The 72,089-nt window shown below is 39.8% G+C and overlaps 1 protein-coding gene across 1 annotated transcript; it reads right to left on the reverse strand.

Moving 5' to 3' along the window:
* Positions 1-1,012: 1,012 nt before the first annotated feature.
* LOC126190110 (uncharacterized) lies at positions 1,013-55,579 on the reverse strand. The gene is made up of 5 exons (XM_049930995.1): positions 55,443-55,579; positions 46,599-46,728; positions 27,557-28,140; positions 20,369-20,560; positions 1,013-3,728 (listed from the first exon to the last, which is right to left on the reverse strand). The coding sequence occupies exons 2-5, from the start codon at positions 46,717-46,719 to the stop codon at positions 3,567-3,569; spliced, it is 1,059 nt and encodes a 352-aa protein (XP_049786952.1). The 5' UTR covers positions 46,720-46,728; positions 55,443-55,579; the 3' UTR covers positions 1,013-3,566.
* Between the last annotated feature and the right edge of the window lie 16,510 nt (positions 55,580-72,089).

Raw genomic sequence — 72,089 nt, forward strand, 5'->3', positions numbered from 1 at the left:
TGGGCGCACATTTCTTGATGGGAGATGGCTTTCTTCCTTGCTAAACCTGGTCATTTCTCGCGTACCTTTTGTTGCAATTTGTCCAGGAGATTAGCATAGTAGTCTCCAGTAATTGTTTGCCCAGTGGAGAGATTATCTACAAACAGGACCCCCTTCGCATCCCAGAACACTGATGCCATGACCTTTCCAGCTGAAGGAATTGTCTTTGCTTTCTTTGGTGGTAGAGAATCAGCATGTTTCCACTGCTGTTTTGCCTCTGGGGTATCGTGGTACACCCTAGTTTCACCTGAGGTCACAAACCGGCACAAAAAATCTTGTTTGTTTCTCCTAAACATTCTCACACGTTTTTGATCCAGTGTCAAGAGTAGCGGCACCCATCTTGCAGATAATTTTTTCATTTCTAATTCTTCAGTTAAAATGCGATATACCCTTTCAGATGGCATGTGGCAAGTGTGAGCAATTTCACACACTTTCAATCAGCAATCCTCCATGACCATTTTGTACACTTTTGCAATGGTTTCTGGAGTAGTGATATATCTTGGCCGACCACTTCACGGATAATCATCTAAGCTCTCATGACTCAGAAGGGATCAACATGTAAGGGACCTAAACCAACAATGCATGACACTGCATGCCACAACACGGTCACAATCATAAAACAAATAAACACTGGCACCACATACTAAGACTAGTAATAAGGTAATGTTGCTTGGGAGGAGAAGGCTCAAAGAACTTTTATTCCGAGGCTCCTCCTCCGCAATGACATCCTGCATAGTGTTTAAAGTATACTGCACACAAGCAGTAATGTATTGCTCATCTTATTGTGTGCAGACAGAGGTATATTCTCTTCTCTATTCAAAGCTGTAATCAATGAATTTTATATATCAGAAATGTATTAAGTTGTTTAAGGAATAATGCATTCAAGTAGCAATGAACTATATTCTATTTCAACTAACAAGTTACAAATATAAGTGTATTTCTCATGTGAAGCTAAAATTCATGTATGAAGTGCTCAATCAGCATTTAATCTTCATAATCTGTGTAAACATAAATTAGCACAAACCATTTCAGATGAGAATACCTCGAGGTTGTACTGAGACCTTCTCATCTGAAATAGGCCATTATCAACCAACATGCTACTTATACTGTATTACTCGTCCAAATACAGCATATCACTTCCCTCTATATACTACAAATTATTCTTAACCACCATCATTGTGTTACATTTTCTTCGACATTTGCATTATATAAATTATATTCTCATAAACTAGGTAGTAACAAATTATATGGAACCATTTTAACAATTGTTAAGCATTCAATTCGATGTAACCTCAGAGAAATGTCTATATATTATATTCTTTATATTATTTTTTAAAAAAGGCATTAAGAACTGAATATCAATAAGAATGTAACAATGAGAAGTCTTTGCTATTAGATTCAGAAGCATCCGACCCACCTTACATTTCAAGGCGGTGGGTTACTCTGTACTGTTAATGAAATAAATAAGTTCTCCCAACCAAATTTAAATTCATTTGTCCACTTGGCAACAGTTGAGTATGAAGTAGCAGAGTCCCCCAGCGTATTATGGGAATCGGCATCAATGTCCTTTGCTTTCATACCTTTCTTTACAAGTGCTCAAATCTCGATGTTTTCCATCTTCGCAAATCACTACGTGGGAACAACAGAGCCATGTCACCACCACAGCTCTCTTCCAAGGACACTGACGGGGCATGTGTTTACAGGCAATCGTCCAATGAATATCACATGAACAACTTGTTGCACTCTGACCTATTGTGGTGATTCCGAGAACTTTTCAAAGCACCCTGGTACATATCAACTTTTTCCACTATCATTCCAAAGTTGCTAAATCATCATTACCACCGAGTTGAATTGCTGTTGGTGTGGATGTATGTGTTCAGCTGTCTGTATGTGGGATAGTCTATGCACTTACACTGGAAAAAAAGGTATACTGTAATCTGTTGCATGTGCCCTACATAATTTGTCTGTAGGAAAGAAGTTACATTTTCTTATTTTTGTTAACTTTTCCCATCATGGGCTTTCCATCACTATATTAAGTAATGATCTTACAAGCCTAGCATTAGACCTATGACCAATTATTTAAATGAGTAATGAAATAACACACATATTTTTAGAAGCCACAAGCAACAGTAAGAAATGGGTGCAGCAATAATGTCACGATATTGCACAATCCCTATATAGGATTCAAATACTACAATCTTGAACATTTCCATTCAAACTGATTGACCAGATAAGAGGTCGGCAATCTGGCTGTTGTCAGTAGGCTGGGTGGCGAAAAAATGCTTACCTTGAATGTAACTATCTCTTTGACAAGTCAAGTGCAGATGGATCTATGTTTGGGATTGAAGGTGAGACATTTTGGAAGGCCTTTTACTTCCAAAGTCATGTTTTTGGAAGACAGGTTGAGGAATCTGCAGAGTATTTGGGAGTAGTGTTTTTAAAGGATGTGCAACTAATGGAGTATATCAGCTATGTGGCACTGATGGACAGGTTGGACAAAAGTGATGGGCTCTTTGGTGGGCAATAGTCTTATCTGGTGGGCATAGGAAGTCAGTAGTTTGGAAAGCTTCCTCCTCAGATGGTACTGGGAGTGGTTACAGCTCTTCCACTGCAATTGTATCAGTTTGAGAGATAATATGGAGTATATTGTTGCTGCACAGTAAAAGTATTTTGCAAAAGAAGGAAGATTAGCATTCAATGTCCCATTGATAGTATAGTCATAAGAGATGTAGCAGATGCTCAGACAACAAAAGGTTGCGAGAGGGAAATCAGATGTGTGTTTCCCCCAAAGGAATCATCCCAGTATTTGCCTAGAGTGATTTAGGGAAATCACGGAAAACCTCAATCTGGAGGGCTGGATAGGGATTCCAGTTGTCATCCTCCTGTATGAGAGTCACGTGTACAAACCTCTGCATCACCCCAATCGGTAAGTGTTTTGAGAAAGGAGCAGAAATAGATGCATAAACTTTGTGCTCAGATGGTGTAGATTCACAGAAGTGTGGAAATGGGAGGGAAATAATGTCATGATGAGTGGCAGAAGGAAACTGAAAACTCTTATCACCAGAGGTTTTGTTATTGCAGGTGTATTACAATTGTGATTAGGTTATAACAGTTACTGATAAAACATCACCAGTCACTCAGTGTTTATTATCCAATGTGGTTTGGATATGTAGCTTCATTTACAAGGAATACAATACTGGTTTTTAATTTACATATTTTACAATTTTTTCACACACAGGCTACTTAAAGAAGTACAACCATTCCTTTTTTTATTATAGAAAAATAATTTACTGTGAGTGATAAATGAAAACCCAACTCTGGGAGTATTATCTTCTTTATGCTTCATAAATTAGTTATTAATACACTGAAACACATAAGCACATGTATTCACACCCATCATTCGGCCTCCTGTCCAAGTACAAAACTTAACTCTAAGGACAGAGTTACTCTGTTTAATCAGGTAGATTAAATTTGAGCTATAACACTCAACAGTAATAACGAATGTTCCACTCAGACCAGCAATATGTTCAAGATGGCTCTAGTAATGCTATGTCAGAAGCTGCACTGTCAAGTGTGGGTATTACTAATGTACTCTGATCCAGTGCATTGCCAGGGCAACGGAGAACTCCCTTAGTGTTCTTCACTTTCCAGTTGTTGTTTGAGAAAGGATCTCTTGCGAGAGCAAATTTCTGAAACATAAAATAACACAAATTTTAAAGTAAAATTTTTAAAACATAAAAGCATTTCAAAATAGGAAGTCAGATGTTTCAATGCCCATAATGAAATTACAAAGTGAATCATCTAATAACAACAAAGGCCTACACTGCTGCTGACGAATACTGGCACACCCGTAAGAGTTGACTTCCAAATAGGTTTTACACATCACATATTACACTTACGCTTCTACACATTGAAAGATTAAAGCTACTTGTGTCACAATGACTTCTGAACTATTTACTTTAGTGTATAAATAAGTGCTCATAGCAGAAACTGAAAGAAGTGGCAAGTCAGCTATCAGAATGTGAGACAACAAAGTCACACAATGCCTGTTGCCGAGTTTGGTCACATTGGCAACTTTGAATATAATACAATTTTTCAACCAGACGATTTGTCCAACTTACATGTGCACTACCGGCCATTAAAACTGCAACAGTGAGAATGACAGCAAATAACAAAATATTACTTATTGTATTTGTACAGAAACCAGATAGCAGTTATAAGAGTCGAGGGGCACGAAAGGGAAGCAGTGGTTGAGAAGGGAGTGAGACAGGGTTGGAGCCTATCCCCGATGTTATTCAATCTATATAGGGTGAGTCACCTAACGTTACTGCTGGATATATTTCGTAAACCACATCAAATACTGACGAACCGATTCCACAGACCGAACGTGAGGAGAGGGGCTAGTGTTATTGTTTAATACAAGCCATACAAAAATGCACTGAAGTATGTTTTTTAACACAAACCTACGTAATCAGTGCCGTTTGTTGCATTGTAAAATGTTAATTACATCCGGAGATATTGTAACCTAAAGTTGACGCTTGAAACCTCCGACGTTCAGTTGCGTGTTGTAACAAACATGGGCCACGGTCGGCGAGCAGCATCTGCAAGGACATGTTTACGATGACGACCGTGTTTACGAGTGTGGCTGTAGTGCACTGTTGTGGTTTGGTCTAGCTGTCGCAGTGTCCGCATGTAGCACTTGCTGCTATTGTTATTCTGCATTCGTCTCCGCTCACAGACCAACTATAGTACACCGTGTTACCAGACGTCTCTGAAAGTGTAGTGTTGTAGGAACTGTGATCATGGTGTATTCGAACTCTGAAAAGGCGGAGATGATACTCATCTATGGCGAGTGTCGACGAAATGCAGCTGAAGCCTGCAGGGTGTATGCAGAACGGTACCCGGACAGAGATCATCCAACGTGCCGCACATTGCAAAACATCTACCGCCAACTGTATGCAACAGGTATGGTCGTAGCACGCAAACAGGTCCGTAACAGGCCCATCACAGGAGAAGCGGGTGCAGTTGGTGTGTTAGCTGCTGTTGCCATGAACCCACACGAGTACACGGGACATTGCGAGAACCGGTGGACTGAGTCAAAGTAGTGTCATGCGCATACTGCATCGTCACCGCTTTCACCCGTCTCATGTGTCGCTACATCAGCAATTACATGGTGATGACTTTAATCATTGAGTGCAATTCTGTCAATGGGCATTAACACAGAATGCATTGCAGTTCTACCTGTTTACCGATGAAGCGGGTTTCACAAACCACGGGCAGTGAATCTACGGAACATGCATTACTGGTCCGTGGACAATCCTCGCTGGCTCAGACAGGTAGAGCGACAGCGACCTTGGACTAAATGTATGGTGCGTAACATTGGCGACCACCTCATTGGTCCTCACTTCATTGCAGGGGCCCAAACAGCTGCAACATACATCACGTTTCTACAGAATGATCTGCCAATGTTGCTCGAAGATGTCCCACTGGAAACGTGTCGATGTATGTGGTATCAGCCTGATGGTGCACCTGCAGATTCCGCAATTAACACTAGGCTGACCCTTGACAGGATGTTCGACGGGCGTTTCATAGGACATGGAGGACGCATAAATTGCCAGCCCGTCCTCCTGATCTTACACCTCTGGACTTCTTTCTGTCGGGTACGTTAAAGGAGAATGTGTACCATGATGTGCTTACAACACCAGAGGATATGAAACAACGTATTGTGGCAGCCTGCGGCGACATTACACCAGATGTACTGCGGCGTGTACGACATTCATTACGCCAGAGCAAATGATGGCCACCACATTGAACATCTATTGGCCTGACATGTCGGGACACATTCTATTCCACTCAGTAATTGAAAACTGAAACCAGGTGTGTACGTGTATCTCACCTCTCATGGTAATGTACATGTGCGTCAGTGAAAAAGACCAATAAAAAGGTGTTAGCATGTGGACGTAATGTGCTGTTCCAGTCTCTTCGGTACCTAAGGTCCATCACCATTCCCTCTGGATCCCTACGTAATTCAGTGCTCTCTGATACACACGATCAAACAGCGGAGGAGTGGTACTCAAGCGTCAACTTTAGGTTACAATACCTCCGGATGTAATTAACATTTTACAATGCAACAAACGGCACTGATTACGTATTTGTTTATATGTTCAGATGTGCTAACAAAACTAACGGGGTTCCATTTAAAAAACGTAGGTTTGTGTTAAAAAAAAATACTTCCGTGCATTTTTTAATGGTTTGTATTAACCAATTACACTAGCCCCTCTCTTCACGTTCAGTCTGTGGAATCGATTCGTCAGTATTTGACATGGTTTATGAAATATATCCAGCGGTAATGTTAGGTGACTCACCCTGTATACTGAGCAAGCAGCAAAGGAAACAGAAGAAAAATTTGGAGTAGGAATTAAAATCCACGGAGAAGAAATAAAAACACTGAGGTATGCTGATGACATTGCTGTTTCTGACAGACTTACAAAGGACCTGGAAGAGCAGTTTAACGGAATGGTCAGTGTCTTGAAAGGTGGATGTAAGATGAACATCAAGAAAAGCAAAACAAGGATAATGGAATGTAGTAGAACTATATCAGATGATGCTGAGGGAATAAGGTTAAGAAATGAGACAAAGTAGTAGATGAGTTTTGCTATTTGGGAAGCAAAATAACTGATGATGGTCGAAGTAGAGAGGATATAAAATGCAAGGAAAGTGTTTCTGAAGAAGAGAAGTTTTTTAACATTGAGTATAGATTTAAGTGTCGGGAAGTCTTTTCAGAAAGTATTTCTATGGAGTGTAGCCATGTATGGAAGTGAAACATGAATGATAAACAGTTTAGACAAGAAGAGAATAGAAGTTTTCAAAATGTGTGCTACAGATGAATGCTGGAGATTAGATGGGTAGATCATGTAACTAATGAGGTACTGAACAGAATTGGGGAGAAGAGGAATTTGGGGCACAACTTGACTAGAAGATGGGATTAGTTGGTAGGACATGTTCTGAGGCATCAAGGGATCACCAATTTAATATTGGAGGGCAGTGTGGAGGGTAAGAATCGTAGAGGGAGACCAAGAGATGAATACACTAAGCAGGTACACAAGGATATAGGCTGCAGTAGGTACTTGGATATGAAGAAGCTTGCACAGGATAGAGTAGCAGGGAGAGCTGCAACAAACCAGTCTCCAGATTAAAGACCGCAACAACAACATTATACAATATAGCAGGAAAAATACAGGAATAGATGGTGTAGGTGATCTGGGGTGAAATTTAGTACACAAGGCTGCCATTTCTGGCAACAACAATGGTTCTAACCCACCTTGGCACTGAGCAAAAAGGAGTTTGGATGAGAGGTACAGGTCTGTCATTCCGCGCTCCTTCAACTCTATGCAAGTGACTGGCAAGTGATAGCATGCCAGGGCCCTCTTTATCAAGCTCACAATATTCACCATTGTTAATCTATACATCTACACAGTATTGCTTTATGTGAAAAGGAATTTAAATGAGGTCAACATCAGAGAGACATTCACTCTCATAATAACAGAGGCAAAATGGAATTCGGTATTTGGAGCCAGACTCAGAGAGACTGTAAACTCATGTAAAATAACAAGCTTAAAGCTCTTTAATAAACTTTCAATATCTGCTCAGTCACTGCCATATAATATTTTAAAAGTTAACAACTGTGACTGGTGACTCAAATACCCATTTTACAAGATAGCAGAATCTTCTAACATAAAATTTATCGACATTAGTTTTTAAAAATACAGTAAAACCAAGTTTTTACATTCCTGCTTTTTATGTTCATTTTTGTCAGTCCCAACAGAGGTCCTATTCTCTCAATACAATGATTTCCCATCAATAATGATTCCATGTTACTACATTTGCCGCATTTTATGTCTTCTCTGATGTTATCATGACCTTTAACATTCATTTTTATACAGATTTCTGCAAAACAAACATCGTAATCCAGCTCAAAGTCAGCCTTAGAACAAAGCAGAAAACGCAGATTATATGCAAAGTTACTGATCATGTGACATAGCATTAGCACACTAAGCAAGATGTTCATTGTTGGTGTGCTGGGTCACAGCAACCTGTTTGGAAGGGTTGGAAACAGCTGCTAAGTCACTGCCGTAATGATAACACGATCTGATGATAATGAGCCTTAACAGCAACCTTCCTTCCGCTCAGTGCTTTGTATTTCACAGCCATTTACACAAATAAATACCACTTTTGAAGATGGCCATCTCTATAATGGGCTTTCACGGATCACTGTTACTTCGACTTGAAATGCACTAATTACTACTAGGCACACAGTCTTAGGTTGGTACAATCTGATTTCAGACGTAAACATTTCTCCTCAAGATGCTTCATAACATACGGACAATTTCTGACCTCTTTCTCAAGCAGGACAACTCCCTGAGCGGAGTGACCTCCTTGTTGGAAATAAACTCTAGATTTCATGCCTATTTTTCTCTTTTTATGAAGACTGCCAACTTTAATATTTTGACAAAGACTAAATTTGAAGTTTTGTTTACCATAATTTTATAATGATTATCAATAATAAGTCTCACATTAGAACATAAATATCTTTTTAATGTGATTTCTCAAAAGTCTTTTATTGCCACGTTTTATTTACACTGTCGGACCTGATGAGAATGAAGAGGGGAAACCCGCTCATGTTGTTTTGTGTGTCAGCTCTTGGCCACTGCCTTTGTGATTGATGCTTTGTACACCATGGAGAGAATATTAAAGCTAACTGCTGTTAGAAAGAAACAAAAACCATTAATTATTTCTGGTATTTTAAAAAGGCAAATTTAAATTGTTTTAATTTCATATTTTGTACTCTATAAAGAGAATGAAAGTAAGAGTAATTTATTCATTTTCACTAGTGTTTCCTATGCTTTCCTGTATTTTACACTTTCCTGCATTTTACTTTTCTAGGCCACACCGCTGAGAAGTGTGAAAAGGGGGTTTTACTATGTTTCTAAAAGCAGTAGAATTAAGATGAAGAACTTCACCATAAAAATTATTGTTAATATTATTGAATATTTAATCCTCAAATTATTCCACTGCAAGTGGTGAATGGTGAATAAAATGAGTCTCTCAATAACCCATTACTATGGGTTTCCGTTGAGTCTGAGATCTGAAAAACGTCAGAGCAACCATCAAACAGCCTCTGAATTGAGGTAGGTCAGGACACAACAGGTAACATGCATTCATGTGTTATCCAGCTGAAATATAACATCATGAAAACCTCAAAGATAGAGGACAACTACCAGCTGCAAAAGTGTAATGGCTGCTGTTGGTATTACTTACTGAGAACTGGAGCTGACTCTGTGGTGTACACAGTGGCAACCCATACTATCACACCAGATGCTGGGCACTTATGACAATGATGAGTGCAAACTGGCAACATTTGTTTCCTTCGGAGCCTCCAAACAGAGGTCCGTTTTGATGCTATCAAAACCACTTCAAATACTTTTATTGCATGTATGGACTCCACCCATATTACTATTTTGTCAGTTTTCAATAGTGCATAAAATATTGTGTGCCTTCTGCAGTCCAAACAATACACTTTATTCCTTAGGCTACATTACTTGTGTACTGCAATTTTACAAGCAGGAATGTAAGATTTGTACTTGTAAACATAATTCTCACAAATTTATCACAGGTCTTACTGCTACAAATTCTAAAATTGTTGGCTGACACATTTCATAAATGCTGTTGTATGAACATACGCAATTCTATTTATATAAATGGAGAAGAAATGCTCGTAGTATGAAGGACATTCAACACAAAATAGATAGCTAACAGCAAAAGACAAATAATGCAACTGCTGTGACAGTATAGCCCAATAAATGGGATCGTAAGTAAATATTTTTACTGTGCACAGGAAGTTACAAAATAAAAGGCCATGGCAGGTTCTAAAAGAGAGTACTTGTTGGCTTGAGGTGTTGCTAAACTGAATGATATACAGCTACAGCCATGTAACACCTGGCCTTATAAATCTCAAGAAGCTTTAAGAAAAGTAAGTTAGCTACGTGTTCTATAGTTCATTAACATGACTTTTATCCAAATGGTACAGAACAAGTCAGTTTGCAGGTTAAATACATGATATGTCTGTGGTTACAGCTAAATGCTGGCCATTTAACAGTTGTGTACTAACAAGGGGAGAGTGTGGGATGGCCACAGCTATTTCACTCAAACTGAATTAGTCGAAGAAGGCAGAAGTCTGTTTCAGATTTGTAGCATATCTACCCTTAGTGTGCCATAGGAAAAGGTCAAACAATCTTTATAGATTTTTGAGTACAGTGTGAAGGATTTTCAACCACCAACTGTCAAGTAAGTGGTGTGGTACACTGGTCAAGCGCAGGACTGGAAATTCACCAGTTTGGATTTGATTCACATCACTCCCAAATTCCCTCCCCCTCCCTCCCTTAAAATACTTACTTTTTTCAAATCATATTCCAAAACACAGCATTTTTTATTAATGGTACACATCCTATCATGAATGACATTACTTACAGACACATAAAGGTAGCTTTTAGAGCTCAAGATAATGAGTTACAAATTTTTGAAGATCATTAATAAAATCCCAAGTAAAATAGTGCACTGAACTTTGACTAAAAATCCTGTAACATCAAGTAATTTGTTTTTGTGTTCTTGTGAAGAGAAATGCAGCAATCTTGGAGGAGCAGGGTGGAGCACAGTTGGCCTATTTACTTTGTACAAACTTGTGAGCACTTGTTAGACAACTGATGAACTGTCATCACTTTCGGCCCATAATGAAGTAACATCACATTCTTCTTCACTTTCTGAGATGCTAAATTTAATATCAAACTCAGGATCACTAAAGCCACCCTTTATCAAAAGTGCTGGATAAGCAACAATAGATGACACAGTAAAGACAAAAAGTCACTGCCACCTCAACCAACACATGACAGCCAGGCTGCAGATGTACGACTGGATGCTCTATAGCAGCCGAGCACTTAACTATCTGTGCTGAAATAGATTCATTTTTTTCAAATGATCTGTTTTTATGTTGCAAGGGGTTGCTATAAAATTAAAATACCAATTTAATTATGTGTATGCAATATATTCAACATAGTTATGATTACATTAATATATTTAAACAGGAAATTATACGGTTTGTGTCGGTTTGTGATTTCAACTGTTTTCCGACATTTTGTAACAGTCTCTACAGTTGTGAATGTGTCTGTGGGGATTTTCTGTACAAATTTATTATTTTATTGGAAAATGGTAACCCAACAAGAATGTCCTACCAGTGAAGTGAGTGGTGAAAACTGCTCAAAACACTTTTTCAATTTATACGGAAATGGGCTTGATCACCAATAAATCCTCCTGCCCCTGTAGATCCTGCAGCAATAGCTGGGTCAAGTAATTGCAGAGCAGGTTATTGAAGTTATGAATGATAATTTCACAGCAAATGATGAAGACGAGATGATATACACACTGAACATGACAAACAATATCTTTATGGAGAGGTATGTGGAATCACTCACTCTCACTCGCACTCTCTGTCTCTGTCTCCATCTCTTCCCCCCCCCCCCCCCCCCCCCTTTCCCCCTTTTACTAAATGTAGTCCTATTTTCTGTATTTTATTTGTAACAGGTTTCTTCTTCTTCACATACAGACATGAACAACATTGATTATGGTCCTAATGAATATTATTCTCATGTTTCGTGTGTGTGTGTGTGTGTGTGTGTGTGTGTGTGTGTGTGTGTGTACATGGGGCAGGGCAATCACATTTCCAGACTTGTCAGAAAAATTTCAGTTTATTGCCAGTGATATCTGGGTAAAACTGCTTCAAACATAATTCAGTCAGACAGCAAAAAATCAGTAAATTCCTCAGCGAAAATGATGTCGCAACTTTGGAAGAAATAGTGGACAGAACAGAAGTTTCATATACAGACCAGACGTATAAAGCCAAACTTAAGTTTTGATTATAGAATCAACATTGACCAGACTGGCTGCAGTCATGACTCAACATATAGTAGGACATTGGATTACAAGGGTTCAAAGACTGTTTTTGAGTAAGAACTCAAGCTGGTACTGTCAAGACATTAGAGGAAGAATAGAAGAATGTTGTTGTTACTTTCTCCATCTCAGGAAAACTAACAAAAGAGCCTCATGCAAAATTTTTGGACATATTAAAACCATACCCTGCTAACAACAAATTCCTTCTATTAGTGGATTTGTGAGGTGAACAAGCAGATTTGATACAGTATGATGAGACATTCACTAATCAGCATGGCTAAGTAATGTGTAGTATGAAGATCATTCCACACAAATGTACTCCTCTTGCTAAACCTTATGTATATTTCTATTGCAAACACAAAAATCAAAAATACTACAAAGTACTCCTAAATTGCCAAAACAACAGCCAGAATTTCAGGCAAGACAAGATGCAAATTACAACAGATTCAATTGGCAAAATGAATTCTGAGCTTCTGTTTCCACTCCAATGATTGGGTATGCTTGATATGCATCAAAATTGACAGAGGAAAGGCATTCATTTAAAAACTGGAGTGAAGTATGCATTCCACTGAAGTGTGAGTCAGAAAAATGTTACTGCTTGAAAAATATTTTCATAGAATGTGCATGGGGTGTGAATGATATTTATTCTTTAAATGTTTCCTTGACGATTCTCATCTTAAAAATGTAATGTAATTTCTAACAACAAATAAAAAGTCTGTATTTGCAAGCATTTTCAGAAATTTTACTTTCATTTGAAACTTCATACAATTATGTAAAGTAACTGTTTACATATATTAATCAATCATAATTAAATTGAATTATAATTTCTACATAATAAATTAAACTGTTTAAATATACAGGTTATCTCAAAAAGAATGACCCAAGATTTATTTATTAGGAAGAAGGGCTTAACACCAACAAATTGCATACTAAATTACTCAGAAAAGACAGAAGTTTATAAAAATCCATCATAAATGTTCAATATGTCCTCCATTGGGTGCATGGACAACATCTAGCCGATAGCCGAATTCATCCCAAACTGAGCGTAAGGTGTCTTGTCACTGAAGCTACAGTAGCTGATAGTTTAGTAGTTCGTCAATGTCACAAGGTAAGGGAGGAACGTAAACACATTAACATATCCCCATAGGAAGAAATCACATGGTGTTAAGTCAGGGGACATAGTAGGCCAAGAGTGTAAAGCCTGGTCTCACGGTCCTGTATGCCCTATCCAACGTTGAGGTACGCTGGCATTGAGGAAACTGCACACGTAGTTGTGCCAGTGCGTAGTGCTCCATCTTGCTGATAGATGAAATTATCAGAGTCAAGTTGTGGGAATAAGCAGTTCCATAGCACTGCTATGATATTCTGGCAGTTTCCGGCAACTAGAGGAAGCAATGTATTGCGGGTGTGCAAGATACTCACATCCCCTTCATCATTGGACTTACTTGGAGGTACTTTGCCAATCTCCTTCTCAGGATAGCTGGCTGCGACGATCTGCTCAACTTCTTCTCCAAAAAAATGATGCTGTATTGAGGAATTTTCTCTACTCTCAAAATGATTGCGTACACTCAGGATACTTTTAAATCAAGCCTACTATATTTCACTTCCACAAACAGAACACCACGTAACAGTTTCACATCAATGAATCATATTTCGTAAATCCAATGACTCCCAATCCGTCAGAAGCTATTGATTACTTTTACAATAAATACAGTTCCAAACACTCTCTCAAGGTTTTCCCAAGTCCACCATCCGCAACTCTAGAGAGTAAGTAGTAAGTAAGAAAGTAAGTAAAAGTAAGTGTCTTATTTTCTTTTACACAATTCAACTGTTAACAATAATGACTGACGTAGCACCGTGACAGAGGAAGGCGCGCTTGCTCCTAGTGCTGGTCATGTAACTTCTGTGACGAGTGAGGCAACCATTTGCCTGCACCAATCAACCGTTCACCTTGTGACATTCTCTTGACACATGTCCATCCTGTGCACACAGAAAACCGGCATGAGGTAGACACTGTCCCATTTCTCATGCTCATACATAAAATATCGGGTGTTCGAGGCAGTGGAAAGCGGAGGGTCTCTAGAATTTCTGCGAAAATTCTTGAGGCACTACAATATGATTGTCCGGTTACGGTTTCTTCCTCAAAAAAGTAGGGTCCATAAAGCTTGCTTTGTGACACAGCACAAAAAAAAACGTTCTTTTGGTGAATCACGTTTGTGTTCAATTGTTTCACGAGGATTTTTGAGCCCCAATATTCACACATTATGACAGTGAACCATACCACTAATTGGAAAGTTGCCTCATTGCTGAATATCAACTGTGACTTAATAAAAGTGTCATCTTCCATGTTCTCTAGAATAGCACTGCTAAAGTCCACCCATTTCACTTTGTCAGTATCTCAAAAAGCTTGTAATCGATATGGTTTGAGGGCTAAATGACGACGTAACAAATGCCACACTGTCATGCACGGTAACGCAAGTTCTCGGCTAGCACGATAAGCAGACTTGCAGGGACTCCGCTCAAATGCTCGTCTGATTTGTTCCACTGTTGGTTCAGGAACGCGTGGCTGGCGAGTACTTTTGCCTTTACAGAGGTACCCTGTTTCTTCAAACTGTTTATACCACCGTCGAATGCTCTTTGGTGATGTTGGTTTAGCACAAAATCGAATATGAAATGCCCGCTGAACTGCAATCACTGATTGAGTACGACTAAATTCAATAACACAATACGCCTTCTATTGTGCGGACGCCATACTGTGCGAGACTGGATGCATGCTCCAGGTCAGCGTTCATAGCAACATCTAGCGGATTTTTTCTGAAACTCTAGACCATGCCGATTACATCTAGCATGGTTTCAGTTATCTAGTGACATTTGTCTCAATATTATTACAAGTCTTTTTGGGACACCAGTATTTAAATTTTATAATTAATATATTGACACCGTGAGGAATTTAAATACACTATTAATGGTGCCAGTTGGTATGTTCTTGATCACTGAGCCATGCCATTTACCTCATGACTGCTGCTCCTAACACACTACTCAAAAATTGTTCAAATGTGTTTTACGTTTTTCTATGAGCCATTCGGACCAGATATTTTAGGAACATGATAGGGATACCTACTTGCTTCCATTCACACTGTCTGAGTGAAATTGGTGAGCCCCTTCCCACACTCTCCCCTTGTAAGTGTCACATGGCTCGAATTCACTAAGGATTAACATATTAGTCTTTAATACAAGTATTGGTATACACAAATTCATTTTAAGCTGAATGTGCTACCAATTTTTAATCAGGAATTCATCTACAAAATATAAGTAGTTGATCAGATGAAATTTTTTTTGCCTAGATTTTTACAATACTGGGCAGATGATAACGTATTTTTTGTGGCTGCAAATTAAAACCCTTTCTTAGCTAGGATCTGCAGTGGATATTACTACTTTCCTCAAATTGTCATGTATTATTTATGATGAGTGTTGCTAGTAAATATTACCCACATGGTGGCTACAAAGGTCCATTACCCTCTATAATAACCAGCATAAACCCCTACACTTAAATAATGTGAACAACCGTTTTTAGAGTTTTCTTGAGATATGAAGCATTATTTATCCGAAAGATCAGCCAGTGTACTGTCACTCTCATGGTAAAGGATATCGCCATCAGGTGCTGTGCAACATTTTTCAGAGCATTGCTGGTGTAAGTCAAGTGAAAGCTTGTCTCACAGCACCTTTCCTTTCATATCGTCAGTGGTATCGCAATGGTTTTGTGACACAATACCTTTTATGAATCCCCATGCCTGGCCACCACAAAGCCTAGACCTCACCACATGTGATATTCACTACTGGAGTTCATAAAGAGTATTGTTTCAGAAACTGTTATGATACCACTGATGGTCTCAAGCTTTCACTCAAGTTACACTAGTAATGCTCTGAAAAATGTCACGCTGAATCTGGTGGTGTGTTGTCCTTTGCCAAAAGAATGATGGTTAGCCGACTGATTCTTTGGACAACTAATGGTTCATACATCAAGTAAACATCTCTAATGAACTGTGGATCATGGTATTTATTTAAGATTAGGGGGTTATGTTGTTTACTATGGGGGTCAATGAGACCCTGTGGCCACCCTGTAAATTGTGAAGGTGCCAGTTAAAGAGCCCAGCTCCTTGCAGAAGTATCTAAAAGAGTGTAGCTGAATGATTCACATTTCTGTTCACTTTTGTGCATAAACTACGAGGATAATCCCAAAAGTATGATCTATTTTTTATAAGTACATAGACCTTTTTATTTCTACAATGGTTTACATCAGTTTACAGCTTGAACATTTAGCTATTTTTCAGCATAATCACCATTTCTGTCAATGCATTTTTGTAGACGCTGTGGCAGTTTTTGTATGCCCATGTCATACCAGCTCGCTGCCATGCTGTTCAGAAAGTTATGAACCTCTTCTTTCATCTAGTCGTTGGAGCTGAATCGCTTTTCGGCCAAATGTTCTTTTAACCTTGGGAACAGCTGATAGTCACTGGGTACCAAGTCAGGACTATAGGGCGGCTGGGTGATTATGTTCCACTGAAACTGCTGCACGAGAGCAACGGTTTGCCAAGCGATGTGTGGGCGAGCGTTGTCATGGAGAATGTGTACACCCTTGCTCAACATTCCTCTTCTCCGGTTCAGAATTGCCAGTTTGAGTTTTTTCAGAGTCTCACAGTACCTGTCAGCATTAATTGTAGCCCCAGTTGGCATAAAGTCGACCAACAATACCCCTTTCTGATCCCAAAAAACGGCTGTCAGGACTTTACCGGCAAACTGTGTTTGTTTGAATTTCCGCAGCTTTGGTGAAGAAGGATGCCGCCACTGGCGTGATTGTTGCTTGGTCTCAGGTGTATGGTGGTATGCCCAGGTTTTGTCACCCGTGACAACTGAGACCAGAAAGTTGTCCTGTTCAGCTTCAAGGCAGTGAAGAAATACGCGGGAAGCATCAACTTGCTGCCGCATGAGGTCCTCAGTCAGCATGCGTGGCACCCATCTTGCGCACACCTTCCAGCAGTTCAATGTTTCCATTAAAATTCTGTGAGCGGTGCTTCAGGAAACCTCAGGAACCAACGTGCAGAGATCATTCAGGGTGATCCGCCAATCTTCACGCATGTTTTGCCCAACCTTCAACACTGTCTCCTCAGAAATTGACAGTCTCCCGCTCCTTTGTTCGTCGTGAATTTCGGTCCAACCAGCTGCAAACTCTCTCCACCACTTACGAACATTTTTGACATCCACGTACGACTCACCATACACTTCCGTCAATTGGCAATGGATTTCAATCGGCGCAGTGCCCTTTGCCTTCAAAATTCAAATAACTGCATGCAATTCGCACTTGGCAGTAACATCCAAAGGGAGCTCCATTCTCAATGCCTGCCAAGCCAAGACCGAGTGCCTCAGCGTGGTGTGCGGATGCTTGCATACAGCACATGAAGCACTCTTCATAACACTGTGACCAACTGCCACACAGAGTTCTGTACTTATAACAAAATAGGAGACCTTACTTTTGGAATTACCCCCATACTTTATTAGGCACGAGATACAACACAAAATTATTGGCTTTTTCTTCACAGTGGCTACCACAGCAATGAATTTGTTAGAAGATGGTGTCATTTTCCACAAAATTACACGGTAAGGCATTAATAAATGGGAATATGCCAAATATGTTTAGATGTTGATTGGTTTGTTTCCAAAACTAGCATTCAAGCAGAGAGCAAAGGTTGTTGACTGGTTGGTTGGTTTAAGAGGGGGGGGGGGGGGGGGGGGGGGGGGGTGTTGGGACCAAACTGCTAGGTCATCGGTCCCTCGTTCCGATTAAAATAATTGAGAGGGAAAAAAAAGAAAGAAAACAGCTGGAAGAAAGGAGAAAACCACAAGAATGACAGAAGGGCAACAAAAACTAAAATGGACAAAATCGGACAAGAAAACCACATAGAAACACAAGAAACACGTAGAAGGGATCAAAACAAGAGAGCTGGCTGACCATGAGAATAAAAAGGAGAAGCCAGTCACTCCGCAACACATTAAAAGCTCCACCCTAAAAGCACTAGGGTAGAGGACACAAAGGGACAAAGGACATGCACTGAAACTTAGATCAAAAATTAAAACCCACTCTCACAAATAAAAAAACGTAAAACTAAAGCTGCTGTTGAGGCATTGTCGCCCAACACCGAAGGTAGGGTGCTGGAAAAGTTAGAAGTTTGCTGCAGAGCTGCTAAAAGTGGACAGTCCAGCAAGATGTGGACGACCGTCATTTGTGAGCCACCGCTACCCCAAGGTGGGTCCTCGCGATGGAGGAGGTAACCACGCATTAGCCACGTATGGCCAATGCAGAGCCAGCAGAGGACAACTGATATCCTGCGAGAGGACCACATGGAAGACTTCCACACATTCGTAGTCTCCTTAATGACACACAGTTTGTTGTGCGTACTGTTATGCCATTCCGTATCCCAAAGCCGAAAAACCTCCAGAAGTGGTTTCTGTGCAGCCTATTTGGCCAGCCTGTTGGCAAGTTTGTTGCCTGGGATTCCGACGTGTCCTGGGGTCCACACAAACAACAATGAACGACGGGACCGTTCCAGGCCTTAGATGGACTCCTGAACGGATGCTACCAAAGTACGGTGAGGGTAGCACTGGTTGATAGCTTGTAGGCTGGTCAAGGAGTCAGTACACAGGAGAAATGACTCACCAGGGCATGTGTGGATGTGCTCAAGAGCATGAGATATGGCTGCCAGGTCTGCAGTGAAAACACTGCAGAAAGCTTATTGAACTTAAAGGTTTGAACAACTCAGTAATATGTGTGTTTCAGTTCTAATTGTCATCAATATGCACACTCAAATTTGGAACATCGTAGCTTATAATCACGGATGAACAGAGTGATCAGTTGCATATCAATCTGAATTTTGTTGCAGATCTAGCTAGATTTCAGCTACAGTATAGCGACCATCAGTGCGTTTAATAGTGAATGAACTGAGCTATGCACAGTTGAATGCTATTTTAGCAGTATGTGCTTATACAAACTTTCTGGGTCTATATGGCTCACTACGAAACCCAATGACGATGGCTATGATGTAACTGATATCTATCAAGATCTGCAATAACATGCAGATGGATTCCTGAGCATTTCTGTGTTTGTCCCTGATTATAACCATTTCACAATCACTGGGCACAACAATTCCTAATGGAATCCAACCAGATGATATTCTATCTTATTTACTGACTCTTACTGGTGTGCAATATTAATTGTTAGTGTTATTCCATTTGCAGTACAGGATTGATTATACTGCCCCACATGCACACATGAGAGTCCATTTTCAGAGAATTGCTTAACTTACTTAATAATCCTTTGAAAAACATTGACAATTTCTTAAGTTGCTTTTTCTCTAAACAAGCTTAATTTCAACACCTGTATCAAATGCAAAACTCTGCTTGATACATATTATGTGGGAGGTCATTTACACACTTAAGTAATAGTAGCAGCCCTAAAATTTAACACTTTAGGACTCCATGATTCTCCCCAGTTATTTTCTTTCTTTCCAACAATGTTTGAATCACTTAGTACTATATTTTGCATTTATCTAGTGAAAATGATTCAAACCATTTGTTTGTAAAACTACAAATTTCGGAAAACTTAAGCTTTTCTGGAGCAAGATCACACAATCATATGCCTTGGATAAATAATTAAAAATACCACCTGGTGGTAATTTGTTGTAAAAAGGCATGTAATATTTTATGAGTACATATATATAAATGGAATTCTCAGAAAAGTAATCTTCCTGGAATCCAAACCATGACACGATACGTAAAATGTTTCTATTTAGGTGTGATACTGCTCACATTTTTTCGTATTTCTAGAGAGCTGGGAGACTTCTGGGGGAAGAAAACATAACTGTCTACAAAAAAAAAGGCTCTTTCTTAAAATAGTGCTTTCTCTAAGCTACTTGTACAACAAAAGCAGTCCCAATACTGTTCAGTGTTTCCTTGTTAGCAGACCTCATCAGTAGAAAACAGATAGCAGAAGTATAACGTGGTTCTGATGACTGATACAATATATTACATACAGCACAAAGACACTTTACATATCATAATAATGCTAAAGACACAGTTTGGAAAGCATATCTACAGTTTTGAGATTTAGAATGATCAAGTCTGAAAAGATGCAGTTATGCTTGTTAACTTCCCAGCATTGTATTTTCATAACTTAAAAGAATGGAGAGTGGGAGGGGGAGGGGGGAATCACCAAGTTATTTACTTTTAGACAGTAAACTTATGATTACCTCAATACAGTGCACTGACAAAGATATACCTGAGTAAAGACGCCAACACACCGATCTGGAGTGTGTAGCGTTCCACATGCAACAATTGTTATAAGTCCGTGTGGATCAAACCTACCACGGACACCTTCTCTTGTCACATTAGGATTAAAAGCAAGACCCAACTGGTTTCTAACCCAGTCAAGCAATTGGGAAACACCACTGGCTGCACTACCTTGGCTGACCTGAAACAATTTACACAATTGTTCATTACTTTCGTAAATTCATGTATTCCAAATAAAGCATCCTGTTTACATGCGAAAATGTGAAAGACTTAATGGAGTATACAACAGTTATTGCTGTTGCTGTTTAAAAACAGTACAAGACAAACAAACCACCAACTTTACAAACAGGTGACCAAAAAGTGATCTTTCGCATCTTTGTGGTGTCAGCTAATTGCAACTGGTTGCCAGATCCTGAAGACTCAGCCAGGGAAGATTACTAAATACCCCAGGGATTTTCCCTGTTTTGACTGTCAAAACATTTTGTGCTCAATCATGTACAAACTGACACTCACATATGAAGTACTTTCTTATGTACAATAAATAAAATTTAAAACAATTCTGGTCCTGTTGCGAAACCAAGATGATGATTTACTTCAACTTTAGTGTAAAACATTCACGGAATGTATGTGTAAGTCCAGCTAGCAAGACAAAATGCCAGAAGTGGTACTTCATACGCCCTTTGTGAGTCAGTGTCTCAAGTGGTTTTTGTGCTAGGTGGTCGTGTTTAGTTTTTATGGGCATTTCTCATTGTCATGTGTTGTGAAACTGATGATGACAGGTGTCTGGGAGTGATGCCTGTACATAAACTGCAGAAACATATATGTTGAAGCAAGCATTTGGAGTAGACGCAGTAGGTCACAGTCAAAATTATGACCAGGTCCAACATTTTCAAGATTACAGAACATCGCTTGAAGATGACCCCCATTCAGGATGGTCATCATCTAGCATAACTCCTAAAAATGTTGGAGCTGTTTGGAATATGGTGCTGGTACATTGTAGTCAGACCATCCAGGACATATACAATATAGAGGAGCTGTCTTACAAGAAGTGTCTGAGGATATTGTCCAGCAAACTGGAGATGCGATGGATTGTCGCAAATTCTCAGCGACGGGCCTGAACAGAATCACATGCAAGTCTGCAGAGAACTTCAAGAAAGTGAAGCAGACTATCTTTCAATGGTTATTGTTGGTGATGAAATATAGGGTTATGGGTATGAACCCAAAACCAAGCAGCTGTCACAATGGAAAAACCCATTCTACTCTCCCCCTCCCCCAAAAGAAAGTCCAGCATGTGAAGAACAATGTGAAATCCGTGGCCACCTGTTTCTACAACATGGTAGGAACTGTCTGTAAGGAGTTCATCCCTCCTCATCAATCCATCAATGAAGTGTTCTACCGTGATGTTCTGGGGGAGGATGTAAGAAGACAATGTCTGGGAAAGTGATGCATGGTCAACTGGTTCCTCCATCATAACAATATGATGTCACACACTGCACTGATCATCCGTGAGTTTCAAAGGGTGGTTCAAAGGGTGGTGGGGGGGGGGGATGGGGGGGGGGCACTGCTGTTTTTCAGCAGTAGTGGCACTGAGTTAATTTTTTTATTTCACAGGATGAAACTCCAGCTAACATGCCAAAAATTTCACACAACTGAGGAGATTCAAGCAGAAAGTTATATTAAACTGCCTGATATAAGAAGCATTCCAGGGAGCTTACAGTTCATGGAGAAACCATTGAGAGCAGTGTATGCACTCCCAAACGGACTACTTTGAAGATAATGGTGGTGAATAACATCCAGTTAAAGCATAATTTTATTTATTGGCGTATTATGGGAAATTGTGGATAGCACCTTGTATTTACCATACTCAGTTCTAAACTATGGTTCTTTGACTGGATACCAAAAGGCCACAGTGCTCATCAACAATTACTGAAAAACCACTCTGAACAGGTGGCCAACAATATGGCTTGCAGGGATATATGCTTTGGAGGAGCATAGGTGCCAGCTATGTAAACTTCTGATCAAACGTGTGGCTTTGAATGTTAAATTTTAATTCAGGAAGATTAAAAGTGCAATACTAACAGTTCAAACACCAGACTCGGATTTTTATGTTTAAAACTTAATTCCAGTTTTAGTAAATATTTGTTCAGCTTTCTAACAGTCATCTGTCACTGACAACTATTTGTTACAAGACTGACAACACAACATCTGGTAGATGAATCCCATTTGGGAAATGGTCACTGGACTGCAATTCATCAACCACTTCACACTGAGTAGTGCATGCAAGCGTCAGAGGTTATGAACATATCAATGGCAGAGAACAATCCCGGAAAATGAACTAAAAATTGAAAAGTTGTCCACCAATAAAGAGCACTGGATAGAGATTTATACTGTGAATGTAATATTATAAGTAGCTATTATCACCCTTAAAAAGCAACCTTGAGTGGCACCAGTGTCTTTTACACTGCCTGACAAGAAAAGTGAAGCACCCAGAAGGCATGGTCGGATGTTAAGGCAACTTTGAACATGTACACACCATTGGCGTGCATATGAATGACTGGAGTTGCAATTCTCTGTGACAGTGGCCACAAGAGTGAATTGGTGTTTTTACCAGGATTGGTAGGATATATAAAGAGCAGCATGGATGGTCTCAAATGTTGAGTGGTCATTGTGAAGCACACAGAGAATCTGTGCACTCATGTGAGGCCGTGCTATCAGCACCTGAGACAGTTTGGAAGGAGCCTCATTGTGGAGTCTATTTAGATTTCGTGATGACAGGATCTTTGGTAAATATAAACAATATGGGCAAGTCGTGCAAAATGGATAGACTTAACTATCTGTTTAAAGTTATTTTAGTGAAAGAGGATCAGTAGTGCTGATTGTGTTTTTAATGTTAAATTGTCTGTTAGATACTAAACTTTGGGCTTCCTGTTTCAAACAGAAGGACACATGAGAATGAGAGGGAAGACATATTTGCCCTCAAGGTCCCAGTCAACCATGTCTTATCAGCACAAGGGTGAATTACATACAAAGTTTGCCAAGGTAATCCCATTCCTGACGTCCAGGCGGAGCTTCAAGGAATCCTCAGAACCTTAGGCCCCTCTACAAAACCTTTCACCTGACTCCATCAACCTCCTGACCCCACAGACACCTCGCACTCCTACCTTCTACCTACTTCCTAAAATTCACAAACCCAAACATCCCGGCCGCCCCATTGTAGCTGGTTACCAAGCCCCCACAGAATGTATCTCTGCCTACGTAGATCAACACCTTCAACCCATTACATGCAGTCTCCCATCCTTCATCAAAGACACCAACCACTTTTCGAATGCCTGGAATCCTTACCCAGTCTGTTACCCCCGGAAACCATCCTTGTAACCATTGATGCCACTTCCCTATACACAAATATCCCGCATGTCCAGGGCCTCACTGCAATGGAGCACTTCCTTTCACGCCGATCACCTGCCACCCTACCTAAAACCTCTTTCCTCATCACCTTAGCTTCATCCTGACTCACAACTTCTTCACTTTTGAAGGCCAGACATACCAACAATTAAAGGGAACAGCCATGGGTACCATGATGGCCTCCTCGTATGCCAACCTATTTATGGGTCGCTTAGAGGAAGCCTGCCAACCCAAAGTTTGGTACAGATTTATTGATGACATCTTCATGATCTGGACTCACAGTGAAGAAGAACTCCAGAATTTCCTCTCCAACCTCAACTCCTTTGGTTCCATCAGATTCACCTGATCCTACTCCAAATCCCATGCCACTTTCCTTGACGTTGACCTCCATCTGTCCAATGGCCAGCTTCACACATCCGTCCACATCAAACCCACCAACAAGCAACAGTACCTCCACTATGACAGCTGCCACCCATTCCATATGAAACGGTCCCTTTCCTACAGCCTAGGCCTTCGTGGCAAATGAATCTGCTCCAGTCCTGAATCCCTGAACCATTACACCAACAACCTGAAAACAGCTTTCGCATCCCGCAACTACCCTCCCGACCTGGTACAGAAGCAAACCCCAAAAGTGCCCCACTTGTGACAGGATACTTCCCGGGACTGGATCAGACTCTCAATGTGGCTCTCCAGCAGGGATACGACTTTCTCAAATCCTGCCCCGAAATGAGATCCATCCTTCATGATATCCTCCCCACTCCACCAAGAGTGTCTTTCCGCCCTCCACCTAACCTTCGTAACCTCTTGGTTCATCCCTATGAAATCCCCAAACCACCTTCCCTACCCTCTGGCTCTTACCCTTGTAACCGCCCCCGGTGTAAAACCTGTTCCATGCACCCTCCCCCCACCACCTACTCCAGTCCTGTAACCCAGAAGTTGTACACAATCAAAGGCAGAGTCACGTGTGAAAGCACCCACGTGATTTACCAACTGACCTGCCTACACTGTGAAGATTTCCATGTGGGAATGACCAGCAACAAACCGTCCATTCGCATGAATGGACACAGGCAGGCAGTGTTTGTTGGTAATGAGGATCACCCTGTGGCTAAACATGCCTTGGTGCACGGCCAGCACATCTTGGCAGAGTGTTACACCGTCCAGGTTATATGGATACTTCCCACTAACACCAACCTATCCGAACTCCCGAGATGCGAACTTGCCCTTCAATATATCCTCTCTTCCCGTCATCCACCAGGCCTCAATCTCCGCTAATTTCAAGTTGCCGCCACTCATACCTCACCTGTCATTCAACAACATCTTTGCCTCTGCACTTCCGCCTCGACTGACATCTCTGCCCAAACTCTTTGTCTTTAAATATGTCTGCTTGTGTGTGTGTGTGTGTGTGTGTGTGTGTGTGTGTGTGTGTGCGCGCGAGCGCAAGAGTGTATACCTGTCCTTTTTCCCCCTAAGGTAAGTCTTTCCGCTCCCGGGATTGGAATGACTCCTTACCCTCTCCCTTAAAACCCACATCCTTTCATCTTTCCCTCTCCTTCCCTCTTTCCTGACGAAGCAACCGGGGGTTGCAAAAGCTCGAAATTTTGTGTGTGTGTTTGTGTGTTTTTTATTGTGCCTATCTACCAGTGCTTTCCCGTTTGGTAAGTCATGGAATCTCTGTTTTTAATATATTTTTCCGATGTGGAATGTTTCTTTCTATTTTATTTATATCATTAAAAATTAATTTATTTCATTACAGTCATTTGTTCCTGCAATGACACAGATGATTCTTTTTTTTATCATTTTTCATTTTACAAGACAACCCATGTCAGATTCGAAGAAAAGGTGTGACAGTATCACGCCCAGTATTAGAAATATGGTTTTTACTGAGGTACCCTTAAACAAGAAATTACCAATGACCATGATTTGTCACTGTGTTTTCTCAAATGAAGCCATATGAATTTTTTGGTTACTAAAGTGTTTTCTTTAAACCTACTTTACCAAGTAATGCGTCTACTGCTTCTACGTCCTCATTTCATAAAACGTGAGAAAGCTTCACAAGAACCATTCTTTGCAAAAAGTTTAGAAACTGATACTCCAGGAATGGATGGGTGAGCGCATGGACCAATTTAATATTTCAAAAAGGCAGTTCCTGAAGCAGCTGCCATACATAGTATAACTCACCAATAACATTTGGTTGCAAGAAAGGTTAGTGGATCTTTACTGTTCACTAAAGTATGTAATTAGAACAATTAACAAGTCAGATGCAACGCTCTCAATAATAGATTGTTTCAAAATTTTTGTGATGAAAATGACAAAGGTTACAATTGTTTACTTTGCACATACAAGTTTGTTCGGTATCAAAGATATCTGGCTAAAAACATTTTATGATCTCTAAAACTGTATTATGACAGTTTTTCAAAACAAAGATGATGCCTTAAGAACAAATTAATTTAAGTTTCAAAATGATACAGTTTATTTAACTGATTTATATACTAAATTTTAATATTACTGTATAACAAATTTAACAAAATGAATCTACAGCTTCAAGGAAAAGATTTGAGCTGATGAAAGTAAAAGTAACTTATTTCTATATTCATGCCAGAATTTGTCTTGTACAAACAAAATTTAGGTCAAAGATAATTCTATCACTTTCCAAATCCTATCTCTGTGATATAACTAAAGTTGGAATTGTGATATATTGCCAACATTTGGAAGTACTTAAAACAAACTTTAAAAATAGATTTCATGATGTCCTTTGTGTGATCATTCCAGATTGGATACTACCTATCTCAAACCAACAGACTCCAGATTCACCATCACCACAGAAAGACCTGATGGAATTGTTCACCAGTGAAGAGCTAAAATTGAAATTGAAAATAAAAAATATCAAGAATTCTGGCTTTAAATGCGAATTCCTGTATTATATCTAGTTTTATGGATTAGAGAAAACATGTTTTCATTGCATTTCCATCATATTTAGCCGAAACTAGATATCTTGTAGTGTACTAACACCTAACAAGTCTAACTGGCACTCCAAATTTTTTATTTTAGTTCTAATTTTTCACTTTAGTATTCCTATACAATGTTCAGCTACAATTCATTGTGGCTTATATGCAGAGCAGATTTGCTGCTTCAGCAAAAACAGATTGTTCCTATGGAACATCATTTGCTGAAAACAACTGTGGAAACTGTGCCTGCATTACATACCACATTCCTGTAATCCTCGTCTTCAACTTTCGCTTGTCCATGTCCTTCACCCACCTACCCCCTTCCCTGCGCCCACCCGAGCACTGCCTTCTATTCCATCACAGTTTGGATGTCAACATCTTTTGAACATTCTCTCAGGTGAAATTTCAGTACACATTAACAGTAATGTAATGTAAGCCACATGTAACAGAATGAATGCTAATACTGCAGACAAAATATCTTAGGTTCTCATTGCCTTGAGCACAATCTATGCAGTAAATACAAAACATCTCTACTCTGGTAGCTACGGTATTTATATTTCTTAATACAGGTATATTTTGCAAGAGACGTGGAGGTCACCTCTTGTACCACTGTCACTTGCGCCCTTCCCTTACAGATTCTGCAACTTAAATGAACTATCTAAATGGATAAATCAAAAGATAGCTAACTTGCATTAGTGTGGAATAAATCAATTAGAAGATTCAGAGCAATACACATTTTACAAACAAAAAAAGCATTTACACTTCTGTGTTAAGAGTTACATATATTGACGCATGCAGATATCATATTCGCATATATTTTAGAAAATTACCTGCTCTCCTGGCAATAACAACATTTCTGCTGCTGCATCTGCCCAAAAGTGTTCTTCCCCAACACCACCAGCATTCAGAAGTTTATAGAACCAGGTCACAAACTGCTGACTGAATTCGGTGATAGGAAAGTTTGCCTGAACAGCTATTATATTATCTCCACTCATATGGCACACTGCATCAGTAGTTACTGTGGGATCCTGGTATGTACCTCTATCCTGCACAATATTTGGAACACCTGTAGAGTCTGACAGTGGATTTGAATTGTGAAGCTCCAAACCATAGTGATGACTGTCTCCACCTCTTCCGTCACAGTCTTCTGAGCCCGAGACATCAGAACCAGCTCCAGAATCATCAGATCTGTTCTCACAGTTATAATTACCAGTTTCAAACCTCACAGTAGTTCTTTTTTTACTTATACCCAAGAGTTGCAAAATGCGTTTTCTAAGCTTATCCTTAGGCTCACTCAAAGAAACACATTGCTGTCTATCATGCAAGTATTTAAACAGTACTTCTTTGGTTAATTTCTTCCTGCTAAGCAGAACATCAATTGTCTCTGTGTGCAGCAAAATTGCTGCAGTTGCATCTGAAATGTACAATAGCATATAACAATTAGAAAATATAAAACAACATTTATATTACCAAGCAGCAACATTCTGAAAAGCATTTACTTAATCTTCTGTTATACACAAAATAAATACCGCGTATAATAATGTAATGTACAGTGCCTAATAATGTAACTCGAAAGAAAGCTCCAAGTACACAATTCCATATATATGTACAGATTGCTGCACATTAATCATCTGCATTTCAAACTGGGATACAAGTCCGTTCAGCATAACAGCAGAAATAAATACTTTGATTTGTTTTTTATGACAACTTAATTTCATCTGCTTTGAATCAGAGACAGCAGATAACATTTATTTTATGTCATAAAGAAATGTAAGGCACAAATACGCTATTCGACTAAGCTATAATGGCCAATCACTGAATTCAGTCAGGAGTACCTACAAGCAATGATTTGAAGGTAAATGACAACAAACTTTCTTGTAAGTAAAACAGATAGGTTAAAAGGCATCAACAAAATCCTAAAGAGACAAGTCATCCACAAAAGGATGTTGTTTATACACATCCATCTGACCAATCAGAGTGTCTCTTTCAATCTAGGATTCTCTCCTATATTAGTGGATGAGAAAGAAGATTCACCTGCTATTTTCATTTAATACTTCAAACAAAGCATTTGTGTAGCATTACACAGACCTCGATCAGCTATTTACACATTGGCAAAATCGCTTTTAACCAATACAAATATTAGATTAAAGCAGAATTTACCTTCTTGAGTCCAAGTATTCTCATGTATTGTAGAAGTGGCTGATGAGGTGTAATTACTCTGTTTTCAAATATTTGAGCTTTTGGTAAGAAGGCTGGGGCAGTGAGGGGGTGGGATAGCTGGACAATGGTGGGGGAAGGTGTAGTGCTGCCTGTGGGACCTTACAAGAATGTGGTGAAAACAGGATAGAGTCGCTAGGTGCAGTTGGGAGGTTTGGGGAGTGGGAAGGGGCATTGAGAAGTAGAGAAGGGAAAGAGAGGCTAGTGGATGCATTGGTGGAATAGAAGGCAGTGCTCGGGTGGGAGCAGGGAAGGAGGTAGGTGGGTGAAGGACATGGACAAGAAAAGGTTGAGGATGAGGATTACGGGAATGTGGTATGTAATGCAGGCACAGTTTCCACCTGCGCAGTTCAGAAAAGGTGGGTTTGATAGGGAGGACCCAGATGGAACAGGCTGTGAAACAATCATTGAAGTAAAGCACACTGCGTTGGGCAGGATGTTCAGCAACTGTCTCTTCACCACAGTTTGGTTGTGGTCATGCATGTGGACAGAGAGCTTGTTAGTGGTCAAGCTCACATACAAAGTGTGACAGCGGCTGCAGCTGTTTGTAGGTCACATGACTGCTTTCACAGGCAGCCCTGCCTTTGATAGGATACCTGTGAATGGGTTAGTGGTGGTGGTGGTGGTGGTGGTGGTGGTGGTGGTGGGGTATGAAGTAGATACTGTTTTTATTTCTATTGCAGGAATTTGAGCCTTGAGGTAAAGGTTTGGGAGCAGGGGTGGAGTAAGGATGAACAAGAATACCACTTTCAGAGGGGTGGGAAGGATAGTGGATAGGATATTCCTTACATCAGAACATGACGGGAGGTGGTCAAGACCCTGGTGGAGAATGTGATTCAGATGCTCTAGTCTTGGGTGGTGCAGAGTTGTGAGGGGAGTGCTCCTTTGTGGCCCGAGGTGAGTGTGGGGGAAGTGACTGGAAAGACAAGGCATGGGAGATTCGCTTCTGTACAAGGTTTGCAGGGGGGGGGGGGGGGGATGAAGTAACTGTTGTCCATGGTGAAGACCTCAGTGAGACCCTTGGTATATTTAGAGGGGGACTGCTCATCACCACAAATGCAGTGAATACAGTGGCTAGGCAGCATGGAAGGGTCTTCTTGGTGTGGAACAGGTGGCAGCTGTCAGAGTGGAGATACTGCTTGTGGCTGGGAGATTTGATATGGATGGAGCTACTAATGTAGCCATCCATGGGGTGTCTGTCTACATTGATGAAGGTGGCTTGTTCAGTTGAGGCGGACCACATGAAGCAAATGGAGGAGGAGATGTTGAGGTTCTGGAAGTGTGTGATAGGGTGTCACCCTCAGTCCAAATCACGAAGATTTCATCAGTGAATCAAAACCAGGTGAGAGGTTTGGGGTTCTGGGTGGTTAGTGAGGATTCCTCTAGATGACACACGAATAGGTTGGCATAGCATGGTCTCATGTGGGTGCCCATTGCTGTACCATGGATTTGTTTGAAGGTGATGCCTTAGAAGGAGAAGTAACTGTGGGTGAGGATGTAGTTGGTCATGGTTACCAGGAATGGTGTTGTAGGTTTGGAGTCAGTCAGGCATTGAGGAAGTTAGTGTAGGACCTAAGGAGTTGAGGGGTTGTATATACTGTTAGGTTTGTGGACTGGAGTCACTGTGGCAGAATCTGACAGCTGGCGGAGTTCCTCTGCTAGGTTCGAACCAAAGAGGTCAAGCATTTGTCGGCAGGTTAAGATTATACAGTCAGGATGAGTTTTTAAGTGGTGTTCTGGGGTTCTTTCTGCAGATGTAAGGTTAGTATCCATGTTGAGGGCTTTGGAGAATTATGGTGAGGCAAAGTATAATGTTAAGAAATTCTGGAATAAAACAATCTGGAAGATTAAAACTACGCATAGGTGTTCTACCAACTTAGCTACCTAAGAACAACTCACGACCTGTCCTGATAGCTTTACTCATGCCAGTACCTCATCTCCTACCTATCACAGAAGAAATCCTGTGAAACTTGCAGGGATAATACTCCTGGAACTAAGAGCATACCGAGTATCAGACCAGCGGTGTGGCTGGATTGAAGAGTTTTTAACAAACTGGCTGGATTGAAGAGTTTTTAACAAACAGAACACAGCATGTTGTTCTCAATGGAGAGACGTCTACAGATGTTAAAGTAACCTCTGCCATGCCACAGAAGAGTGTTATGGGACCATTGCTTTTTACAATATATATAAATGACCTAGTAGATAGTGTCTTAAGTTCCATGTGGCTTTTCACGGATGATGCTGTAGTAGACAAAGAAGCTGCAGCATTAGAAAATTGCAGCGAAATGCAGGGAGATCTGCAGCAGATAGGCACTTGGTGCAGGGAGTGGCAACTGACCCTTAACATAGACAAATATAATGTATTGCGAATACATAGAAAGAAGGATCCTTTATTGTATGATTATATGATAGCGGAACAAACACTGGTAGCAGTTACTTCTGTAAAATATCTGGGAGTATGTGTACGGAAGGTTTGAAGTGAAATGATCATATAAAATTAATTGTTGGTAAGGTGGGTGCCAGGTTGAGATTCATTGGGAGAGTCCTTAGAAAATGAAATCCATCAACAAAGGAGGTGGCTTACAAAACACTCGTTCGGCCTATACTTGAGTATTGATCATCAGTGTGGGATACGTACCACGTCGGGTTGACAGAGGAGATAGAGAAGATCCAAAGAAGAGCGGCGCGTTTCGTCACAGGGTTATTTGGTACCGTGATAGCGTTACGGAGATGTTTAACAAACTCAAGTGGCAGACTCTGCAAGAGAGGCACTCTGCATCGCGGTGTAGCTTGCTCGCCAGGTTTCGAGAGGGTGCGTTTCTGGATGCTTTCTAAAGCCGTGCTGATGCATGGACAACAACTTCTCTGTCTCAAGGAAATTCATTATATTCGAACTGAGAATATGTTCAAGAATCCTGCAACAAACCGATGTTAAGGATATTGTTTTGTAATTTTGAGTATCCGTCCTTTTACCCTTCTTATATACAGGCGTCACCTGCGCTTTTTTCCAGTCACTCGGGACTTTACGTTGGGCAAGAGATTTGCGGTAAATGCAAGCTAAGTAAGGAGCCAATGCAGTAGAGTACTCTCTCTAAAACCGAATTGGAATCCCACCAGGACCTGGCGATTTATTTACTTTCAACTCATTCAGCTGCTTCACAACCCCAGGGAAGTCTATCACTATGTCCTCCATACGGAAATCTGTACGATACTCAAACGGCGGTATGTTTGTACGATCCTCCTGCACGAAAGATTTCTCAAATGCTAAATTTAAAGTTTCAGCTTTCATTTTGCTGTCTTCCGTTGCCAGGCCAGACTGATCAGTGAGTGACTGGATGGAAGCCTTTGACCCGCTTACTGATTTTACATAAGACCAGAATTTCCTTGGGTTTTCAGCAAGATCTTTTGCTAAGGTATGACGGTGGTAGTGGTTGAATGTTTCGCGCTCTTTTTACAGCAGCACGAATCTCTACTAACTTTTGCCTGTCCTCATTCTCTCGATCTTTCTTGTACCACGAGTGCAACTGCCTTTGCTTCCTGAGCAGTCTCCGAATTGTGCTGTTAAACCACAGTGGGTCTTTTCCATCCGTAACCCACTTTTTCAGCACATACTTGTCCAATGCACGATTTAAAGTGTGTTTAAAATTTGCCCATAATTCTTCCACGTCCATTGTACCGGAAGTAAATGAAGTCGATTCATTTACTAAGTGGGATGCTAACGACTGCTTATCTGCTCTTTCTAGTAAGAATACTCTCCTAACCTTCTTGACCGACTTTTTAACTTTCATAACCAGAGTTGTAATGACATCATCATGATCACTAATCCCTGTCCCAACACTGACACCATCGATCAGGCCTGGTCTGTTTGTGGCTACGAGATCTAAAATATTTCCATTACGCATTGGCTGTCGATTTAGCTGCTCAAGACAGTTTTCGGATAATGTGTTCAAAAGTAATTCACACGACGGCTTGTCTGTACCACCTGTATTGAATCCATAGACATCCCAGTCTATACTAGGTAGGTTGAAGTCGCCTCCAACTAATATAGCATGATCCGAGTACTTCTGCGATACAGAATGTAGACTCCCATTGAATGATTCTAGAACTGTCATGGTGGAACCTAGTGGCCGGTAATAACACCCAACAATTAACTTTATTTCCCCTAGCCCTGTTAAATGTGTCCAGATAACTTCACAATCACACTCTACTTCGAACTCAGTAGATACAATATTTTTGTCAACTGCAATGAAGACACCACCTCCTACGGTGTCTAATCCTAATTTATCAAGTCCATTATGATTGAATTTCAGAGTGGGGCAAGAGGTATGGCCTCTGGAAAGGACTGATACTTCTGCAGGGCTTAGGCTTTCAGAAGAAAGTTTCATGAAAGCGTTTTGGGTCTGTTTAGGTTCTGGATTCTGTATGGTGAAAGGAGGCTGTTTCTGGGAGTGTGGTAAATGTAGTAAATCTGAGAGGCATGGTTTATCAGCTATGAGGGGTTTTGGAGATGGCTTGGAGACTCTTGTAGAGGTGGTGAATAAAGGCAGTCCAAGGTGGGAATAGAAGGTGAACAGGTTTGATAGTTCTTTGAGATGGCATTGTGCATGCTGGTCTAGTTTCTGGATGGCAAGAGTTTCAGGGTGAGAGATGGGATGCAGGAATTCGGGATTGCACAGCATGAGAATTCCCTCTCCCCATCCCCAACACTCCCTACACTCCTACCTTCTACATGCTTCTGGAAGTCCATAAACCCAACCACCCTGGGCAACCTAGTGGTTGCTGTGCCCCCACTGAGAGAATCCCCGTGATCATAGACCAACACCTTCAGCCCATAAGCCATAACCTACCATCCTATATGAAAAGACACCAACTACTTCCTCCAATGTTCCTGCTCCTTTACCACACAGCATCCTTCCTCTGAACTAAGCATCCTCAAGGCCCATGGCCTTGCCACTATTGAACACTAACTTTCTCAATGCATGCCTGACTCCAAACCTACAACCTCCTTCCTGGTAACCACAACCAACTATATCCTCATGCACAGTTAGTTTTCCTTCTAAGGCATCACCTACAAACATATCTATGGTGCAGCAATGGGCATCCATATGACACCATCCCATGCCAACCTATTCATGGATCATTTAGAAGAATCCTTCCTAACCACCCAGAATCCCAAACCCCTCACCTGGTTCAGATTCATTGATGACATCTTTGTGACCTGGACCCAGGGTAACACACTATCCACATTCCTATGGAACCTCAACACCTTCTCCCCATTCGTTTCACCTGCACCTCCTCAACCAAGCAGGCTGCCTTCATCGATGCTGACCTCCACCTCAAAGATGGCTACAACAGTACCTCCGTCCAATAACCAATCAACCACCAACGATACCGCCACTATTTTGACAGCTGCCATCCGTTCCATATCAAGAAGTCAATTACAGATTAGCCACACATATATGTAATTCTGTAGTGAATAGCAGTCACTCTCCACATATACCAATGGTCTCACTAAGGTCTTCACAGACCGCACTTACCCTCCCAACCTTGTACAGAAACAGATTTCCTGTGTCTTGTCTCTCGTCACCTACCACCTTCCCCATACACACCATCTGGTCCACAAAGGGACACTCCCCATGTGACTGATCACCCACCTACTAGGACTCAAGCAACTTAATAACATTCTCCACCAGGGTTTTGACTACCTCTCTTCGTGCCCTAAAGTGACAAATATCCTACCCATTATAATTCTCACTCCTCCCACAATTGTACTCTGCCACCCACCAAACCTCCGCAACAATGCTGTCCATCCCTACTCCACCCAGCTCTTGCCTCACAGCTCAAATTCCCACAATAGATCTAGATGCAAGACCTGTCCCATACATCCTCCACCACCACCACCACCACCACCACCACCACCACCACCACCACCACCACCACCACCTACCCCAGTCCTGTCACAGACATCTCCTATCCCATCAAATGCAGTGGTACCTGTGACAATAGTCTGGTCATATGTAAAGGTTATTTGTGGCACCAAAGTTAATGTCCAGTGACACACGAATGAGACAGGAACTGAAATTGAGGATAGCAAAGCAAAAGCTGAAATGTTTAACTGTTTCCAAATGTGGTTTTACAAAGGAAAACTTAGGAAAATTGTCTCAATTTAACCCTCGCACCACTGAAACGATCTTCAGTCAGCTAAAATCGTTAAAATTGAACTAGTCTCCAGGGTCCCAATGGAATCCCTATCAGCTTCTATACTGAATTTGTGGCTGAGTTAGCCCCTCTGTTAACTAAAATCCATTGCAGTTCCCTCGAACAAAAGACCATGCTCAGTAGTTGGAAGAAAGAACAGGTCACACTCAGGTAGTACAGGCAAGCCACAAAAGTTCTGTCCCATATCCTCAATGTCTATTTCTTGTAGAATCTTGGAACATATTTTGAGCTCAAACATAATGAAGTATCTCTACCAGAATGACCACCTCCATGCCAACCAGTGTGGATCTTGAAAACATCAATCATTTGAAACAAGTCATGCTTTTCTCACATGACATACTGAAAGCTTTGGATCACAGCAGTCAGCTAGCTGCAATATTTCTTGATTCCTGAAAAGCGTTTGACTTGGTACCACTTATACGCATCCTGTCAAAAGTATGAGCATATGGGGTACCAAGCAAAATTTGTGACTAGATTGAGGAATTTTTGGTAGGCAGGATGCAGCAGCATGTTATCTTGGATGTAGAGTCGTTGGCAGATATAGAAGTAACTTCGAAATGAAGTACTGCCTGGAAGAAGATATAAATATTCAGTCAGACCTTGACAAGATTTTGAAGTGGTGCAAAGATTGGCACCTTGCTTTATGTTCATAAATGTAAACTGTGCACTTCACAAAATGAAAAATATTAGTGTCCTCTGACTATAATATAAATGAGTCACAGCTGGAATCAGTCAACTCCTACAAATATCTTGATGTAACACTTTGCAGGGATATGAAAAGGAATGATTACAGAGGTTCAATCATGGGTAAAGCAGGTGGCAGACTTTGGTTTATTGGTAGAATACTGGAAAAATGCAGTCAGTCTACAAATCGGATAGCTTAAAAAGCACTCATGCGACACTTTCTGGAAAACTGCTCAAGTGTGTGGGACCTGTTCCAAATAGGACTGAGAGGGAATACTGAAAGTATAAAGATAAAAGCAGCAAGAATTGTCACACATTTGTTTGACTCGTGGGAGAGCGTCAAAGAAATGAACCGGGAGACTCTAAGACAGACATAAACTATCCCCAGAAAGGCCTACTTACAAAGTTGTAAAAACTGGCTTTAAATGATGATTGTAGGAATATACTATAACACACTACTTATTGCCCACATAGGGGTTGTGAGGATAAGATTAGATTAATTGCAGCACACACAGATGCATTTCAACATTCATTCTTCAGGTGCCCCACACGTGAATGGAATGGGAAGAAACCTGATAACTGATACAAAGAGACATACCCTCAACATACCCTCTCCCATGCACTCTGCAGTTGTTTGCACAGTATAGAAGTAGATACAATCTACAAACAAAGCTGCAACCACTGTGCTGCTTTCTACATGGGCATGACAACACTATCTGTCAGCATGACAAACTGTGGTCATGAGAGAGCTCTAACACCCTGTTACTGAACATGCTGCCCAACATGACATGCTTCCTTCCAATGACTGCTTCACAGCCTGTGTCATCTAGTTCCTTCCGACCAACACCAGCTTTATTAAATTGTGCAGGTGGGAAATCTGCTTGGAATATATCCCACTTTCCTGTAACCTCCCTTGCCTCAACCTTTGCTAGTCCTTGCCTTTGACCTACATAATCCCTTTCTTGCTCCCATTCCAGTACTACACAGCCTTCTATTCCACCAATGCACCCACTATTCTACTCCTCCACCCCCCTCCCCACTCCCACTCCCCTCCACAAACCTCCCAGCTGCATCTAGCGTCCTTACCCTCTCCCCACCATGTCCCTACATGTTCCCACAAGTAGCACTACCCCTACCATGCTATCCCTCCTCCTCCTCCTCAACCTACCACCCCTGTCAGATTGCTTTTCCCATCACACACTGTTGCTGTCTGCAGTCTGGCTACGGTGGGCAGAGACAGTGGTCTCGTGTGTGTGTGTGGGGGGGGGGGGGGCGTACGCACTACTTCACGCTACTTCAGAAGGCCTTTTGGCCAAAAGCTGAAGTATAGCAGTCTTTTCGTTGTGCCTGTCTGTGATGCAGCATCTCTTCTACACACTGAGTAATGATCTATCTTCTCCAAAATATTCTCGTCATTCTACTGTGGAGTTTGCATTGTTCAATATTCTTATTGCATACATAAGTAGAATAAATACCTTTTTTACTTCAGCTGCTATGCCCCAGAAGATATGCCGCAGGACAGAACTGAGTTAAGCTAAGTAAAGTGTGCTACCAATCCTGACAGCAGATCACCACAGTGAAAGAGATTTGAGAGTGCAAAGCAGGCAGAGCTGAGCTTTATGGTTAGTTTAGCCACAGGCTGGTGCTAACTCAGTTTATTAACCCTGTCAGCTGTGAACCAGCTGTAAGCCTGTTCCATTATTCCTCTATTTGTGTTAGGGTCTTTTGTCAACATCCTTGTGTCATCAGCAAACAGTTTCTGAGAAGTCCCGCAATGTCCCAGGTAGATCTTATTTGTAGAAGAGGAGCAAGAGAGAGTCAAGTACCAAACCTTGTAGAGTAATGTTTCCCCACATGAATATAATCTTATTCCTATTGAAAAATCTGCTAATGTGACCCTTGTTTTCTATTCTTAGGATATGACTCCATCACAAATCAAATGCCTTGGCATCATCGCAGAAAATGCCAACAGGATAGCTTTACTGTTTAATTCTACTATATTTGAGTCTGGGATGATATATATTGCCTACTGCATTTATGGAAGCAAAACTGAGCTGCTGTTAAGAGATTTATCTCAGAAACATGGACCAGGATTCTGTTGCAAGCTACGTACTCGAAAATTTGAGAAAACATGGTAAGAAGGGAGATCAGTCTACAATTTGGTGTCACTTGCTTGTTTTGACTTTTATATATTGATCCTGCTTGATTTATCAGTTGGTTATGAAGATAACTCATAGGTGGCACTTCCAAATAAACACAGCATTTTAGTACAGTACCTGAGATACCATCGTACCCAGAAGAGTTACAACCTTTTAGTAACCAAACGATTTTTTGTGATTACCTAACAGATGAGTTGGAAAAACTGATGTCTGGTATGGCGTATGCACTGCCTGTCTCAGTAAGTTTCTTGGACTGGTTTTAGATGGATCATTTTTTGCCTGCATGTTAGAAAGAACGCGTTGAATTTAGTAATCAAATCGAATAAGAAAAAAATACAGTGTGCTGAAAAAAGATTCATTTGATTTCATAAGACTCAGGATATAAACTTCCAGCAAGTTTGAAGTTACTTGTCGAAACTTAAAGTTTACCTTGGCACCAGCTCTGAGTTGCAGATTCATGAGGCTACCAGTAAGATGTCTCGCTGGCACAACTAGCTTGCTTGTTCATGACCCAATGTTCACCAAGTCAAGATGGCAATAACATACCTACAAATAAAGAGTTTTGCATTCCCCTTTTCAGCAGACGCAATTCAATTACAACTGTGCAAGGGGATTTTTGTCAAGAGTATGTCAGTGCACCTCCTACAGTGTAAGGGGTGTATGGATCTTGCATTGCACTAATGGCCTCCAGATTGCTTGAGCTCATTAGTTTCTTTTATTATTATTATTATTATTATTATTATTATTATTATTATTATTAGCATTTGTCAAAGACTGTGTATTTGCCTCCCTTCCTACAATTCTGGGTGAACTGTGACACTGCACAGCAACAGCAGTGAACGCAGTAACTTCAGACATGCTTGAATCAGTAGGGGATGAGTGGTTGTCACCTGGATGTTTGTCATGTATCCAATACAGGACACATGCAACATTTATGACAAGTAAATGAAACTTTGACCTTAAATGCACATGTAAAAAGTACCCCAAGATTGTATGTGCTTGCTTGTAAAAGACATCCTTGTAAAATCAGGTGGTTCTTTTGAAAATAACAAATTTGTCATCCTACCAGCATATTTAAGTTAAAATTCACCCCATATTTCTATCTTCATTGAAGTAGAAGAAACTGTCTTGTGAATCTGGGCAAATTTTTTGAAACAATACATACTTATGGAGAAAATATGAAGATTTACATGTGATGTGATACTGCAGTTGCACCAGCACATTCTTGCTACTGGCACCTGATAACCTCTTAACACACTGCTTTAGTTATCAACATTCCTTATGAAACCTGCATTTTTATTAACAGTCTATCTGCTTGCTCTGCAGAACTGAATGTGCTTAAACAGTTCACTGGTCTGTTTTTAAACCACCACCTGATGTTGCAGAGGAGGCTAGGAGGGAGGCATGTTGTGTGATGTTCTGCCCCTGCATTGCCCGAATAATCGGCAGTAAACTGTAGTAGTTTCACAAAAACAGAATACCGTCATTTACTACTACTACTACCACTCCTCCTCCTCCTCCTCCTCCTCCATGTCTGCGAGTATAAAACTACACTAGTTTACCAGAAAATGTCTTTACTGCAGGCTAAATACGAATTTTTTATTTCATTTATACAATCACAAGAGTTTCTTATCTTTTTAACATGGCATCCTCAGTGTATGTCTTGGAATATTACACAATTCACTATCTGAAAATAATAGTTCCCTGTTAGCCAACAGGGCTTTGACTTAGCTTAAATCTATTGTAACACAAACTGTACTTTCTTAGCAACTTTTGAAAATGGCTACTGATCCACAGCAGGTCTTTCTCGTATTTCAACAACCCTACTAGGCACATACATGTCTATTAACATTTTTCTTAACATCTGAATTAATTAAGTCTGTAACAGCATTATAGTCACTGGTTTCATCCTTTACATTCATTGGCCGAAAAATTTTGGATCTGCTACTTAGTACAAGGTCTACACTGGTGCCCCCATGAGTTAATCTACAACTAAATTTTTATTTATTAATTTCCAAAAAAGACATTTAAATCAATCACAGATATTTCAGTCCCACACATGAGTTTTACTTAACTGTGTGGTTATTCCTTTCTATGTTCAAATAACTTACAGGAATGTAGCTGGGTGACATTGTCAATGACATCACCCAGCTGCATTCCCATAAGTTACTGAACTTTGTGTACACGAGGAGAAACTAAGGTCCCACACTGTTACCTCTTCAGATACGAAATGTATCACTGCTCGCAGAGGTTGAGTGAACTTTGCAGCAGTAGAGTAAGATTGCAATGTGCATTGTCATTTTTGTTCAGGGGTTGTGATGAAAATAGTGTTCCGATGTTTGCCAAAGTAGTGCATATATTCTCCTGCCACCAATTGCATCAAGCAATGTGCTTGTTCGTAAAAGGATCCATTACATCTGCCAACAAATATTATTTCTAAGTAACTGTTTTGGCTTCATTTAATGAATGCTCCAAAAACTTCGGATTTTTCTTGGGATCCGCTGGACAGTGCTTCACAGTTGCAACCTGACCGGGAATATCATTCTGTAACTGCCAGTCATCAAACAAACATATAGAAATAATGTGGGAACAATGTAAGACTGCAATCCTCAAGGCAGCTGGGGAGGTTTTCGGACATGTAACAGGCTCAAAGGAAGGCAGATTGGCTTGATAATGAATGCATGAGAAGAACTGAGGAGTGTAACATAACGCAAATGAAATTATTTCATAGAAGAACTAGAGCAAATCTGAATGAATATAATGAGTAATGCTGTGTAGCTAAGAGGGTTTACAGAAAGAAGAAAAGAGCACTAGAAAAGAAAAACATGGAAGAAATTGAACAGCTAGGAGAAGAGAAGCAAGTACGTGAAATGTACCAAAAGATTAAAGAAGGAAAGGCTGGGTTTCAAGGTAGAACAAATATACGTAGAAATAAAAAAGAGGATTTGATAGGGGAGAGTAATAAAATACTCAACAGATGTGCAGAATACTTCCAAGAGTTACTGGTTCCACAAGTAGAAGGATTAGAACAAGAAGAACTGGTGGAAATAACTTACGAGGTGCATTCAAGTTCTAAGGCCTCCGATTTTTTTTCTAATTAACTACTCACCCGAAATCGATGAAACTGGCATTACTTCTCGACGTAATCACCCTGCAGACGTACACATTTTTCACAACACTGACGCCATGATTCCATGGCAGCGGCGAAGGCTTCTTTAGGAGTCTGTTTTGACCACTGGAAAATCGCCGAGGCAATAGCAGCACGGCTGGTGAATGTGCGGCCACGGAGAGTGTCTTTCATTGTTGGAAAAAGCCAAAAGTCACTAGGAGCCAGGTCAGGTGAGTAGGGAGCATGAGGAATCACTTCAAAGTTGTTATCACGAAGAAACTGTTGCATAACGTTAGCTCGATGTGCGGGTGCGTTGTCTTGGTGAAACAGCACACGTGCAGCCCTTCCCGGACGTTTTTGTTGCAGTGCAGGAAGGAATTTGTTCTTCAAAACATTTTTGTAGGATGCACCTGTTACCGTAGTGCCCTTTGGAACGCAATGGGTAAGGATTACGCCCTCGCTGTCCCAGAACATGGACACAAACATTTTTTCAGCACTGGCGGTTACCCGAAATTTTTTTGGTGGCGGTGAATCTGTGTGCTTCGATTGAGCTGACTGGTGCTTTGTTTCTGGATTGAAAAATGGCATCCACGTCTCATCCATTGTCACAACTGATGAAAAGAAAGTCCCATTCATGCTTTCGTTGCGCGTCAACATTGCTTGGCAACATGTCACACGGGCAGCCATGTGGTCGTCCGTCAGCATTCATGGCACCCACCTGGATGACACTTCGCATTTTCAGGTTGTCATGCAGGATTGTGTGCACAGAACCCACAGAAATGCCAACTCTGGAGGCGATCTGTTCAACAGTCATTCGGTGATTCCCCGAAACAATTCTTTCCACTTTCTCGATCATGTCGTCAGACCGGCTTGTGTGAGGCCAAGGTTGTTTCGGTTTGTTGTCACATGATGTTCTGCCTTCATTCAACTGTCGCACCCACGAACGCACTTTCGACACATCCATAACTCCATCACTACATGTCTCCTTCAACTGTCTATGAATTTCAATTGGTTTCAAACCACGCAAATTCAGAAAACGAATGATTGCACGCCGTTCAAGTAAGGAAAACGTCGCCATTTTAAGTATTTAAAACAGTTCTCATTCTCGCCGCTGGCGGTAAAATTCCATCTGCTGTACGGTGCTGCCATCTCTGGGACGTATTGACAATGAACGCGGCCTCATTTTAAAACAATGCGCATGTTTCCATCTCTTTCCAGTACGGAGAAAAAAAAAAAAATCGGAGGCCTTAGAACTTGAATGCACCTCGTATTATGGACCAGAGGTCTTAACACCAGAACCCACACTGGGGGGAAGTGATCAAGCCATCAAGACCTTAAAAAATAATAGAGCACCTGGAGAAGACCATATCCAAGCTGAACTGCTCAAAATATGGTGAGGAAGCATAGTGGAAAGCAATACATAAAGTAATACTGAACATCTGGCAGGAGAAGAGCATGCCAATGGAGCAGAAAACTGTTATTGTGTGTCCCATACATAAAAAAGGAGAAAAATTAAACTGCCAGAATTACTGAGGAATGTCCCTGCTGAATACTACATATAAAGTGTTCTCCAAGATCCTAACTAGGAGGCTTACTCCCTACGTGGAAGAGAGAACTGGAGACTACAAGAGTGGCTTTAGAAGAAATAGGTCAACAACTGACCAAATATCCACACTGCGCATACTACTTGAAAATGTTATGCAGCTTTATATAAATTTTAAACAAGCCTATGATAGCGTCTCAATGCTATCTGACATTGTGGAATGTGATGAAAGAGGCAGGAATACGTAAGAAACTCGTTAAACTTACTATGATGACTTTCAGTGAAACCAACTGTAAGATAAAAATACAGGGCGAAATCTCCAGAGAAGTGGAAGTGAACAAGGGACTGAGACAGGGTGACAATATCTCCTCACTGCTATTCAACCTCTGCCTAGAAAATGTCTTAAGTCAGATAGAGATAAATAGGGGAGGAACCATTTTTAATCAGTCACTGCAGTACCTGGTCTACACAGATGATGTGGCATTACTCGCACAAAACATCACTGTGTTGGCTGAAGCCTATCAACAACTGGAGAAACCTGCAAGGGAACTTGGCCCGGTAGTCAATGTCAAAAAGACCAAATATATGGCAATGACCAACCAGCAAAACCTACCAAATCTCAGGATAGCTGACAAGGAGTTTGAAAGAGTGAGAGACTTCAAGAACCTTGGACTAACTATCACAGAGACAATGACATCTGCAGCGAGGTGAAAGGTAGAATAGCAGCAGGCAACAGATGCTACTTTGTCACACTACCCATACTTAGGAGCTCACTTCTATCACGAAAATCTAAAATCCTCATTTACATAACAATTATAAGACCAGTTGTTATGTATGGTGCCGAGACATGGACCATGACTGCAAATGAGGAAAGGATCCTTAGCATTTGGGAGAGAAAGGTTATGCGTAAAATATACGGCCCAATACATGATCAAGAAGGCTGGCGCATCCGTACGAATGCAGAATTAGAACAACATATTGAAGAACCTGACATTGTCACTACCATTAAAATAAGAAGACTGCGATGGGCAGGGCACGTCGTCAGAAAGGAGGAAGCCAGAACATGTAAGAAGATTTTTTGATGGCAAGGCCGGAAGCAGACGGCAGAAGGGACATCCCAGAAAGAAATGGGTGGACGGAATTGAAGAAGGGCAGAGGATGGAGACAGAAAGCGATGAACCAGATAGAATGGCAGGATATTGTGATGTAGGCCAAGGCCCTCCAAGGGCTGTAGGGCCTAGTATTACTACTACTAATAGTAGTAGTAACAGTAACTGCCCGGCATTTGGCGAAATTTGAATGTTTCCGTGGTTTGGAGTCTAATACGAATTTTTTAAGTTCTGAGAAGAATCTCACCAAGAAAGCTTTTGATGATACAGCTTTACTCGTTCTAGGGGAAGGTTTAAATTTTGCCATGATTCCAAAGTATTTGCCAGTGGCAGATTTTATTATCAAGATTTTATTACAGTGACTGAAAGTTTTGCTTTATGTTCACCAAGAGTTGATCCAGATATTGTTATTTTACCTGCAGGCATGGTCAATGCTACTGTTGTTTGCTTACACACTGATTCAATGTATCGCAGGATTGGTGCTGACACACAATAAGTGTTGAGAGAAAGACAAGTGTTGAGAGAAAGACTAACAGCCTCCAGAAGAAAAGTACCTTATTGCAGGGGACCATTGTGCTGTTCCCCCTAGGTTGTATGGGAGTATCGTGTGTCAAAACACATTGCTAATCTGTTGATCCCTACAGTAGGTCGATGTGAGCACCACATTAAGGACTAGGCTGATTTCTTATGTCACAGGGAATGCATGTGAATGACTATTCTGGTAAGTTTTGACGCAGTCTCTCTCTTCACTCGAGTTTGTTATGGTTACTTGAGGTTTGATGCTGAATTAACGAACCTATTTCAACATGTGTTTACTTCCACTTACTTTTTATTCAATGACCAGTACAACGAGCAGACAAATGGAGCTGTGATGGGGAGCCTGTTGTCGCATGTTATTGCCCCATTCATAAATGGAAGGATTTCGAGGAACATGTTTTGGAGTTGGCAACTTCACAACCTGCATGTTTGCTCAGGTATGTAGATGATACTTTTGTTGTTTGACCTCATGGCAGTGACAATTTGAATGACTTAAGGAAGCCAGATTCAAACGATACAAATATTCATTTCACAATGGAGGTGACGTGTTGGTCAGGAGGAAGGTGGATGGTACGCTGAATCATGCTGTTTGTATGAAGCCTACTCACACTGATTTGTATCTGCAGGCTGACAATTGTCACCATCCGGATCAATGTGAAGGGGTACTTCACATCTTGGTTCACAGGGCCCATGTCATCTCCGACAGAGTGTCAGCTGAGTTACTTCAGCTCAAAGCTACCTTTCATCAGAGTGGTTGTAGTGAAATACAGATTAGATGTGCATTGCACTAGGACCAACTGCGCATCAGTGATGATAATACCAAGGTGGTACCAAAATCTACAGCATTTTAGCCTTATGCAAAGAGCATTTTGAACAGGATTGTTTGTATTTTGTGGAAATATGATGTAAAGTGTGTTTCTCGAGCAGATCAAGATCAGGGTCCTTTTAGGTTCCGTAAAGGAAGATCTTTGTTTGCGTAAGGCAGGTGTCTACCATATTCCTCATATTCCTTGCAGTTGTGGCATGTCATATACTGGTCGAACTATCAAGACTGGAGGACCGACATATGGAGCATAACCAGCACACAAGCTTACAACACCTGGGCAAATCTGCCATTGCACAGCATTGTCTAGCACTGGTCATCCTATGGTATACAATAACACTGAGATTCTGGCATGTGTTTCCAGCTATGGGGATAGTATTATTAAGGAAGCTGCTGAAATTAAATTAGCAAGTAACCTTATAAATAGAGGCAGTGGTTTTTGTTTGAATTTTGCTCTCTCAGCTGTCAAAAAAACAGAGACAGAGGAACAGACCTTATGCTACCTCACCTGGTGATTATAAATTTCACCATCGATAACTTCTGACATCAGTCATCTTTAGTTTGTGATGGCACTATTGTGCACGTGTGTGTGTGTGTGTGTGTGTGTGTGTTTATGGAGTTTCTTCTGTGAAAACTGATGTTTTAAATTCACTTGTACAGTGCTTAACTTGCTGCAGTTTTGCCTTTAAAATGGCAGGGTGTGCTCCTGTTGAAATATCAGCAGCTGTCAACATTGCCACCCGGCTGCAGTTCCGTAAGTTATTTGAACATCATATTCACCAGGAGAAACTCAGGTTTCACACATTCCATTCTATAGTCGGCAAACAGATGTCTCTCTCTGTATCTGTGTGGATATCAACCTCAGCTACTATGGGAGAACCTCACTGACAAGGCAGAGAGGTAGGTCTTGGCAAACCTGAAGAGGCAGTGTGTTGTAGATGATATTTTATGGACATGTTAGAGATAGCTCATGCTAATAAAATGTAATGTGCTTCTAGCATGTAGGAAGTTTACTTGGCATTCAAAATGTTGGAAGAGGGTGGTTGGAACTATTTTCATTTTCTGCTGGAACTTTACACTCAACATGTGATGGTATGATCAGCAAATACAAAGACAGGTAATCAGGAATAGAGCAATAAAAACATGGAAGTCGCAACTAAAAATAAGTGAATAAAAAAGAAAAACAAATACAAAAAACATATATGCAAAATTGGAATGGGAAACAGTGAAAGTTAATGGAAAAATGGGTAAATAGTACCTTTTTTACTTTTTTATTAATGAGAAAAGTGCACCCAGATTGGCCATAAATATACATGTTTAAACAAGTTTTTTAGTTTTTCTATGGTCTATTACAGTTTTCATTCTACTTGTACATTTTAATTAGTATTTTTCAGAGTAAAAATACAAATATATCACTTGTTATTGACACCATCACTATGTTTTTTTATGTGGAAACATTAAAGACGACTTACCACTTCTTGAAGTCGGTACAATGACATCATTTGTTGTTGTTTTTGTCAAAGATATTAGGTCATTTGTGTCCAAGTATGCCAACAGCTGTTTTGCAAATTCTATTTCTTTAGCAGTTAACATTTCAACCACCTACAAAAAGAAGAAAACAAAACATAAACATTGACTCAGAACCCAATGAACTGATTTGAATGACAGATTAGGGTTTAATATTCCATGAACAACAAATTCTTTACAGATGGAATGAAATCACAAGTTTGGGATGGCAGGGGAACAGTAACAGCTGTGTCCTCCTCACCTATTAATCTTCCTACAGAAATTTTGGGAAACCACAGAAATTCTCAATCCACACTAGCTTGGTATGAATTATTTGGCTTGTTATATTACTTATTACAATTGTGTTCAAGCTTTGCATAAGTAGTGGATGAATGTGTATCATTTGTGAGCACAGCCTAGTTGCACACTTTGCAGGGTGAGGAGCTTTGGTGGTACTTGAAAAAGGTGACAAAATATTTTAGAAAGGTGGTCAAAAAGTGTCATCATTTCAAGAAGCAGATTTGGCATAAATGAATTGTTTTTATTCTTGATAATTCCCAAACCAAAAAGACTGGTTAATACATGCAGGTCTGTTGGTAATTTGACATTGAAAATTCGATATTGGTAATTCACAAACAAAATTTGCATCACATTTTTACAACTAATGATATTCTACACTTCAATTCTCTGCCTGGGGACTGGGCGTTTGTGTCATCCTAATCATTTCATTATCATTCATGAAAAAATGGCGAGATTGGACTGTGTTCAGATTGGGAATGCGTACGGGCGCTGATGACCGCGCAGTTGAGTGCCCCACAAACCCACCACCACCACCACCACCACCACCACCACCACCACCTACAAAACTCGAAAAAGATCAACAAAACATTTCTGGATTACTGTTTCCTGGAAATCTTAAAATAAAATGATGTTCTCATACTACATTTTTTTCCTTACGAGTTTTCTGAATGGTTTCCACCTCCCTTTCTTTCACTCTTTCCTCTGCCTTGATGATTTGTGCACCTCAGCTGATTCTGCTGTCTTTAAATTATTTTTTCAAGTGCTTTGATCAATTTAGCTGAAGCTTGAGAGAAGTCCTTCTTGCACCTACTTATACTGTTGGTGTTCTCACAGTTTATTGTTTTTTTCATATTATTCATCTTTTTAATCTCTTCAAGATGCCTTTGCTTTTGTTCCTATTTTTGCTTTTCTTATAATTCAAGGGTTTTTTTCCCACATTCTTCCTTATAAGCAATATAAGTTGCATGTGTTTGTTATCCACACCTAATGAGCTGTGAGTTAGTAAGTGCAAAAAGAAAATGGGGGTATTATCCCAAAATAGTCAAAACACAGTTTAAAAATATTTTTGGTCATTGCTGCCTTATCTTCCCCTACTGTGGGCTTTGAAATTCTGAAACACTTGGATAACTCTATGGATAAAAAGAGTCTCTTTCTGAAATGTATTGCTGCCGGTAATTCTCAGTACCTTTATTTCCTAAAGCTGGGTCATCTTTTTCAAATAAGTAATCTTGCTGGACATCAAACAGCATCATTTTTGCAACATTTAACATGACAGTGCAGCTTCTGCTCTTTATTCTTTCTTCAGTATCTAAAAAAAGCTCAAAACTTTTCAGTGGTGTACTTATAAGCATGCCCTTCCCATTACACATTTGCAAGCTGTGTTGTAGTGTTGGACATTCTTTAAAAACCACAGCTTCTCATCTTCTTCCAGTTTACTAAGTGCTAGATGTTCAAATGTTCAAGAGGAGGCAGATTATCCAATGTAAAGAGTTCATTACCAAGAACTTCAGGAATAAAATTTTTCTCGAAGTATTGTGTTGTTGTTGTTACTGCATCTGAAGTGCACTCAACATTGCGGTCATCAGCACCAGTATGTGAGAGGAATGGGGCTATAGCACACAAAATGAGGATAGCCTAAAATGCAACATAAGACACATACGTTCCCTTGTACCCTATTTGCATGAACATACACAACTCCTCTGAATGGTACAATGCAGCAAATGAGTCAAGGCAGACCATTACAAACAATTATATCTGATTTGGACAGTCACCAAGATGCAAGTCCAGAAAAATAAGACTGGCAGATCATAAAAATAGTAACTGGATGAGCCAATTGTTGTCTAACATATTAAAAGTGTCAACCTAGGAGCTTAGGTAGAAGTGTAGACAAAAGACAAAACTGTAAAATATGTGCAATATTCAGTTCATCACAACCTAGAATTGAGGGCAGGTCTGTCAGTAAACCAGCTTGAACCTTCTCGTCATTACATAAATTACAGTTGGTTCAAATGTGGCGAACCATAATCAGCACACTACATGCATCACAAAAACAGGCAGTTCCTCATGTCTAAAAAAGCCGTGGGTCATGGGGCTGTGTCCTATACGAAGTCACGTTAAACAGACTTCTTCAATTCTAACCGGCCAGGAAGAACTAGACTGTCTACAGCACACTAAGTAGGTCAGAACATATGAAGAATTTGGATCCAGATTCACATTTCATCGGATCCACAGCTTTAAAAATCGCATAAAGTTTGATGTAAAAGATAGTATGCAGACAAGGCAGATGGAACCTAAAGACAGGCAGGAAAAATGACAGAACAACTGACAGCGTCTCCCTCTTTGGACCCATCTTTGCAAACCACATTAGAGTTCTGGTACTCATTTAAAACAGTAATAAATTTATTCTTAAAAACATAGTCTGGAGTTAACAAGACAAACTCCCTGATCCAATAAAAGTTCCTTTCCCTGTATACCGATCAATTATGGCCTTGTGGATGTGGCAATAGGGTCATTCTAAGGATTTGCAGATGTTAATAGCTACAGGGAAAGCCAGCGAAATCAGAAACGACTGGAGCTTGAGTGCCTGTTTAGTCACAAGGAACTGCCACTGAGCAGCCAATAGTGGCTCCCCCGTCTCTGCACAAAATCTCGATATAGGGCTCATCCTATAGGCCAATCTGACGCTCTTGTGTACAGAGTACAGTATCTTTTAATATGTTGGTCATGACAAGCCATAATAAAGATGTGATCACACGAAACCCTTATAGAACTGCTGCAAGCAGGATCTATATGCACCCCAGTTCTTCCCACTCAAGCACTTCACAGTATCCAGCACTTTCAGGCCTCGTGTTTTCAGCTCCTTGAGATGTGGCAGCCAAGTCAGTTTGCTATCAAATAAGATAGCTAAAAATCACACTGTCTCCTTAAAATGTAAAACAGTATACCACAGCCTTAGTTCCAGAGGTGTAAAAAGAGAATGTGTGCTTTGTTTTGCTTTAGGACGCAAAAAACAACTGAGGTCATACACGCCCAAGAGAAAACTTTGGAACATGAAGACAGAAAGGAATTAAAAAACAACTGTATGTCAGTCCCAAGTGACATTAGAGAAGACAGCTAAAAACAGGGACATGGAGAAAGGGCTAAAAAAAGACACCATACAGAAATGGAGGCCCAAAGCTAAAAATTAAATGGCCTTCGCCATATTGCTTTGGCAGATAAAAAGTAGAACGCGATCAACAGCCCGAGCGTCATTTGCTAAAACGGCCGATAACTCAGACGGCAAACGGTTAAAAAGTGGTGGACAGTTAAAACTTGGGCACAATATGTAAAAAGTGGTGGGGTACCACCACTTATCAAATGATGATGACTAAAAAGGCAGTGCCCAATACATAGCCTAGTTAAAATGACCTCCTCCTGGCGGGAGGGCCGAGAGGAGAACATCCAAGCTGCTGGGAGAGGCTTAATAAGCCGGAGCTTGTTCCCAAGAAGGGAGGACCATTGGCGATGCCAAAGGGATACCATCTCTTGAGAGACGGCAACACAGAAATCATCAGAAGGAGTATAGGAACAAGTGGGCTTAGGCCTCATTTCCTGGCAGACCAGCATGACCAGGAACCCACATGAACATCACTGTGGCTCTACCAAGAGTGAGCAAGTGACTGGACCCACTGCACTAAGGGATGGGACAGCTGAAAAGTCTGTCACTGGATGTACTCCATGGCCTGATACAGGGCGAAGAGTTCGATTGTAAATACCAGCAATGTGCTGGAAACCGATATTGAAAGACACAGTCGCCAATGATGAAGGTACACCCGACTCCATGCTCAGTTGAGTACCATCAGTGTTCTCAAAGATACTATTGTGAATTTCCATGCGAAGATTGAGAAACTGAAGGCAATAGAGTGAGGCTGGAGTAGTGTCCTCAGGAAGCGAATGAAGGACAAGGTTAACATGGGTCGCTTCACGAAGCCAAAGTGGTGAAGGGTTCACACCCACTGGGAAAGTTGCAGGTAGTGTGGAGTTAAGCCGCCATAGCAAGTGCTGAAAGCGGACTCCAAGAGGTAACTGAGAAGAGGGACACGCCCCATACTGGCGATCAAGGGAATCAACGAAGAAGGATTGGGTGGCCACGCATGGTAGACAAACGGCATGCATACCTGCTGAGGAGAGAGTCACGGCAGTGGTAGTTCAGCAGCTTCAGCGTGCAGACTCTCAACTGGGCTAGTGTAAAACGCGCCAGTGGCCAAACAGATGCCACGATGGTGGATAGTATTGAGATGGTGTAAGAGGGATGGGCGTGCAGACACACAAACAAAGCACCCATAGCCGAGTTTCGAACAGACAAGGGACCGCTACAAACGGAGGAGGGGGTTCGATCCGATGACACTCAGTGAGACAGGTCCATGGAGAACTGCAATAGATGGCAAAATCATCAACAAAAAGGGAGCCGGAGATGCCCGGCAGGAGACAGGCCATTATAGGCTTAATGGCAATAGCAAAGAGGACGACGCTCAGGATGGAACCCTGAGGCACACCGTTTTCCTGGATAAAACTGTCCAACAAGGCAGAAGCCACACACACCTTGAAAACATGGTCTTTTAAAAATTCCTGAAGGAAACAGTGGAGGCAGCCACGGAAGCCCCGCGTGTAAAGACTAAGGAGGATACCACTTCTCCAGCAGGTGTCACAGCCCTTCTCCAAATCGAAAAACACGGCCACAGTCTGGGATTTCCGCAGAAAACCATTCATGACATGGGTGGACCAAGTAATGAGATGGTCAACTGCAGTATGCCGTGCTTGAAATCCACATTGCGCATTCGTTAGTAAATTGCGCGACTCTAGCCACCATACCAGCCAGGCATGAATTGTACATTCCATCACCTTGCAAACACAGCTGGTGAGAGAGATGGGGTAGTAGCTAAAAGGAAGGTTTGTGTCCTTACCATGCTTAGGTATGGGTATGACGGCAGCTTCACGTCAAAGTCTGGGAAATGTGTCCTCTGCTCAGATGTGATTGTATGTGTTAAGTAAAAAGTGCTTGCCTGCAAGATAAAGGTACTGCAACATCTAAATCTGAGAAGCTTTTTTGCTATCCCAAAGTAAACAGCGACACTTTGCACGCATCTGTTTATAATGAATGCAGTTTGCCATTGTAGGATGACAGTTAAAAAAGTGGAGAGCATGTCCCCGTGCGCGAACTGCATCACAGCATGCATCAGTCCACCAAGGGACTGGGACACGGCGTTGTAAAGAGGAAGTGTGAGGAATAGAATGTTCCGCAGCAGTAAGGATAACGTTTGTGAGATATTAGACCTGGTCATCACAACTGGTGAAATCTTGTGCTTTGAAGGCCGCCAGGGAGGAGTAAAGCCATCAGTCAGCCTTAGTGAACTCCCATTTGGGTCTGGATGCAGGTGGAGCAGGACACAGCAAACGGATAGCTCATTGGCAATGGTCGCTTGAGTAGGTGTCAGAAACAAGCTGAGCAGTACAGAAGGAGAGGTCCTACTGAGAATAGGTGTGCGAGGAGTCAGAAAGGAAAATGGGTGCTCCAGTGTTAAGGTAGAAGAGGCTAAGTTGATTAACACTATGCTGTCCCCGGCGACACCACAGTGGTGTCGTGCACGAAACAGCGGTCAACGGCTGGCGACACCACAGTGCATACTATCGCTCAGTGGCCCGTGACAGCACTTTATCTTTTGCATTCTGTTGGAGTTTTGTTTAGGTAACAATAAGTTACACACGTCAACAAGTATGTGTCCTTTCATCACGGCAGACAAAGGAGATGATAAGATTATTTACAATGAATGCGCGGACGTCTTGTGTGACATTTCGGACTTGGCCGAGTGGAAAGAAGACACATAATATCAAAAAAATGAAAGTGAAGCAGAATTGTCGGAAGATAGTGAAATACGTCCAAGAAGTATTCGGCGAACACTATGGTTGCCAACTGATTCGGATGAATCAGAAGAAGACGACAGTACACAGTGGTCAGACTTTGATTTACCGAGGACCAATAATAAATTTGAAGGATTTCCCGGTCCAAACATATTTCCCGAAGATACACAGAGCATCAAGGATATCGTAGAATTGTATATTAGAAACGATCTATTTGAATATATTAGCAACGAAACCAACAAGTACTACAGTCAAAATTGCAACAGAAGAAACTGGATTTAAAAAATGCCAAATTTGTCGACGATATGGGACCCGAACTTAAAAAATGGTTTGGGCTTAGAAAATGGTTTGGCTTTGCAAAACAATGTCCCGCAACCGATTCAGACAAATATTATAATTGCTTTTCAAAGTGCAAATCGTAATTGATTATTTTTCCAAAAAGGTTAAAGAAACCTTTAATCCAAGACAAAACATCTCAATTGATGAAAGAATGATACTGTGGCATGTACAGTTAAATTTTAAAGTTTACAATCTGTCGAAAATTACGAAATATGGTATACTCATTCGGATGCTGTGTGATTCGAGTAAGGGATACATTTCCTCATTCAAGATATATAGCGGCACTGGACAGCCTTTAGCAAAAACAGTGATGGAACTATTGACACCTTCTTATGGAAAGTGGCATCACCTCTACATGGATGATTATTATAACAGTGTAGAACTTGCAGAGAAGTTACTCATGAAAAGAAAATTCGAGTTTGTGGAATGATACGGCAAAATATAGGATTTCCAGAAAAATTAAAGTGCGCAAAAGTCAATGTGTTTGAAGCTTGTCATCAACAGAAAGGCGAAGTACTCGCACAGGCTTTGAAAACTAAAACGATAGAAATGATCTCTACAACACATAATGCCACTTTGACTGACACTCAAAGAAAATGTAGAAAAACCAATCACACAATAAAAAAAAACATGAAAGTGTATTAGACTACAACAAATACATGAAAGGAGTGGATTGGGCAGACCAATATTTGAATTATTACCTTATATACAGAAAAACTATAAAATCGTCAAAAAAGGTTCGCATGTACCTCTTTAATTGCGCATTATTTTATGCATTCCATACATGGCAATATTTCAATACAGACCACAAGAGTCTGATTTCATGATTTTTTATAGAAAGTGTCTGATTCATGGATAAAATGCTACCTTGACACTGGGCGATTTTACAACCTCAGAGCTGAATTGGGGGTCGGATGTCTGCATGACCACGTCTTTCATGGAGCGAGGGGTAACAAGAACAGAACTATAGGTACCAGAGGGGGGAACATAGGGTTTGCGACTAGCCAATAACTTGTGAGCGACTGGGTAAGGCACTTTTTCCTTTACCCAAATCTCTCTGACAGCTCACTCATCAAGATACATGGGACAATCCCGAGAGGAGGCAGCAGGGCTGCCATTGCAGTTGATACAGTGGGGAGAAGAAGGCGGACAATCACCCTCAGGAGCATCTCTACCACAGGTTACACATTTGGCTGGATGTCAACAAGATGTTCTAGTGTGGTTGAAATAATCCTCGAATATAAACAAATTTAGACGTCTTGCGTAGCTACAACGTGTAAGTGAAGACAGCCATGCATGAATACCCACCCACCTCCCTAGAGGCCGTAACCCCTGCAACCCATAGAAGATGCTTCAGTAGGTGATTAGTGTTTTTTGTCCTCACGGGATAGAACGAACAGATCAGAAAGATAAATATAATAAACTAAAACAGAAATTGGAGGAAACAGATAATTAAAATAAGTAATAAGCGTTTTTAAATTTAAAAAAAATCTCACGAGATAGAACGAACAGGTCAGAAAGTAAACAAAATAAGATAAAACAGAACTGGAGACAGCCACACTCAAACCAAACTCCGCGCCGTCACACACGACAACACCCTTACGTCACGGGTCAAAGCCGACGCGTGGGATCGGACGCTTCTGTCGACCCCCTATCTGTTTAACTGAATCACAATCACATTTTTTATGCACAAAAATCCCTACAGACACATAAACGCCATTTGAAAGTCCTCTCAGTCAGCAGCCAAGAGAAGGAAAAATTAAAGATTATAGTTTAATGGCCCATCAACGATGACCATGTTACTGACAGAATATAAGCTCGAATAGGAAAGGATTCAGAAGGAAATCTGCCATGTCCTTTTGAAAGGAACCTCAGTCAGCAAAGAGGCAATCAAAAATCAACCCATTAAATGTCATCACAAGAGAGGATGAGGACAAATTGCTTAACGTGGTAAAGACACGTGATATGCAATTGACATTTTGCCAACACAGCTTAATAACAAGTGTGTGTCAGGAATTAATATAACAACTGTAATGCTCTGCTTACAAAGATATGTGACAGTTAACCAACATGATACCAGAAAATTGTTACTGGGTGCAAATCTTTCACTATGGCGTATATTCTAGTTAACGCTGTAAAGCCCACTTGTTTCACCATGAGATATTCCACGCCCACGCAAGGCATTGGAAATATCTGTGGACAACTGATAAATCTCGACAGTACTCGGCAAGCAATTCTGAGTGATTTACTGTAAAACTAATAACACATTCTACCTGTAATTCCCAATACGTTCAGCGATTATTTTCTGAGGCTTTCAGGTGATATTGGTTCTTCCCAGCGATTATTTTCTGGTGCTTTCCAGTGGTATTGGTTCTTCCGTTCCAAAGCAACAACGGAAACTGAGTAAAGCTTCCTGCAAGGCGCGATTCAAACACAGTAGCGAATCAAACAAAATAAACGTTTACTAACGTGTGGCTACCTGACAACCTCAACTAATATCGTGTTGTCAACTTTTGAACTACAACTGGAGCTCTTAGGCTATAAAACAACAATTAGACGTGTTATTTTCCATTAATAATTTGATTCCACTGGCAAACACTTCTTATCAACAAATGTCCACACATCACGAACTACAGGTTTAGATCACTAACAAAACCATAAAACAACAATTAGACGTGTTATTTTCCATTAATAATTTGATTCCACTGGCAAACACTTCTTATCAACAAATGTCCACACATCACGAACTACAGGTTTAGATCACTAACAAAACCAAATCTCTTATCCCTTCCCTCCAGCCAAACCTTTCACTATATCGACAATCGAGCTTGGACATCGATTGCATAAAGTCAATGAAGTCAAAGTTAGTATTTAAAGGTCATTTTTATTCCTTTGGCCACAAGAGCGTGATTTTCAACTTTTCAAGCGTGTTTGTGCGGGAATTCACGCTGACAGTATAGACCACTCTTTGTTGAATGGGACTGGCCACACAACGTATTTTCCCCCGTAGTAGACGTGGCACGAATGCGCTGAGGTCGGTGATGTCCATATTAGTATAGAGATCACTGGCTGAGGTGCATTTTTTTTTTTTTTTTTTTTTTACGGTGGGGAAATGCGCCGTGTTTTTTTATGAGCTGTCTGGGGGGGGGGGGGGTTGCATTTTCTTTGTGATATGCCATTTATTCGATACGTTTACCATGTCTGAGGTGTTTCACTGTTCTGTTGTTTTTAATGCGTGAAAAGATACGAAACTTTTAATTAGTAGTCAATCTTTTTATACACTCTCTGACGAAATTCTGCATAAAGATTGATCAAGAATTAAAAATAGCGTATGTTTTTATACACTACAGTACAGAGAGCAGAATAATGCAGCACTCACATGTGGAAAACATCAATAATAAATGGCAAAGCACACAGAAAAGGCATCTGAAAATGGGAACCTTTTCCTGAAATGTGGAGTGCAAATTATAAAGAAAATCATGACTGTTAGTAAATAAGTTATATACCGTATTTAAAATTGTTTTGTTTTAAGTAGAAACTGTTAAATAAGCAGCAGGTAATTACATAAATCGCTAACACTGTCGTCCATGTTCTTTTAGAGATATAAGTACAGAAAATATGGAAAAGTATAAAAGTGTCATACATGAAATAAGTGAAAAACCAGTGAAAAAGTGGTAATTCTACTACATCGAGTAGATGACATGTATTTTACAACCTGATGTCTTCCCTTGATGGAGAGTTTCAATGAAGGATGTAAATGAGAATTATCTATTACTGCCTGTGGATGTATCAGTTCACTGGTTTGATATGAAATAGTTATTTCGCTAAATTATATACAAACGTATCAGTTCACTGGTTTGATATGAAATAATTATGTAAAAGTGTTACTATTTTCAGAACTAGTATGAACATTGTCAAAAATGATGAGGGTACAGGGAGTGTACCTGCATCTGAGCCCCAATCCACAGAAAGTATGCTGAGACCAAAAGAAGAAGAAGCCAGGTTCGATCCAGGAGGAAACTGTGCACATGTTAAAAAGGACATCTGGCACAATCTGCATCTCACATGCCTGACGCTGATGAGATGTTCCTCATCTCCCAACTTCCTGTGATTAGGGCACTAAAAATGCAGGGTAAACACGTTCTTGATTAACTTTATTCAACTTTTAAAATCACATACTAATCCCACATCTTCATCTTTACCATCTTCAATAAGTGGCAGCATAGTTACTCAGTCATCTACATAGGTTCAAATGGCTCTGAGCACTATGGGACTTAACATCTATGGTCATCAGTCCCCTAGAACTACTTTAACCTAACTAACCTAAGGACAGCACACAACACCCAGTCATCACGAGGCAGAGAAAATCCCTGACCCCGCCGGGAATCGAACCCGAGCACGACCACGAGCTGCGGACCATCTACATAGGCACTACGAAAGTAGTAAACAGAGTGCAGGACATTTTGTCATACTTATTTACATAAATTTTGTAAATTGTTTCAGTTCAAAGAATTTTAGCGTTGGTAAAAACCAAAGCCATGATCTTACATGACATTGTAACAAAAGAATTAGTTCCTGTTTGTTGTTAAAAATAGTGCAGTCAGAATATTGTGTTAAACTGCTAATGGAAGATATTGCAACATTGCTTTCAGAGACCTAGTGAGTATTACACTTGTTTTACTTTCTAATATAATATGTGGTTCCCAACAAGAGTGATTTAGAGGTGAACTGTAGAATTCACCTCCACAATGCTAGAAGAAAAACTTTCGAATGGACTGTTAATCCCTGTTTATAGTTTAGAATAAAGTTTTGTATTCTGGTGCAAGGTTGCTGGTAGACTTCAGGTAGGCAACTGAAAATCTCAACTCAGAAACGTACTGAACTATATCTCTTTGGCCACATACATATTATGTAAGAAAATACTGTGCTTCAAACATATCTGAAACTGTGGAGGTTTTATAAGGGGAGATGGCGCTATGGATTCTATTCTTTCCTTCCGATCACTGCCAAACTCATGATATATAATAGTTAAAGAGCAGTTTATACATCTTACATTGATGTCACATAAAGACAGAGCTGGCAAAACTCAGATATCAGAATTAAAGTAAGAAGTACACATAAATGAAAATTTTGGAAAAGAGGAGGTTAATGTAAACTCCTTGCATCAAAATACTAGAGTTTTAAGAAAGAAAATCAATGACTTTTTGATATGTATAGATGAACAGTGGCCTCCAAATCATGTAGATGTAATACGCACATCAACATAAGTGTTGCATTACCATGGCATCTCGTGCAGGTGTGTTGCCATTGTGACTGTTCCTATACTGATCAGAACGTCAACCTTGACATTGTTTGTAAACAAATATACAGTTAGTGTGAGCGCTATCTTGATTTAACACTGTACTTGAATGGACTACAATATTTATGTTGAAATCAAAGCAACATTCGGATGCATTAGAGGTGTCTGTGGAACAGTAGAGGGGAATATCCATTACGACATAAAGGACAGTTACGCCCAGTGACCGCTTGGCAACCAGGGAAGTTGTTTATGTGTGCAACGGAGTCAACGTTATGTGGTGTGGACATGGAACCTACTTCAATTGAGAAGTAGTGTTGGGGACATACACCATACAGATCATCCATGTTTATATCTTTTTTTTTATTTTTTTCATTTCATGTGAAGTTCATTTCAACAGATACACCACCCACATTCGACAGGTGCATAGGTTAATCGACATTTTCGACTTCTGAGTCAAAGAAACCGTGGGATGAGCACTCCACAAGACGTCAGGTATTGTATCAAACTATTATGAGACGACTGCGTGATGCGAATTCCACTCTCGTGGAGCACGGCAAGCACCTTGCTATACACCACAACTTCATGCGCTCCGCTACAGATGGTTAAGAAATCATGCTGAATGGTCGCCACAGGATTGAAGCTGGGCATTGTTTACAGACTGATAATCACAGACATTGTATTCTGAAACAAACCAGTAATATCGAACGCCTCCACATGTACAACAGAATGGTGGTGGAATGAAGTTCTGGGGGGGGGGGAGAGTATTAATGGGGTTGTTAATAAAATAATAAATAATTATTGTCAATGACAAAAAATCCCTTTCATAGGGGCACAAAATTACACATTACAAGACAGTGATTAAGCCAGAAGCACTGTATGCAGCAGAAACACTTAACATGAATTTCAAAGGCCAAATGGAGAAACTTGAGCTAAAGGAAAGAAAAATCATTGGGCCAAAATTTCAAGACAATAAGATTATATACATCAAAAATGAAACTCTCTACAAGGAAATTGAAAAACTTTCAGATTCTATGCGAAAAAGGAGAATAAATTTTTATGGTCATCTTCTCAGAATGAATTCCAACAGATTAACTACACAAATCTTTGAATTCTTCCGTAACCGCAAAACGAAACCCAACTGGTTTAAAAAAACTGACAAAGACCTTGTAGAATTAAAGATTTCAGAAAATTCACTTATTGATCAAACAGCTAAATTAATTACAAAAGATGAAAACATAAAGTTCCAGGACAAATCTACACAAAAGTCCAAACCCTTCAACTAGGAAGAAGAGAGGAGAAGAAGATCAGAAAGAATGAAGAAACACTGGGCCCTAAGAAAAGAAGAACACACAAAGAAACGATTGATCCAGCGTACCCCAAAGAGGGTGAAACGAAAGAAGAAGAAGACATCATTTAATATTAAAAAAAAATTATATCTCAGACAGTACACATGGAAAAAGATAATGAAAATCTCAATCTTTTGTTATCCATGATTCCTCTAGAAAAATCCTTCTTCTGTTGTACTGTTGTACTGATAACACAGAGGTCTGTAAAAAACTGTACTATGTTGCTAATTTAATATTTGAAAAATAGAGTTTATGTGTCACTGAAATGAATCTACTTCGTTTGCAGATTTATTTCATTGTCCTATATAAATGTTAAGTTTTCTGCTCAGCTACAGAAGAGTGCACCATTTGCGCCATTGATCTACAGCACGGTTTATTCGTAAATGCCGAATAATAAGTGATTAACATTCAGAAATATTTTCAAATGTTAATGCATATAGTGAAGGTACAAAAAATTTAATATATATTATTTGTTAATAGCAAAACAGGACCTGAAGCAGAATCGATAAGTGATTGTCTTTTGTTAGCTGTCATCTTAGTATAATATTGCAGAGCCAGTTTTAAATTTATTTTCTTAACAGACATAAATGTTGTTGGTCATAAGTGCGATAATAATTGTGTATTGGTGGCCCAGAACCCACTCTGAGGTAATAAATTCCAGTTAGACTGCAAAGATAGTGAACTTCTATAAATGCAGACAGCATCTTACATCATATAAATCCTTATCTGCTGATGTATGAAGCCTGGTTATTTCGTAACAACTTTTAAGAAATATTTTAGCAGGAAAAATACATTGTTGATGTTGTGTGTATCTGGTACCGTGTGACAAAACTGTTCATTTTGCTTAAAGGAAAGTGTTGGCACCTCGAATAACAGTGGTGTTAAATTCGCTAAACGATCTGCAACTAGTAAAGAGGCTATTATAAAACAGCACTGCAAATTACTAAAAATCATTACTCCTTTTCAGTTCAGATTACTTATCATACATTTAGCTGGTTTGCTGGTAATATGTGATTACTTTTGTGCATGAACTTAGTGCCATTTACACTGCTTGATGGACAACATTACTACACATTCCCAGATCGAGATTTCTTTAACAATACAACGATCATTTGCTGGGAAAAGCAGCGATTAAATAAAACCTCATGTTACATTAATAAGTAACTTGTTTTATTGTAATCTTGCTGAAATTGTATAACACACAATCAGATCATATTATTCCAGATTGGCGCCTGGTGTGGGGCCATGATACATGGCATTTATTGTAATATTGTATTTATTGTAATAGTTTACAAGTGTAGTGTACCATAATAAAATATTAATATGTATGTTATTCTCTTTTCATGTATGAATCTGACACGAGAGAGGTTGCAAAAAGTAGCTAAGAACAATTGAGCTGCACTATCCGCCAACAGTCGGAATAAAGGTAGGAACAGATGATCATGTTCATATTCTAGGCTTACACACATGCACGCAGTTGGCATTAGGTAGTGTGTACTGTTAAAAATAGCAACAGTTCAGTTAACGTGACAGCAGCCTTAAATATCAGTACTTCAGTATTCCAGCTGTGAGTGTAATATTTTCAAATATAAATTTTCTGGTAGATATTTTGTGTACACATCTCACCAATTTAGCTATGTTATTTGTGTATGTGTTAGTTGTAAGATATTTTTTGGGATTTATTGTTATTGTCAGTGATATATTTTTGTGCAATATTAGTGTCAAACATGGCTAGACTGAAGAAGCAAGTAAAGTCAGATGAGCACGCTGATGCAGAAATGACATCAGACCCTCAAATAGATCAACCTTCGCACACTTCAGTGAAAGTCCTTGATAATGTATATATAGATGATAACGATTTATTACCTTATGTTCCGAGCGAAAATGAAAATTATGAGTTGTCAACACAGATGGACATACCTGCAGTTGAACCTTAAGAAGTGAATGACAATATTTGTACCGAGTGAGGTGCAGAAATCAGCAGTTCTCAAGCTATGCCACTACCGGGTAGTAAAATGCTTGCATTATTATTTGAAAAGTTCAATATCATGGAACAAGAAAAGGAAAAGCATAGGCAAGAAAAGGCAATAAAAGAACAACAATGTTTGCTCAAGCAGCAGCAAGAAAAGGTTATAGAAGAACTGCAATGCGAGCTCAGGGAGCAGGATCGTGATAGGAAATTAATGGAACAAATAAACAATATTTTTATGGAATGAGACAAGGAAATTGTCCAGAGAATTAATCAGATGTTATTCGATCGCAATACAACAATTAAGACTCATTTCAACAAAGAAATCAGTGCAATAAAGACTAATATTAAACTGATGGAAAACATACAAACTCAAGTGAATAATCTTCAGACCGAAGTAGATAAGTTAGAAACGCAGTTCAAAGCTTTGACTACTATTGTGGAGTCAATACAGATGATATCCCCACAGAAGTACAGAAACAAGTCCGAACAGAAGTAGCCAAGGGATTGAACAATGAAAATCACAATCTTGAAACAATGTCAGCACACAGCTACGAGGACGCTGGTACTGACAGGCAAAATAACATTCAAAATTTGCTGACAACATCTACTGCAGTGCATAATAAACCAAGATTCGGTAATCAATCTGTATTGCCCCAGCAGTTTGTTTCACCAAGAAACAAGAATTATGAAGCAGAGTGTACTTGCAATAAAGTCAGTACACCGCCTGCTAATGACAACTCCATGCACTTAAGCACCTTAATGCATGAAGAGAGCTTGATTAAACACTGCCAATTCCAAGTATTCAACAAGGAGACTAAAAAGAATATTCATCCCATAGTTTTTATTAGAAACTTTAGAAGTGTTCTTCCGTAGTCTTGGACAGAGGAACAGAAAATCCAGTTTGTGGTTTCAAGAAACATGCAAAACATTTAACGAATTTGAGAAGGCGTTTCTCGATCAGTTCTGGTCGGCATCGACTCAAGAACGACTAAGAAAGATTGTATAGAATGCAGAAATATATAACCTGAAGACAGACTCGTTGAAAAAATACTTTGAAAAATATATCATTATGACAATGTACTGGGATGAACCAGTAACCACACGAGACCTGTTACGAATATTGAAGGCTAGATTACCAATAGATATTGGAGAGAAACTGTTTAACATCACGGATACTGATCTTAAGGAATTTTTATCTATGACAGACGCATTAGACTTAGTCTAAGAAGACACCACAAAGAACTCTGATGCAATAAATAGTGCCAACTGTTCTAATGGAAAATGTTTTTGGTAGAGAACCAATGGAAATAGAGGCAAAGGAATTCCAAAGAAAAACAAAAACAAAACCCATGGCAATGGAAAGTGTAGTAAAAGTAAAAATCTTTACAACGAAAATACCAGGAAATCAATAACTACCAGCATCTGAATGGTAATCAGAGGCAATATAGTAGTGAAAATTCCAATAATAATAATAATTCTAATGGTAAAAGATGAGATAAAAATAAATCGGACAGCCTGCACAAGGATGGATAAAACAAAAATCATGTGTGGTGACAATGAACATTGGCAACAACCAGGCCCAAGTCACTGGCAGCCACAACAAAATTGTGTGAATCTGGGTCAGCCAGTAATTTACGTACAGGCTTACCCATGCCAAATAACCAGTATCCCCAATGGTGGGATCTCAGTAGACAACCTCCAACTGTACAATCACAAAATATGAAAATAGTGGAGGTATCTTTGGAGCCGAAACAGAATAAACCAAAGTCAACAAACCAATCTCAGGCCCTGTAGACCTTCGTTAGGAGACTGAGACTAAGAATGAAGGCAATAGGTCTATGCAAGAGAACGTCAACATGATGGTAAAAAATCGAAGATGAACTCTATCAAGAATCTGCTGTCGCTGATAGGAAAGAAAAGGAAAGTATTCAGGCAAGTGTCAATGGAACCATCAATGGTGTAGCAACCATTATCCTCCTCGACACAGGTGTGAGTGTATAGGTGATGAACATACAATTTTTCAGGAAGGAAATGCAAATAAAAAGACTGCCGATTTTGCCTGTCACGAATTGCAAAGTTACAGGAGTGCAGGGAAAGAAGGCACAAATTATAAAGTACCAGACACAAGTTGAGGTTTCCTTCGGAAATGATAGCGTTATATGCACTTTCCTATTAATGGAAAACTTAACAATACCGATGTTACTGGGCCTTGACTTATACAGGACAAAGAGGCTATAATAGATCTCGCCCAGGGAACATGTGTGCTTAAGTACTGGCAGCGACCAATAACATTGAAGCTGAATTGGGAGTTTGGTGCGAGCCTTCCGCTGACAAGAGGATTACATGTATCTGTCAGCAAACATAAGTTGTTGGTGTTAGAGTATGATCATCAACAAAAGTTTTATACTAACCGAAACAATGATGCACCCAATACTGTGAGTGACATTGGCACAACACTAGAGAGGAAGGTGAAAGAGACATCTTGCATTGACACTTCATAGGCTGCACAATTAATAAAATTGCTATCCAGATACCTTGAAGTATTTATAATCGTCCAGGTCTCCCCATATGACCTATTGCAGAGCTTCATACTCGGTCGCCTGGACACAGAAAAATTAATTAATGAAGGGAATCCGAAAAATGCTGACCTGGGGAATTATTGAAACATCAAATTCACCATACAGTAGCCCCTTGCTGGCCATAACCAAAGCAGTTAAAAGTATATATTTAGTTCTCGAGACATCAACAAGATTCTTGTGCCAGTTCAAATGATACCCAAAAACCTTGATGAGCAAATTCAGAAGTTCTTTGGTAAGAAATATCTGACTGCACTTGATTTGCATTCTTCCTTTTGACAGATCCTATTATCTAAGGAATTTAGACAATAAACTGCTTTTTCGTTTGGGGGCCGAAGCCAGCAATTCTGTGTTCTTCCCTTTGGCTTGAATATTAGTGCTGGTGTGTTCATAGCAGCCTTAGACAATGTACTAGGACCCCAGCTATTAGATCAGGTCACAGCATATGTGGATGACGTTTTGCTACTGACAGACACTCGGGAAGAACACCTTGAATTAATACAGAATGTGCTAGACAAGTTTCTAGCAAGGGGAGTAAGTGTAAATTTTTTAAAAAATCCATGTTTTCTCGACAATAAATAAAATTCTTATGTCACATAATATCGCCTCAAGGGATAAGACTAGATCCAAGCAAAATGGAGGCAACTGCGAATTTTCTGTACCCTCAGACGAAAATACAACTCAAAAGTTTCATTGGGCTAGCATCTTTTTTTCCACGATTTCTGACGACTCAGCAGCTTAACAGCGAAGTGTTACTGAGCCTGTTAAAGAAAAATACACAGTGGTGCTGGACATCGCAGTGCATGGAAGACTTTGACAATATCAATGAGGCACTCATTAAAGCACCGATTCTCCATCAGCATGATCTGTCAAAGGATTTCTTCATTGCATCAGACGCCTCAAATTATGAAATCGGAGCATGCATGTTTCAAACTGAGCAGATAGATGACAAACTGGATGTCAAAATGATCGGATTTACCAGTAGAATACTAACCAAATGTGAACGCTCCTACACAGTGACCGAACTTGAGGCACTCGCTGTAGTATTTGTTTTAAAAAAATTCCGTTACTATTTATATGGGAAGCATGTTAATGTGCTGTGTGATCATCAGGCTTTGAGCTTTATGTTAATTTGCAAGTTACTGCATTGGATGTTTAGTTCGATGGACTCTAGCTCTACAAGACTATGACTTTGAAATCAGGCACGTTCAGGGACCTGATAATGTAGTTGTCAACGCACTATCCAGGCTACCGCAGGACTTACCAGAGTTTGCAACCTTAGTTGAAAACTCCACAGAACATAAGATCTTGCTTGTAAAGGACAAAGCTTACAGAAAAAGTATCTAGCGTTGTAGAAAAAACTGAAGCAATGCCAAGAAAGTGATCCAGTGTGAAAGAACGTCAAAGACACATTGCGTCAGCAAAGTGACAGTGCTTTCCACCAGTATTAACAGTTAAGCAACGATATTCTGTTTTACAAATCAGACAATCCGAACAGTAATTGGCGAACATCAATTGTAAGGACATCAAAGACACATTGCGTCAGCCAAGTGACAGTGCTTTCCACCAGTATTATCAGTTAAGCAGCGATATTCCGTTTTACAAAGCAGACGGTCCTAACAGTAATTGGCGAGTGTGTATGCCATCAGACCAGCTTGAGGAGCTAATCTGGTTAATACATCGAGGATGGGGGCATTTCAGCAATATCAAATGCACCATGAAGATTAATCAGGATAGTTACTATCTGAATTTGAAAAAAAAATACAAGAACTTATAAGAACCCATAAGATATGCCAGAAAGTGAAACAGAGCAATGTATGTAGGAACAATGGATTAAATCCCATTATTGCATGATGCCGGCAACAAATCGCAGCTGTTGACATTGCAGGACTCCTACCAACTGCTAGAGGGGGCCTGAAATATATCCTAGCAATGTATGATTTGTTTACAAAATATATAAAAATGTATCCACTCTGAACCTCAATTGCCAGCAGTATTGGGAAAAGATAAACAAATTATTACATCAAGTTTGTCGGATGCTACATATTTCACTGGAGAGAGGTGGTAGGATATTATGGAAGAACATAACATCAAATATGTCTTGATTTCACGGTTTTCTCCCAGTAGTAATCCGGTAGTGAGAACTTTTAGAGAGCTAAACCGGTTCATCCGAATTTACGCCCACAATAAGCACGCTAATTGGGTAGGATACCTTAAATAGTTTTATGGAAATCTACAATAATTTACCGCACATATCAACCGGTTTTACACTGTGTGAACAAATGAATGAACAGAAGAATAAAGTAAATGAATGGGCTAATCTCATACAAAAGATCCAAGAAGAAAAAATAACACATTAGGAGAAACTGGATATGGCATTACAGAATATACGTCATCAACCAGAACTGCACAAGGCGAAATTTGATAAAAGACTTACTAACAAAGAGGAATACTGTGTCGATGAATTGGTATTGCTAAGAATGCACCCCAATGCATCGCTAATCAAGAGGAAGAATAGAAAATGGCAATTATTGTACGAATGACCATTTAAAATAATCTCAATCCCACAAGATGGATGTTATGTACTAGAAGATGTCAGTACAGGGAACCTAAAAGGACTGTATTGTCATAGAAACATTAAGAAATATTTGCAGTAGGAAAGCACTTTTGTGTCTCTGTAAAGAGAATAATATGTTCAGTGCAAATGCACAATAGCACAAATGTAAATATGTAAACAGTACTTACAGTGAAAATGTTATCATAAGTAATTTCATGAATTTATTTGTACTAGCCTGTAAGCTCACATGTCAGTGGTTACAATGTAGTATTCATGAAGCATATACCATAAGTGGAAAATAATGTTTTATGATAAAAGTTTTAATTATTCTGAAAGTCATTTAATCGATAGAAATTAGTGTAAATGCTGTTTTCAGTAAACATACTTTTCTTATCTTTTCTATGTAGGTTATAGAAATTGACGATGAATATACTGTGTTTACTCATTGGTGAGGGTAAATTAATGTTTCTATGAAACTCACCTATGTAATCATGCACGAGACGGATGTTAATTGCGTGTAAGATAGCGTGTTTGTCTTTATCCGTATTTGCTCTTTATGGAATATTTTCCTGTTGTGTACCGTTTTGGGTACGTTTTTCCTTACACCGTTACCTTTGCCATTTGCTCTCATAAGCTTTTCTCTTGTTAGGTGAACCAAACATGAACATGTGTCCCATTATCTGGTAATAATTCTCACAAGAATATGAATGAATGAGTATAAGTGAACATAAATAAAATGTGTGTCATTAAATATGGAAATGTACTGGTATCTACACAGTTCAATGATGATCCTATCTTCAGAACGATGTAGAGAATTCTAACAGTCATCTTGTCATTTTTTTGACAGTATATGATCTTCGTTATCATGTTATTACAATATGGAACAATGTGAACATGAACAAAAATAATTACTTTGCAAAGGGCCAATTGTACAGAAGATTGTCTGTTACGTGGTTTATGAAACACTAGCAGCAATTGGGACAGTGAAGTGTGTCTCGCAAGAACTATGAAAGTCTAGTGGACGCGTGAAAAACTGTATTTTCTTTTAAAGAAAGTGATGAACAGTGATTATAGCTGTGATCAATGAACATATGAACGGTCATAGAGTGTTAATGTTAGCAGTAAAGACATGGATGTTGAAAAACTGTTACCAGTATTAAAATGAATATAAAATTTCAGACTTCAAATAAAGCTGTTATGAGTCATCTTCGTGTGCCAAATCTTATGAGACAGACTGAACAGCCAACCGCACGGCAACAATATAATGCAATGCTGGCTACGCAGTGCCTCGTGGAAATGTCTGTGTACCACAGAAAATAAACAGAGCACACGATGGACACCAGAACGAAAAATGGTGTAGTGTCGTACATGTGCACAGCTAATTAAAGTTGACAACGAATCACTACATTCAAATGAACAGTGTTAAGAAGCAGAACATCGTCCGAAAACAAATTGTATGAATCCGTGTGAATGAAAGTGAACTTGAAATTAACACTACTTTCCCAGGATGAATATAAAAATTACCTTGTTACTGATACCCCTTTTCGATATTTCATTTACCCACCTTTTACGAGAGGGACGCGGAAAGAGAGAAGCAGGGCCTGCTGCAGTAATACTTCCAGACAGCAGCAGATCCAGACGACGGCAGCTGACGCTCCATCCATGCGGTCGGGGGCGTTCCAGCAGTGTTCACCAACTGCCTTCGATCCAGCAGCTCGACGCAGGGGCGGCTACACGACGTCATGGAATCGTTATATGAACTTTTGTTATTTTGAACTACATGAACTTTTAATTTTCATGTTAAACCTCGGTGAAAGAATCTCTTGACCTCTGATACAACTAAACACAAATATAAATACTCATGTTCAAAACATTATCTTTTATAATCATGTCAAGCCTGACACATAAGAATAGGTAGCTGTATTTTCTTGAAGTCCCTTGGACAGCTTTGTTCGCGGTTTTCGGCGTCCAGTGGACTGAGATGGGGAGGGGGGGGTAAGTTAATCCGGGAAGTCTCTGCAGCATTTTCCAAGATTTTACAGTTGCTGAAGTCACTTACACAATCACATCAACACTAATTGTGTCATGAGTTACTCAATGTTTTATCCGAACATTTGCATGATGAGAACAGTGTGTTAATGAAGTGAAAGTGAACAATAAGCAATGGCGATATGGTGGTCTGATAAAAAATACAATAGATAAACTAGTTTTTTTCTCAATGCAAGGAGCAATGTAATATCCATGTCTATATTTTATTCAGAATGATATTCACAACAGCATTGTGTGTGGAATGTGAATAACACTAATCATATACTCGATATATTAATAAAAAGGACTTTATCATTAATAAACTAATAAATAATTATTATCAATGACAATATAATATGTTGTAAAAAATTATATCTCAGACAGTACACATGGAAAAGATAATGAAAATCTCAATCTCTTGTTATACATGATTCTTCTAGAAAACTCCTTCTTCTTGTTCGAACTGTGGTACTGATAGGATGTGATTGATGTCTCGTAACACAGAGGTCTGTAAAAAAACTGTATTATGTTACTAATTTAATATTTGAAAAACAGAGTTTATGTGTCATTGAAATGAATCTACTTTGTTTGGAGTTATATTTCACTGTCCTACATAAATGTTACGTTTTCTGCTCAGCTACAAAAGAGCGCAGCCATTAGCGCTATTGATCTACAGCACAGCTTATTGGTAAATGCTGAATAATAAGCAATTAACATGGAGAAATATTTTCGAATGTTAATGCATAAAGTGAAGGTACAAAAAGATTTAATATATACATAATTTGTTAGTAGTAAAACAGAACCCGAAGCAGAATCGATAAGTGTTTGTCTTACGTTAGCCGCCATCTTAGTGTAATATTGCAGTGCCAGTTTTAAATTGATTTTCTGTAGAGACATAGATGTTGTTGGTCACAATTGCAATAACAATTGTGTATTGGTGGCCCAGAACCCACTCTGAGGTAATAAATTCCAGTTAGATTGTGAAGATAGTGAACTTCTATGAATGCAAACAGCATCTTATGTCATATAAATTCTTATCTGCTGATGAATGAAGCCTGGTTATTTCGTAACAACTTTTATGAAATATTTTGGCAGGAAAAAATACATTGTTGTTGTGTGTGTGTCTGGTATCATGTGACAAAACTGTTCATTTTACTTAAAGAAAAGTGTAGCCACCTTGAATAACATTAGTTTTAAATTCGATAAACGATCTGCCACTAGTAAAGAGATTATTATAAAACAGCACTGCAAATTACTAAAATTCATTATTCTTTTTTAGTTCAGGTTATCAGACACTTAGCTAGTTTGCTGGTTATATGTGATTACTTCTGTGCATGAACTTACACTGCTTGACAGACAACATTGCTACACGTTTCCAGGTGGAGATTTCTTTAACAAAATAACGACGATTAGCCGGGAATAGCAGTGGTTAAATATAACCTCATGTTACATTAATAATAAGTAACTAGTTTTATTGTTACTTTGCTGAAATTGTATAGCACGTAATAAAACTATACACGCCACATTTTGCTGCTGCAATCACTGAGCAATCATTGTTCTGTACGGTAGTACAAACTTTGATTACAGAAGCTACTGTAGCAGTAAAGATAACGTTATATTTACTTGTGACCTATCAGTACCTTGCGTAACTAAAAAAAAGTAAAACTACATAATTTTTTTAGAGATATTGCTCTTCGAAATGCAATACGTGTATAGCGAGTTTCCACATGTTTGAATTAGTTTCATGTGCGTCCCCCAACCACTACCCTTACATGCAAGTTACTGTTTCCACACGCCAAAGTTTGTGACGCTACTTACGCGACTTTCAGGATGGCGACATGTGAAGGTTTTCGCAGGGAGAAACTAATGTCATCAAAAGCTTACCAGAAATCTTTGGGTGAAGCTAGCTTCTCACTGTATGGGAGTTAACATGGTTGTGAAGATTTCAGCGAAAGGGCTTATTCTTACACTGCTGAGTAAAAAAATGACCCACAAATGTTACTCAAGGAAATAGGTATCTTGTAAAACCGTTTGGAGACGTTCGATACGGTAGTAAGGGAGCTATCTGCCGAGGATGATAATAATTTTTGAATGTGAAATCCATTTTGAATTACTTTTGAGCAACATTTCTGTACCTTTACAAAAATCTAATACACATATGCAAGATGCCATGCCAATTCGCGTTAATTAGAAGTAACACTGCAGTACCTGGTCACTGCAGTACTATAATCATCGATATATCATATTCCGAAGAACACTTTTTTAAAAATTTTGTATGAATTACGTGGATGCTATCTACAGTGCACTGAAGCTACATGGGGAAACTAGGTTATTTGTCTCAGTAGTTCTGCTTTGTTTTATTTTTAGATTGAGTCAAGAAACTGTTAAGTTACAATGCTGTAAATATGATGCTTACTTTACCAGTGTGGTATTTAATTTTGTAATCAAACTTTTTACTGCTGTGCAGAATAGTCATTACTCTGTGACTGTGCCAATACAAACATGTTGTATTTACACAGTATTTTAATTAATGTCTAGAGTGCCTTTAAATCTCTAAAGGCAAAAATAAATTTTGTATTCCCATTCCCCATAATATTTACACTCAATGACTATAACAAAAATTATTATAATTATTCTCAGATAAAATATGCATTTACAATGTTGACTGTAGTGCTGTAGTATGGACCAATGGAAGTCCACAGTCTCAGTTACAATATGTTTCGAATCCATATATCACTTCAAGCAACTCTGTTATTTCATTGAAAACAAGTACCTATTAGCAACTACTGAGTGCTAGAACGAGATTCCTATTTGATGGTTTAAAAATAATGCCACTATACAAAGTATTTGTTTACTTAATTGAAAACTAAGCCTATTACTTTGTCATGATGCTAGCTATCCACTTAGAAATAAAAATGAATCAAGACACGTACAGTCCCACAAAAAAGAGCAGAATGAGAGCAGCTCCATCTAGTGGCAGTTGCTGAAGATCATAGGCAATGGTGGGGGAAATGACAATGTGTAAGGAAGTTAAATGGCTTTCAACTTTCCTAATTTATGCTTGAGTTGGCTTGAGGCTGTGCAAGTAGACTGTTTCCACATGGAAGCTGACTTATGCACATAGTGGTGGGGCCATTCATAT

Source organism: Schistocerca cancellata, chromosome 1, assembly GCF_023864275.1.
Source record: "Schistocerca cancellata isolate TAMUIC-IGC-003103 chromosome 1, iqSchCanc2.1, whole genome shotgun sequence".
Taxonomy (NCBI): Eukaryota; Metazoa; Arthropoda; class Insecta; order Orthoptera; family Acrididae; genus Schistocerca; species Schistocerca cancellata.

Excerpts from the sequence above, each read along its gene's own strand:
- LOC126190110 (XM_049930995.1), bottom strand. The coding sequence starts at position 46,719 with ATGTTAACTGCTAAAGAAATAGAATTTGCAAAACAGCTGTTGGCATAC. Across the intron at positions 28,141-46,598 it reads TGTACCGACTTCAAGAAGTG|ATGCAACTGCAGCAATTTTG; the intron begins GTAAGTCGTCTT and ends TGTACATTTCAG. Across the intron at positions 3,729-20,368 it reads GTGTTGGCGTCTTTACTCAG|AAATTTGCTCTCGCAAGAGA; the intron begins GTATATCTTTGT and ends TTTATGTTTCAG.